The 72,089-nt window shown below is 43.4% G+C and overlaps 1 protein-coding gene across 1 annotated transcript; it reads right to left on the bottom strand.

Moving 5' to 3' along the window:
- Positions 1 to 40,516: 40,516 nt before the first annotated feature.
- LOC133345570 (synaptic vesicular amine transporter-like) lies at positions 40,517 to 70,789 on the bottom strand. The gene is made up of 16 exons (XM_061556471.1): positions 70,630 to 70,789; positions 69,185 to 69,402; positions 67,553 to 67,964; positions 63,720 to 63,778; positions 61,078 to 61,161; positions 59,737 to 59,829; positions 58,972 to 59,061; positions 57,929 to 57,972; positions 54,797 to 54,857; positions 52,837 to 52,932; positions 50,767 to 50,845; positions 48,813 to 48,864; positions 48,616 to 48,679; positions 47,734 to 47,853; positions 45,091 to 45,224; positions 40,517 to 40,853 (listed from the first exon to the last, which is right to left on the bottom strand). The coding sequence occupies exons 2-16, from the start codon at positions 69,306 to 69,308 to the stop codon at positions 40,719 to 40,721; spliced, it is 1,647 nt and encodes a 548-aa protein (XP_061412455.1). The 5' UTR covers positions 69,309 to 69,402; positions 70,630 to 70,789; the 3' UTR covers positions 40,517 to 40,718.
- Positions 70,790 to 72,089: the final 1,300 nt, after the last annotated feature.

The raw sequence follows: 72,089 nt of genomic DNA, 5'->3' as shown, positions 1-72,089 counted from the left end.
TTACAGTGGTTCCTGAGAAAATAACCAAAGGCCCAAAATGCCAAGTGGTCAGCATCAAATAGCACTAATGAAGGTTTAATAGAGGAAGTGTTAACAGGTTTCTTGAATTGAATAAGGTTGAACAAACTTGGGAAGGAATTCCAAGTCAAGCAGTATGAGGATTGAAGCAAAAAGTGAAGTGTTTATGGCTGCAGTGTGTTGATTTAAAGCATTACGGATGAGATGAGACATTGTCTCGTACACCGAGCCCTCTTTGCCGGGGAGAAAAACAGAGACCGTCAGAAAATAATCTCATACTATACAGGGTGGCCCAAAACTCAGGACATATAGGGTTATTTCATTTAGTTTAACACTGGTATCAAAACATTTTAATTGCTTATTATTTAAGTTATTATTATCATATATTATCTTTATTAATATCTATTTTCTTCACAACAAATGCTGAGAAGATATACTTCCAGAAGGTCCTGTAGCCAATGGATTCTGTACAAAAACATGTATTTGTTTACTTTTACATACAGAGAAAAAATATGGGAAGGATGCATTTTTTTGTAATCAACATTCTCCACGACAATGCTTATTGATCATTTACGGTGCGGATGAGACCAAACGAGTCTGGTTGAGCGCGTCCTGTTTAGTTGTCGAGGAGACACAGCGAAGAGTACTGTAATAACAACGTGCATTTGATTTCGATTTAAAGCTTTCGTGACTGCAGGGATTCATCTTCTTGGCCCTTTCGGTAAAGTCACGTAGAAGGGAAATAATAAAATAATAAAAATTAAACATAATAAAATACAATTCTCACGACGGCTGCTTGCGTTGTGGCCGAAACGTCGTGAAAATAATTTTATTATGTTTTTATTATTTTATTATTTCCCTTCTACGTGACTTTACCGAAAGAACCAAGAAGATGAACGTGCATTTGATTTCACCATTGGCAGTGTGGGTTAGTCTGCAGCGCAGCTGTGAGTTAACGAGCCACCGTTCCCCAGTGCCCATGGGCTAAAAATGCCCTCTTACCGGCGCGTGTCATTGCTCCCCCCACCCTCCACCCCCCTGCTACGGCACGCGAGACGTCAGTCCATTGATGCGCGCGCGTGCACGCGTGTGCCACGCTGCCCTGTGGCTGGCCCACAACACGTGGCATCGCCATCGCGCGCTTCATCATTTAGTTATGTCACTGACACGCCGGACACAAAGGGCACCGCGCCAACATCAGGGACATCAACGCTGCGGTGTACGACACTCGGTCAATGGACTTAGCCGGAGGGATGTTAAATGAGTGCGGGATAAACCGCGGGGTTAATTTTGTTTTGACTTTTGGCACTCAATTGGCTCGGGGGGTAGGATAGGCGGTCTGTTCTGACTCAAGTTGCAATTGTGATTGTTAATCTTAACGGAGCATGGTCACAACCATTTGTTTTATTTTCTATACTTTGTTTGACTGAACCCCTTCCCCACCGGCAATTGTATCCAATTGTGTGCTGTCGGCGTCGTGTTAATCGATTACAAAAAAATACATTCGGAACTCTGCAGCTAGCAGTGTATCACCTTGTGTCGTCAGAAAATGGCTCCGGAATATGTCACAAGACATCTAAAATGCGCTTTAATCAAAATATTTATCGAAAATAGGAGTCACACATTTTAATACCCTGCAGAGATCATTCACCAGAATGTATATCAAAATGTATGTATGTCTCCAAGTCTCTCTGAGCTGGATCAGCAACGACAACAGGGATCCCACTCCAAACGACAGCCACTCGGTAAATTGACTGCCAGCGTGGCCTGGCTCCGCCCTCGGCCACGCCCCCTTCTGGAACCTACCAGCGGGTTCTCGACGTGTCCCTTCCGTAACCTTTCCCCTAGATCCCTCTCGGGTCTATCACGTGACCTGCTGTCAGTCAGGGCTGCCACAAGCCGCAGATCCCCTTCCCTGCCAGCAGCCAGCGCTACGCTACTAAGTGACCGAATCTATGTCACTACACAGGTAATACTCTTTGTTTTTTTCGGTAAAGTCACGTAGTTAGAAATAAAATTAAATAAAACAAATCACGACGTTTCGATCGCAACACAAGCGGTCGTCTTCAGGCAAAGGAGTCAGCCTCTAAAGGCAAACTGTTTACACAGGTAATAGCGCGTTGGACCTCAGGCTGTCTAGGACGGAACCTACCGTTGTCTGGAGGAGTTGGTTTGTCCATTGCGATGTCTGTGGCCAGTGGGAGGCAGGCAATGAGCGAGCGAGAAAGGAAGCTTGACGGGGTTGGGCAGGGAAAAGGGGACGATGTTTAATGTGATTTGGAAATCCGCCAAGTCCCTAAACACTCTAAAAACACCACTGACTCCAAACAAAAGAGCACATATCATTAATATCGATTTGTTCACGAAACGTTAGACAAATATTAACATGGTAAACATACACAGTACGTGTACCATACCACCGAAGGTTCCTCTCGCTTATGACAAAATAATTTCCCCCAACGCATTATAGATATATACTGGAGTATCATACTCAAATGTGATTACGTGTATTAAACAGAAATAGCAGAATGTTCATTCTTAACGTCTTCTCACCGTTAGCTGCGAATTAATTGTGGTATTGCGGCATTCACTATAACAGGGAACATCGTTGGCTTATAAACAACACTGGGACGCCTGTGTCCGCTCTGTGGAGGAGGAGGAGCAGCAGCAGCAGCACATTATTCCATGAATCGATTGTGTGACGAATAGGGATTGTGCTTGGGGGAAGGTTACATCGGGCATGCCATTCACGAGTGCATCGTACCGTACTGCCTCTAAAAGATGCACCGAAAGCACCATTGTTCATATTCCAGTCTCTTTGTTTCGGATCGCAGGGATTATACACACGTCCCTATCAGCTTTGGTCAATCCGCTTCTGGATGAAGGACTCCTCCCGAAAGCTGCCATCACCGCTCACAAGACCGCCATGTAATAATTCACCTATGCACTTGCATATGGAATGATTTCATTGTTTCGTTTGCCTCGGTGGAAGCGCCCCCTGGGACATGTTCCATTGTGTGGTTGTGTACACGTATAGGGTATACACAAATTACGGAGTTGTTTGGAATGCAAGGGATTTATCTAAATACACGGGCTGGTGTTGTATTTTTTTAAGCAATAAATATGAACGGTTATTGATCTCCAAACCAAGGTGACGATGGCCCTTTGTCCCGGTTTAAATGCATCGCTATCAATATATAAGCAGGAAAATAACGAGATTGCCTGGCGCATCTAGTGGTGCGTGGCGAGCATCAACCACAATTGTAATTAAAGCACGCATAGGGAAGCAACGACGTACCAGGGTGAATATGGCGAATCCCTTGCCCTATTTCTCAGGTCTAGGGGCTTGTGTTAAAAACTCAGCCCAGGAAGAGAGAGAGAGGAGGGGGGGGGGCGCTTTGTGCAGTGAATTGTAAAGGGTTCGTGACGTCAAAGACGTTTGGGTCACGTGACAACAGCCAGTCTTGTTGATGAAAGTATGAAGGAAGGAGAGAGAGAGACACACATTGGGATGATGCTGGGAGCCGGTCACAAAGGAGGGGGGGGGGGGAGAGAATGATTAAATACTCAGCAACCAAAAGGTCCTACATTGGTCAGGGCAATGGGTTGTAAAAGTATACCGACACAACGCGTACATAGCGTAGATGGTAAAGACGTTCACGCAGATTATTGGATATTGCCTTTGTTCCCAAAATGGATTTGAGACGGTGTTACCCTGATTATACTGTCATACGTTTTAATGTAGCGTCGGGCAACGCTTTGAACATATACAGTACAAGCAAATTCCAAGTTTAAAATTGTACATAACTTTGCACGGTGCAATTTTGCAATACAAAGCAGAATGACACTTAAAATTCTGATCGATTTCCTTCCTGATCGAAATATACGCTGCCAAGCTTGGTGGTGCTCATTCAGACGCTGTCTTTCCGACAGACCTGTTCTTCACCTGAGGGCGGCTGCTTGCGTTGTGGCCGAAACGTCGTGAGAAATGTATTTTATTATGTTTGAATTTATTATTTTATTATTTCCCTTCTACGTGACTTTACCGAAAGAACCAAGAATATTTCCTTCCTGTTCTGAAGTAGAGGTAGTCCCCCCCCCCGCCCTTAAGTTAGTACCCTGCATATTATCTATAATTAATAATTTGGTAGTTCACCAGCATTGGTTTAAGTCTGACACCGCCGATGAAACAGTGAACGTGAACCAGTCCAGAGTTGGGCAGTGGAATATGTCAAACATTTTTTGTAACGAATATGACAAAAAAATTAGCGTTGTATCTACGTATTTGTTGTTTACAATTCAGTTATGTTAAAGTGCAAATGGAATCTTTGATAAGTGACCATACATGTATTTTATTTGTTTGCCATATAATGCAACTTTTGATTTGCATTCGTTATGAGTGTTAATTGAGGCACAAATATAGGACAGTAGAGCGATAATTGCGAAACTGGTGGAAACTGTAACGTTATATTCTTGGTTCTTTCGGTAAAGTCACGTAGAAGGAAAATAATAAAATAAAATAAAAACATAATGTCTTTCCGACAGCCCTGTTCTTCACCTGAGGACGGCTGCTTGCGTTGTGGCCGAAACGTCGTGAGAATTTAATTATGCTTTATTTTTATTATTTTATTATCTACCTTCTACGTGACTTTACCTAAAAAACCAAGAATATGAATACCTGCAGTCACGAAAGCTTTCAATCGAAATTGAACTGTAACGTCCACAAATCAACATGGACAGCCTGTGTGAACTTAACATATCGGGGGTTCCATGTCCACAGGACTGCCTTACAATTTAGTTGACTATTTCCACTCTTACAGAGAATATACGCAGGTCAAGGTCTGCATTCGAGCTGTTAAGAACGGTAAAGTGATGGTTGAGCAGCACACGTTGCAAAAATTTATGATGACCCTACTGTGAATATCTGTGAAAAAAAGCTTTGTAGCTCATCGGATTCCTCCATTATAAACAGAAATGCTGATTTCTGGTCAAGAATATAGGGACGTTAGTGGCAGCCAAGAAATGGAAGTCGTCGTAGAGTGTGTCTGCCGAGGAGATGAAACAATGAGATCAGTTCGCGTGCTGGTGGTAGGTGTACAGTATTATTATTCTTGATACCACAGGATCACGAGATGGCGGACGGATTTGGGAGGCCTTCATCCAACAGTGGATAGATCATGACCGATGACTGGCTTCCCCCCACGTACCAAATTTGTGCTCATAAATAAAATTGGACAGACATGCCAAAGCAGGATACATACTCCTTAAAAAAAGAACAAATAACCCGGAGGTTCAGCAAGGTTTTCCTGCGTAAATAAAGCACATACTATAAACACAATTTTTGTTATTGTTGAAGGCAGAGCAGGTTGTCTTGTGGGCTAAACAATGGTTCATCCACAACGTGACTTATCATGTCGCGAGAGATGACGGCGGCTTGGGGAGGATTCCTTCCAGCAGTGGATTGATTATTATTATTTGTATCGATGATGATGTTGGTGGTGATGATGATGATAATAATAATATTGACGAGTAACACACTTCAAAGCATCACTGCCCCGGCAATGCAATCCATGCAGCGGGCACGCGCGCTCCGGGATAATTTCGTAGGACACGAGCGGGTTAAAAATACAAAGTTGAGTCATCCGCTTCCGACCTACCCAGGCACCCCCCCCCTCTCCACACCGCTCCACATGAAACTGCATTAGCCTACCCCCCCCCCAATCCCCTTTAGATGTAAGAACATTGCCGCATCCTGCCGTGGCACGGGCTGTATTTCCGCTGGCCTCCGTACCAACCCTTCCCCCCCCACATTTCTCAGCTACAGTCGCGGACGCATGAATAAGTTATACGTCAATGGGCTGTGTGCTAGGGGTAAATACGACATCAGTCCCGTGCTCTCGGCGTTGTTTCGGGTCCACTAACAATTGGGGTATTTGACGCAAGATGCGTGTTTCATCGTCCCGAGACGCAGCTTCGTGAAAAAATAAAGCAAACCAGAGCACTGCTCCAAGATGTGTTTACAAATGAATTGATTTGGTATATACAATTTTGTGATTGAAAGTTGTTGGCTGTTGCTTTTTTTCTAAAACCATGCATCTTAATTACTGCATTTGTTTATTTGTTTCGACGATGATGGATAATGCTGCCCGTTTTTCTGTTCCTGCGGTTGTTTATTTGAAAAACTAAATTTTTTTTAGTGGTTTATGGATGGTCCCGCGTTTTCCAAAATAAATAGGTTGGCGAGTAGTTTTCGGAATGGAAGATACCGTGCTTCTGGTATAAGGTTACATAATGAATTACAGCGAAAGGGGCCGTCCATAAATGACGTCACGCACCTGGGGGGGGGGGGGGGGAGTCAGACATTCGTGACGATGTGTGACGAGGGGGAGGGGGGTTTAGAAATGTGACGTGACATCAAAATGCGCAACTTTAAATAAATATAGACAACACGTTCTACTTAATTAAATAGACTTTTTATTAATGTTTTCTCCTACAACATCAGAGTGCAGCGCCACATTAAATACGCACTACAATGACAATAGTTTACAGCGATTTGAAGCATGTTTTATTTTTTTTTGGGGGGGGCAGAGCTTTGTAACGTCATATTTGAGGGGGGGGGGGTCTGACTTTTTGTGATGCCGTTTGACGACGGGGGGGGGGGGGGTCAAAAATCGTCCAAAATCGTGTGACGTCATTTACGGACGGCCCCAAGCGTGACCTGCCTTTGTCCAATCCATCGAGACAGAAGACACGGCATTATAACCCCTACTGCCGGTGCCCTGGTCAGATTTCTCGTACGAGCAAGTTTAAAAGAACAAAAAAAAACAATTCAAACGTTTACGACATTATTTGGGAAGACGCCTGCTGTGTCGAGGACGGCGAGGTTCGTTCCCATCGTGCTGGTGAAGAACAATGGAGTCTTTAAAAAAACCCAGTGCTCTGCCACCTATTGTTGTCTTTCCTCCAAATACCATCCCTCCCACCCCGCCCCAAAACCTCCCTACCTGCCCGCCTACACCTACCTGCCCAGACACCCAGCACACGACCGTGCGGTTTAACCTTCGAACGGTGGATGAGGAGGAGGAGGACGGCGGGGGGGGAGTTGAATTTTAATGTGTTTATAAACGCCGACTGATTAAATTCATCATCCGGCACCATTAATTAATAACCGCGATGTATAATGCACGTGCGCGGGCTCACTGCTGTACACCTACGCGAGCGCCGTGCAAATTGGGGTCTTCTCCATGAATACAATATCCCACACCCCCCCCGCGAATGAATACCGACAACCATCATCATCATCGCATGCGGTCCATGCGCTCATGGGGACAACGGCGGAGAGCGAACACAAAGGGTTCACAGGAAGAAGAAGAATGAAAAAAGAGACTCAAGCGCTCAAGCGCGCGCGTGTGTGTGTGTGCAAGACAAACATCACCGTATCCTTTATCTTCAACTTCGTATCACGCGCTGCATCGAGACTGCATTTGTTTTCCGTTGGCTGCAGGCGAAGGAAAGGGCAGCGCGGGGCAACATTTGAGTGGCAGGAGGCACCTTTGTCAATGTGCCACGGCACCGTGCGTGAGCGGAGATCATCATCCAGCAGCGGATTGACGGGAAGGGCCCACACTTGCGCAACGTGCAGTTTAACGGAGCTCTTTGGGGTTAATAACAATGTTGATAACAAATGGCGGAGTCAGGATTTTCAGGTAGTGGGGGGGGGCAACCCCTCCAGCAATGAAACATGATAGAGGAGTTGTTAGTAGGTAAGGACTTGTCCCTTGCTTTTTATTCGACGCGTGTGCGGTGATGGCGCAGCCGTCGATCGAGGGTCAAATTCGAACCGCGTCGTGTGATCGGCATCGCGCTCGCTGAAGGTGTTGATGCCTTCAGGGAAGTCGTGTGTCCTGTATACGCAACTGCACACAATTCTCTGTGAGTCACTTACAACTGCTTTGCCGTTACTTATTGCCAATTATGGACTCAGACTATTGTTCTATCATCTCATAGAGTCCCTGGCACGTAATAATATCTTAATTTGGAGCTTTCGTGACTGCAGGAATTACTCTTTGGTTCTTTCGGTAAAGTCACGTATAAAGATAAAATAATAAATTAAATAATATTATTTGATCTTTATACGTGACTTTACCGAAAGAACCAAAAACGTAATAATATGCTGCACAGTGGCAGTGGGGGTCGCAAAATGCCCCCCCCCCCCCCCACTGGCTCCGCCAGTGTTGATAACCCGCAATGACCAGCGTGGTGAAGCAATTGTAAAAAAAAAGACAAAATAACCCACACGGAGTGGGGAAAGGCTTCAATCCAACGGTTGTATTGGGAATGACTGGACTATGAATGTTTATTGAACAATTAAGAGCCCTTTGTTTGTCATTCGACTGTCGACGGCTTCCCCGCGCCGTGTTGGACATGGGGGGTTGTTTGACCTCACTTTCACCATGTCGAGATAGCACTGATGTTAGCCCTGGCCGGCAATCAAACTCAGCTTGCCACGGTTCCTAGGTGCGGTGTGCGTGCCTTCTGCGTCATCACTCTACCTTGCTGTTCATTGTTGTGTTGTTGGGAATGCATTAAGAGGGAGTGAGAACCTGGAACATTGAAATAAAGCGCTGAATCAATACACAACGTTTTAAAGGGCATTGTTAAGCATCTCTTTAGGTGCTAGTGACACATGGGCAATCGTCCACGCACACTCCTTTTCTCGTCAAAGAGGATAGACCATCATGCGAACTCTGGGTCATTCTCGAAGCGGCTTTTGGCTAGCTATCGAACAAAGGCGGTCACCACATCGTTACCCTTTCAGATGCGCTTCTCCCGTCCGACATTAGGAAGCCGCTGAAGGTGTGCATTTTTCCATCTTGATGTAAAAAAACAACTCATTTCATTAGAGCTGCTTTTTGTGTTTGGTTTGTTGTCCTCCGATGAGCACGCTTGGCTACGTACGGTGCGAAAGAAGTTCAACGACATGCATACAACACTAGTGATGCTGGCTAAATCAATCAGCATCTGGAGAAAACTCATGCCAACTGTGCCGCTCTCCGTTTAGCAACGGTTGAGAGGCTGGCTTATAAAACTAAACTGCAGATGCACATCAAAGTGTATACCTCATTCAATAGGGACGATAATTGGACGAAAAAAAATCACCATTGTCAAAAGCAATAATGTAGAGCAAATTAGTGTGTTATGATTGTACCATCATTTCATCTCTTTTACAAATTAAAATCTATTTGACTTTCTATTGAATGCGGGTAAATGTAGAGAGGCGAAAATTTATTCGTAAATATATATGAATTCGAAATGTGTTTTCTATTTCATATTCAATAAATACCCGTGACTTTCGTTAGCACCATAATCATAACACTTGTCGGACATGATCGATCGACCGCTGCAACGAGGGCTCCCTAAAACCGCCGCCATTTGTCACGATCATGCGATGTATGGGGCCGTCCATAAATGACGTCACGCGATTTTTGACGATTTTTGACCCCCCGTCGTCGTCGTCACACGGCGTCACGAAAAGTCAGACCCCCCCCCCTCAAATATGACGTCACAAAGCTCTGCCCCCCCCCCCAAAAAAAAATAAAACATGCTTCAAATCGCTGAAAACTATTGTCATTGTAGTGCGTATTTAATGTGGCGCTGCACTCTGATATTGTAGGAGAAAACATTCATTAAAAAGTCTATTTAATTAAGTAGAACGTGTTGTCTATATTTATTTAAAGATGCGAATTTTGATGTGACGTCACATTTCTCAAACCCCCCTCCACCCTCGTCGCACATCGTCACAAATGTCTGACCCCTCCCCCCCCCCCCAGGTGCGTGACGTCATTTATGGACGGCCCCTAATCTACTGGGTATACTTTCACACGATCTCCATCTCCTCGACGGTTGTATATATATGTGTAACTTCTTTCGCACCGCACCTAGCAAACCACGCTAATTGGAGGTGCGGGGGAAGGACAACAAACTAAACGCTAAAAGCAGTTCTTAAGAAATGAGTTTTTTCAATCTAGATTTAAAGTGTCTTCCTAATAACGGAAGGAAGAGCGTTCTATACGGCCACAGAAGCGCATCTGAAAGCGGGCAAATCAGTGGCCGTCTTTGTTCGATGGCCTGTCAAAAGCCGCTGTAATTTTTGCACGCGTTCAAGTCCGAGACTACATCTCTCGATATCTCACTATTACTTGTTTATTTCTCAGATAGTTTTTCGTGGCCGGAAGTAAATGCTCCATCGGAGTATGTGTAATGGTGTAGACGTTCACGCGAGCTACAAATACATCTGCTCCAATCCGCAATGAGTCACAAAGGCATGACTCCCTCTCTCTCTCTCACAGGCAAACATGATGCCACACCAATGCCCGAACACATTAATCAGACTCTTGCAAAGCGAATTAATAAGCAAGAGAATGTTTTCCAAAATAAAGGCAAAAATCATTCGCTTAAACGTGGAGACAGAATCACTGTTTCAAATGATTTGGCTACTATAAATTTCCACGTGACGAGACCCTTCGTTGAGCTATCATTTGTGGCCAGATAGCTTCTAAAAAACGTCTGCATAGCTCAGCGAGCATTGCCTAGTAAAATATACAAAAAAATGTGATCGTACTGTATTTAGAAATTTACATTTTAATTTGGTACAAGGATGGACTACGGGGGCGATGCAAGCAGAGCACGCTTTGAAAAGGCAACTGACTGAGTCTCGTCTGCCATCTGGTGGTGAGTCTGCATGAAACTATCGATTGTTTCAGGATATCCACGTTAGGTGGTGGTGGTGGCCTTTTTACCACATCCGTTGGTGTTGACCTACAATACGTACTGCTGTGTGAAGCGTGAATAAGTAGATATGTGGGCCAAAAGCCAAACATTTTACCTGTTGGTTCCACGCGTGAGATGGCAACACTTGAGTTGTAGCAACATCTTTGAATTGCCAATGAAAGTGAATTGTGCAATGACTTTACTTCAGTGCCTACCTTATTACAGACCAATTCAGACCTTATTGGTCACCCCGTGCCCTTAGAAATCTCAACGTTCATCCTACAAAGTCCCATCACAAGGGAGAAACACAAACAAATAGACAAACATGTTTTTGTTGTTACACGTATTGAAACGGCTGTACGCCATATGGACCTGAAAACTAAATTTCCCTGTACAGGAATACGGGGTAAACCGTATGGGTTGAGAGGTATGCGTAGAGCAAACTTAAGTAAAAGTATTAAGGGCCCTAAAAAAACTCAAGGGGTCCCCAGATTCATGATACAAAAATTATGGGTACACAAAATCGAACTCAGATCTTTATAATAAAGGTCATCATTTTTATAACACTGCTAAAATCATGTTAAGTCTAACGCCACACTGACTTAACTACTTCACAGAACTGCGATATTTTAAGTTATGTAGCTCGGCCATTGTAATGTTGATAGTCTTGAGATGCAGCCAAATACAATATATCATAACGATTAATGATTGTTATCCCCCCCGCACCCCCTCAAGAAAGGTTTACCAATAGGTATAGGATTTTCCCAAATGCACACGTCATAAACCATTTCACATGACTGAAACACATTTGTAAACACATCAAAATCCCTTGTCATTTGCACAACCATCCACACGATGGTAGCATTGATCACACTCAGGCTGAACTGCACGTTTCACACATGTATAATGCAATGCCCTCGCTAAAAAGAAATTGCTTCCAGTAATACATACCGTTTCCACGTAATGTGGCACACAGATGTGCACACACTGCAATGTGAACCTACGGTGACCTATAATTTGAGACAAACCCGGTAGCCTCAAGGAAGGTACGTGTTTATTCTGTGGTCTTTATTCTATTGACGTCCACAATAGAACAAGCGAAACTAGTGATTAGGGCTCGTGGAACGTAATTAAAACACATGTTAGGGATTTGAAATACATGGCCTGAAAAGCATTGCCTTGAACGCAGTCGTCCGTCCACCAGAGGCTATGGGATGGAAATCCATTAACTCATTTAATACGCTGCCACATCATGTAAGCTACATTTATTTAAATTACATAACCAGATATTTCCTCCCTCCCCTCCAAATATTGTTTCGTCAAGGTTGTGTTACGGTCCTTATGTTGTCTGTAGCAGAAGGAGGTGTAGCAACATCGATTGTGACGTCCTCATCTAGCAGCGAATTCACAAAACAGATGTACGTGTACATTGTCTCTTTATATAACACGAGCATATTTAACAAAAATATAAAACATACTATTGCCACCATCCATATCAAAAAACACACTCAGCAATGGTGTTTTTTGAGTTGTTATGCCTTTTATAAATAATCCCTGTAAACATCGATTTTTTCTTTCGTGATAGAGTACGTCTAGTTTCTTGTAGAGCTGTTGGAGATGGAAGTGCATTGGGGCTCGGGTAAAACGTCGACCACGAATGGAACATGAATGTCTTCTCTCAGCCGTAATGGGCCATCTGGTGCTCTGGAGGTCAGAATGTGAGTGGGAGGCACGGATGTTTAGGGATCTCAGAAGATTCGTTTCTTTGAGTTGTTAAAAAACCCATTTTGCTCCCTCCTCCTCTCCCTCCCACTGCTACAATCTTATAGACAAAAAAATAAATGTTGGCACAATTAAGCGATGGGTTGTCACGGCCGCTACTCGTGGCAAGGACATTCACTGCACGCGGGAGAGACAGCAGAGAGGCCGACAAACGAAACAGATCGCGTTGTTCGTTACTCATTCTGGGACGCGTCAACTCTCAAGGAGTAACCCCACGGGTTTTTTTTCCCACTCCACGATGTCGTCTCGCGGCCGTGCAATGGATTCCACTACGTAACACACATTTTTGTCTCTGGGTCCGAAGTGATATTTTTTAATTGCTTGTGCCTAATGAGTATAGAAAATTGATACGATTCCCCACAAACTTTGCTTTTGTGACCAGGATTTTATGTGAAGGAATGACACAGATGCACATCACGTTTTCTCATTTAAAATAGGTAAATTTCAAAATATCACTGTCCTGGTCACAAAAGGAAAGTTTGTGGGGAATAATAGCCATTTTCTGTACTTTTGAGGCATAAGCAATTTGGAAATACACTTACTACCCAGGAACAAAACAATGTTTCCACAGTGTTATTAATGCAGTGGATTATTAACTTTGCTTTTGTGTCGTGGTCACAAAAGCAAAGTTTGTGGGGAATAATAGCCACTTTCTGTACTTTTGAGGCATAAGCAATTAAAAAATAACACTTACTCCCCAAGGACAAAAAATATAAATTTTTGTTACACAGTGTTCTCGCGTCTTTTTGTTGCGGTTGTTGTTGTTTACCTGCAAATAACTCACTCAGTCCTATTTGTTTCTCAGCCGCAGCTATCGATGGTTCAGGCCGGATCCAAGGGTCAGCTCCAAGCGTTTGTTTTTACTACTTAACAGCCTTTCTATGAGAGAGAGAAAAAATGTATAATCAAGAAACCAATCAAAACCATCCAAGTGTAGTATTAGTTCAGCAACAGTAGACCCGCTCATGTCTGCGTGACAGTTAAATGTTCCTGTGCCTCAGTTTCTTGGGGCTTTCTGACTCAGTTTCTTGGGGGTTTGCAAAGGCTTTTCAGTAGAGGCGGGGAGGGGGGGAGTCTCTCTGATTTAAAACACATGGGGTTGACCATGTATACATTCTGTTTAGTGTTCAACGTGCCTTTGAAGTTGGCTCTACGTTGACTGCGTCGTGTCGCCCCCATGAGTTGTTCGCCCGCCCTTGAAATGAGGTCATTCCGCAGGGTTGCATTGGTGCACTCATTCGGGTTAAAAAGCGATTAAAACCGCATTGTATAGGGCAGATTGAGAGTGGGCAAGAGAAGTCTAAGTGGGTGAAAGTGGTCAGGAATTGAACGGGTGTGCCTGGAATGGATGTTCAGGAAAATCTTCACCTAATATACTTATTGATCTTTCTGAGCAAATGCCATGACGACGGATATTGAGTTCATCGTTAGGGCATACCAACTATAATCACCCAGAAATGTCTGTCCTTAACGCTCGTGACGTCACACCACATCGACCAGCCCCCCTCATTAATATTCATGAGCAGGTGACGTCCTCCAAATGGACACCCCCCCCCCACCTCTCCTCATTCATAATCATGAGAGGGTGACATCACTCCATATGGAGTACTCCACCCCCCTCACTAATGATAATGTGCAAGTGACGTCACTCCACATCGAACAGCCGCCCTCATTAATATTCATGAGCAGGTGACGTCACTCCACATGGGGGGGTGAGGCGCCTCCTTCTCCCTCCTCGGCGTCAACTTACAACCCTCACTACAAAGGCAGAACCCTCACGTCACGTGGTCTCCGTCACGCTGTTGACACATCAAAGTAAAAAGGACATGATTATTGTTTTTTTACCCTTCTATCTGGCAACAAAACTGACACCTTTTTACAAGGAGTCATGTTTGCATAGACCGCAATACCTGCAGTCAAAATACAAACAAAAGAACATAACTCTGATAATGTGCACTGTCCTTGAAGTTGATTGGTCCACACCCGAGACAGCTTTCCTTAGAGCCTTTGGCGTCATCTGGTCCAACACCATGTGAGACTAGGCAGTGTTTTTGTGAATTATTTTTATTACCAGGGTTCCCATCCTTCGTCCTCTCTCAAACAAATCATAATGATTACATTATTCAAGGCCATTTACATGTAAATGTCTTTGATGTTCACCTTTCCCATTAATCATGAAGCCCCATATTCAATTTGTGGACGCTGGATTGGTAAACAAATTGGCATGGACAGAACCCAGAGTCGGCCAACGCAATCCGCATATTAATGCTTTTTCTTCTAATATTATTATTTGAGAACTGTGCGTAAAAAATGCTAAATTCAAAATAACAACTCATGGCGACATAAGTATAAGTCTAACGATGCATAGATTAATTTATCAATTCCAATTAAGTTCAGCATAGAACCATTACATCACACGTGCAAGAGTATAGAATAGGTGTTTTTCAATTCGTGCTCTACGTTGTGTCATGAGTTCACGTGACACATGCAGCCACTAGAGGCCCTACTATTCACCGCAATGAAAAATTATTCAATCAAATTTCAACGCTGAATTGCAGCGATTCATACAATACCAAGGGGGCGAATCTTTACACGGCCAGTAATCAATATCTGTAATCATAATCATATTACGTTATTATTATTCTGACTATCGGTATTTAACAGGACTCCCATACAGCACACCGGCGTGCTGTACTCGTGACGAATTGTCACGTTCTGTTTACGTGACAACCCTTGTTAGTTCGCTGTGTCGGGTGGTGGCCGGTCTAACGACACATTCATATATTTACGCGATCTAACCCAAAAAACCCTCGATTAAGGAAATAATCACTTGAAACGATCCAAATGCTCACTCTTTCGCCGACTGAATCAATTGCATGTTTATCACTCGTGCTACGCTTTGTGTTGCGCTACTCAGAGCGTGAGCGCAAACACGCGAGGTTCTGTACAATAGAGAACATTAGCCAAGCGTTATAGTGTGTCCTGGCACAGACCATGCAGATGTGTTCATGTTCTGCTGTCCGTTAATGTCATCACTGGGTTTTTTCCCCCCCAAGCACAGATGTCATTTACCATGAGGCATTTACAAATGCACGGATTAATCAAAAATGCTAGTTCTTCAGGCTCACGATACATGCACCGAACTGTACGTACGAATCATTGGTTTTAACATGTCATTGATTTGGATTTTAACCGGTCCCCGGCCCGTGCCATAACCGACCCGCACTTACAATCGCGATGAGGTCTGAACAAGCAACTCTTGTGACCGGGACAACATGGGGAGGCCTTCATCCAGCAGTGGATTGACAAGGGGGCCGTAAATTATTTTATTGGAAGTTCAGTGTGATCACCATTTCACCAAGGTGGTGTCGTTAAACCGATTGTTGTTTGTGAACCATTAACGTGTGGAGGAAGGGGCATTTAACATGCGCAATGTGTGCCATTTGATTTACACACGTGGAACATCAGCGGAGAAAAGAGTCAGCAGGCTGGAGTTTACAAACCACTGCCGTAATGGCACCGATCGTCAAGATTTATTTCATTTTGTGTTTTTTTTCTTTAGCGAATAATTTTACACCTGACTTTCGCACAGAGCGCCAGGCACACATTATAAATAGGTAACTAAATAAGTATATATGTCAATGGTCTGTGAGTGGACGTCAGCCCGTACAACCCATGGAAGATACGGATATTCTGATGCACAAAATGGAAAACTCTCCAAGTGTGCGACCGTGGTCGTCCAGATCAGACCCCTACAGCATGTAACGACGTAATGCCCCGATCCACAAATACGATGGAGACATCACAGCGACACACTCCGCTGCTTCTGACGCGGTTGTGGGGCTTGACCACCTGAAAGTTAATTTTATGTTGTAGCTCTGCGTCTACATCAGAGGTCGTAACCGGGTACCCGATACCCGTACCCTACCCGATACCCGGCTACCCGTACCCGGCCGAGTACGGGTACGGGTACCCGTTTGCGACCCTGGTGCGGCCGGGTACGGGTACAGGTATACCGTGAGTCACTGGTGAGTAACTGTTTGTCACTCATTTCCCAACGTCTTGTGTCTCTTCTCACAATTCAAGTTCCTAGAATCAACCCACCCGCGCCTGCAACATGGCTTCATCCCAGAGGTCGCAATCAGGTACCCGATAACCGTACCCTACCCGTACCCGGCTGGGTACGGGTAGGGTACGGGTACGGCTGGGTATGGGTACCCGTTTGCGACCCTGGTGCGGCCGGGTACGGGTACGGGTAAGGAATCAAAACCCGTTTGCGACCTCTGGTCTACATCAGCCGCACACGAAAGAAGAAAGAGCCCACGTAGCCACAGAGCCACGTGGCAACCTCGTCCTTCAGCTACAAACCAGCCACTTTAAACTATTTTATCCAGTTTGTGAAATTCATTTTACATGAATTTACATCAAATTTTATTTTTTATTGCAGAGATCGGCTCGCGTGCAGGAGCTACGCGGATTGCTGCGCCGTGGGGTCATGATGGATGGTGACGGCTTGGGGAAGCCCTTCATTCAGATCACGGCTGCTGCTGCTGCTGATAATGGTCACGACAACTCCCATGAGGTTTTTTGTTCGTTAGTTGAATCAGGAAACTTGCTACGAAACGCACAACATTTACAAAACAACATCAAAAACACACGCGGAGAGGTCCACGCTCGGAATTGCAATGTATGTATGTTGAACTTCTTTCGCACCGTACATAGCCAACCATGCTAATCGGAGGTGTATGTATATATGTATGTATGCAATGAGATTGAAAGAGGAACACGTGGATGACCAAACGCAGGTTATGGACGTCATCAAAGTCAGCGGGGCTTGGGAAGGACACCTCGCGGTGAGAAGGGACGATAGCAGCCGGCCAAGCCTACGGAAGGAGTGGCAGCCAATGGAGGGATCAGGGGGGCTGTGAACACCACGGAGGAGCTGTGAGATGAGCCCGTGTGTAGGAGATATATGGATCGTTGCATCCAGCAGTGCACAGAGCGTGGCTGCTGCTGCTGCGAATGAAGGTGGTGATGATAAATAAACTTACATAAATGGCTCCAGCCGGTGCACTAACCCGAGAAGTCATAAAACCATTGTGCAAACTCATCCTCGCAGAGGCTTTTGGCTAGTCATTGAACGAAGACAGTCACTGCGTCGCGTGCTTTTCGGCCGTCTGGAACGCTCTTCCTTCCGATATTAGGACGCCGCTGGAGGCTATGCGCGTTTGAAAAAACATCTACATTGAAAACTCGTTTCTTTAGAAATGTTTTTTCTGTTTGTTTTCCTCCCCCCGCACCTCAGATGAGCACCGTTGGCTACGTACGGCGCGAAAGAAGTTCAACATACATACATTGCTGCTTGCTGTTAGTAGATGACGAGCCGATTCTCACGATCCATTTTTGTTGTTGTTACCCTTTTATTTCAAGTTGAAAGTACCTGCATTGTAATTCAAGTGTGTTTTAAATTATGGTTATCTCTGCTACCTTGATGTTGACATAAAAGAAAGGAAAAACCAGGACTTTGGTACCCAGCTACAGGGCATTGAGTAGCGTCACTGCCCGCATGTGTCTCCTTTCATATCGTGTGTTTGGAGGGAAAAAAACGAGACGGGTCAAAGTGCAGCGTCCCATGCACTACCGGTGGGCAGTTTGTGGGTGAGTTGCCGAGTTAGGGTGTTCCAAAAAGACGGCATCAAATACGGTTGATAGATATTTTTGACTTTATATCTGAAACCTTCCCAGTGCTGACAAGATGCGATGTGACTTTACGTGCCAGTTCACATTGCAGCCAAGCAACGAGTTCAATGTTGTTATCTCTCGATTGTTGAGCGTAAGAACATGTTCTTTAATTGTTATGTGCGTGTACGTAAACATGTGTTGGTGGTGCTCAATCAATGAAGTCAGTTACAGTTGCTTATTTATTCATTCATCTTGGATATCAGCCCATCAGTTGAGACTAAAAGATGCCATCTGAAATAGTGCGAGCCATACGCAACATTTGTTATGCAATGTGCCGTTTAGCCTGTGATAGTTGTCTATTCGTCGAGTAAGGGTTTGCACAGATTTCATGTGTATAGGGCTTCGGTATTTTATAGCAAAATCCACGCTCTTTGAAACAAAAAAGAGATATATTTTATCAGCACACTTCACATTTGCTCGTTGTTTACAACTTAGGGATTAACATTTTCCTGCGATAGCTGTGCAAAAATAGGACCCGTTTTGCATGAAACTGACATTTTAAAACTGTTTCATCAATAAAAAAAAAGTGTTTGCGCGTAAGTTTGTCAGCGCTACAAATTCTGCAAATCTTCAATACACACGTGATTGGACAACACAGTACAGCATTTGATTAAAAGTGCAACGAATGCCCTATACTTAGCCTCGTTAAATGCAACAACAACACGTATCAATGGATTGCACCTGAATTTAGCATCGCTTTTAGATCGTACGAGTCTGTTGTCACGATCTCAAAAGGAATTTGCTTCGATTTCCTTTAGGACCTTCTTGGGATTTTATTTCTCTCAAGGTCCTTCGCGTCTACACCCCCCCCCCCCCCTGTAAAATAGAGGGAGCATTTTGATCCGTGACAGCGAATAAAGAAAGCACTTTAATTTAACTTCGTTGCCCCGTTTCGTAAAAAAAAGAAAACACATCTTCCGTGCACAAAAACCCCCCATCCTTTCATCTCGCCAAGTCTCCTCGGCTTCCCCGAGCTCCTGTTTCTGCACTATTATATTCCATCCAATGCTGCCCACTCAATCGGGCGTTTCGAACTTTATGGAGGCAGGATAGAGAGAGAGAGAGAGAGCGGTAGTGGCAGAAGGGAGAGAGATCGAGAGAGGGGGAGGTGGGAGGCGGACTAAGAGGTGCACCGTAGCGGGTTGTCACAGTCACATTGTCGAGACCAAAAGCAAAACACTCCTCATTGGAGGTGCACGCGGTGCTTCCGTGAAGAGTGTCTTAAATGCAAGAGGTGACGCAAGCAAAGGTGACCTTTCAGCCACCGCGCGGAATATTTCATCACCGTTATTTTGCACTCTGAATTTTGAGATATTGATGTCTTCGTTAGAATTGCAAATAATTGTCCACGGATACTGGCCTTCAAGGCTTCCATTCAGCTTGCCCAACGGTGCCTCTCAACGTAAAATCCTCTCAATCGCTCATTAAAATATAAATACAACTAAATTCAGGAACATGCAAATATGGTGATATTATGTTGTTCAAGATATTGCATGACATAACTATGATCACATCCGAGCCATGTTAACAATTATTACCGAAATTTGTTTTAAAGGAAGACACATCTCCAACTGAAAATTGTACTTCATGTATTTCATTCAGCTGTTATATTTGATATTTTAGGCTTGTAAAATGTCATTTTTTATTATAATTACAGCTGTTGATTTTCCATAAAGCAATGTTTAGTTTACAAATGGGGCACAGCTGGCTGAAACAACACGTGTCTGGTTTTAATTAAATTCGCCATTCACTATGCGTGTTTTGTCACTCTTACATGAGTGTACACCTGCACCACCTTGTGTCTGCATTAAGGGTTCGATACTAAGATGATCATTTCAATATTACATTAGGCCAATAATGCCCACTGCATATTTTTTATCCCGTTTATATTCACAGCGATATACAAGATGTATTTTATATTGAGCTACGTATGTATGTTGAACTTATTTTGCACCGCACTAATCGGAGCTACAATACTGCCCCTTGGGAAAGCTTTCATCCAACAGTGCATCGACCTTGGCTGATAATGATGACTGTGGTAGAGATGTCATATTTATGCCACAGAACGCTAAATATATTACTCTGATAGAATGCATCCTCGTCTATAAGCCCATTAAAAATGTTTACAAGAAAAAAAACACTATTCTGTTTCAATCTGATTCTTTTATTAAATGGTTCATGTTTCTGCTGCTGGATGTTGGTTTAAGCTATGCCAGCTGTTTTTTGGTGAACATTTTCCCCCTGTCCCCAGACACAATCGTCGCTTATTATCAGTGAGTCCTCACACATTGTGCCGTGACTTATTAACACATCTTATCGCATCTCAGCTGTGCCTTTCTGCGTTACGATTTGCTACGTTTTTATATCTGCGTCTGGTCAAAACAAATCTTGAGTTATTGCAAAAAAAAAAATGTAATATCCTGTTGCTCCACAGACCAAGTTGCCATGACAAGAGAAACAGAGCACAGTCACACAATGTAGTTTACGGTGTAATTACGACTATCAGTGCAGGATTAAAAAGGATAGGTGTACTTGAATAGGTTCTACTTTTTTTCTCCCTGCATGCAATTTGCTGTTTGCAGCTTTGCCATTGGGTTAAAGAGCTGGAATCCTTATGATGCGTATCGCTCTCCCAACGTTAATCTGATTCTCGAGTGCTGGATTTGGCATTTAGAGAAAATGCGCCTTTAAAATTGCAATTTTAATTCTGGGATTAGCCAAGGCAGATAATGCTCCTATCAACACAGAGAGACATTTGGAGTGGAGATTGAATCCAATTCTGTGTGCGCGGTTCAACGTCCTATCGCAACTCGCCTGTTGCTTTATAGCCACATGTTTTAAATGACAGAACAACATGAAGTAAAACATAGCTCGGACAGCACAAACAATATATGTTTATTTTGACAGTTGAATCAGATGAGAATTTAAGCCAAAGTCTCCGTATAGAGCTTCCATTTATCAGCATTTATTGTTTTAACGCGTCATCTGCTGATTGAGTGGAAATGCCTCATAATCATGAAAGAGCTGAGTGATTTTTTTAAAAACATAAACTGGAACGTGAATAATGAAGCGTGGAGAGATGCACGTTTGGAATTACATTGAGAGACAGAAACGGGGGAACGCGTGAATAAGAGAACGAGCACGTGTGCATGCCTTGATCACACGTGGTTAAGAAGAAGAAGAGTAAGTGGACTTGGGCAGGACACACGTGGCTGAAAGAGACGATGTGCCGATGTTTCGATTTAAAGCTTTCGTGACTGTAAGGAATTCATCTTCTTGGTTCTTTCGGTAAAGTCACGTAGAAGGGAAGTAATAAAATAATACAAATAAAACATAATAAAATAATTCTCACGACGTTTCGGCCACAACGCAAGCAGCCATCCTCAGGTGAATAATGAAACACCACCAAGCTTGGAGCGTATATATTTAAGCTGGGTTGGAGGGGGGAAGAAGAGCTTAAATATACGCTCCAAGCTTGGTGGTGTTGCATTCTTCACCTGAGGACGGCTGCTTGCGTTGTGGCCGAAACGTCGTGAAAATTATTTTATTATGTTTTATTTTTATTATTTTATTACTTCCCTTCTACGTGACTTTACCGAAAGAACCAAGAAGATGAATCCCTGCAGTCACGAAAGCTTTAAATCGAAAAATAAAATAATTCAAGAATAAACAAATGCAGGAGTTGGCAGCCAATGAAATGGAACACACCCGGGAGGACATCCGAATGCAATGGAGAGATACAATCGACTCGTCTGTAGGTGCTAGGGGTCACGGGGTCGTTTATTGAGGACCACCACCGTCCCGTATCCAGATGCACTGCCAACCACTCTGCTCCGTGGATGATTACCTTGCCGCATCGCGAGAGATGGCAGGCCTTCATCCAGCAGCGGCTCGATCACGGCTCGTGATGGTGATGGTGGCGATTCCAAGCGAATATTCACATTCAGAATACACACACACACTCCATCCTTTCCAACTGAGTTTCAACGTATCATTGAAAAGTGTCGTAACTGGATCGTGGTGAGTATATGGGTAGCCATATGCAATATATATTGTATAGCAAGAGCACAAGCAAGTTGGTGTTTATTGATCTCTGTTAACGCACGGCCCCTTAAACACACGCAAGGCGCCAATGTGTATTCCCTGGGACACCTTCTTGGTTCTTTCGGTAAAGTCACGTAAAAGGGAAATAATAAAATAATAAAAATAAAACATAATAAAATAATTCTCACGACGTTTCGGCCACAACGCAAGCATCCGTCCTCAGGTGAAGAACAGGTCTGTTGGGAAGACAGCGTCTGAATTATTTTATTATGTTTTATTGTTATTATTTTATTATTTCCCTTCTACATGACTTTACCGAAAGAACCAAGAAGATGAATCCCTGCAGTCACGAATACTTTAAATCGAAATTTCCTGGGACAATTTGAGCTTGAGAATTATCCGCAAGCAGTATATGTATCAGTTTAACACGCAGGAGGCTTTCGCGACCAATATTATTCACAATAAAGGGTTTGTGTTATATCGCGTAAGTATAAATGTGTCGTAGCCCTCCACCACCCGACACAGCCAGTAAGGTTTGTCACGTAAACAACGCGCCAATTAGTTACTAGTATAGTGTATAGAGTAGTGTACAATAGTGTAGTGTATAGTGTAGTGTATTGTATAGTAGTGTATAGTGTAGTGTATAGTGTAGTGTATATTAGTGTGTAGTGTATAGTGTAGTATACTACTTCAGCCCACCGGTGTGTTGGAGAGTAAATCCACAACATTTTCAATTTGAGTAGTACGACGTTTCGCTGATAATTACATCCAGCATCATTGGGCGAATTGCCAGGATAGTGAAGCCATCCACCTGCTTCCGGTCTTAAATAGAGCAGCAGGATGACGTCATCACCTGAACCCATGTATGTTTGTTATTGGAAACACAGTCAATAAGGTCACAAAGATTTCTGCATACAAAGAGGGCCCATCTTTTAAAGTGTTCGCCTCTCATGCGGCGACGATGATGATGATGCAAGGGAAGCTGTCTGTAGTGTTTTACCAAATCCATTCCACGCCGGGTTTTTTTTTACTCTTATCGAAAAAGCAATACCGCATTGTAACACATCAAAGCAACACACACACAACCAGTGTGTCAATATGGACGTTGACAAAGAAAGTGGAACATCAGCTGAGCAGTGTGCAAAGAAGAGTGGATATGTACATGCTTGGAATCGCAACGACGGACAAGATGCGTGTGGTATGATCTCTAAGAATCAATATCAATGAATAGTCGCATAAATTCATCTCAGGAAACGCCACTGTGCACGCTGACACCGCACCTTTGTGCATCCAACATTTCGCGTCTCACACCTGTGCATATAATCACTCCCGAGATTTGCATGTGAACAAAAGGTGACTCACGCTGTTTAAAGGAAGCCCTTTGTATTTATTCCAAGATGGGCACCAGTCGTGGTGCGAGCGATCGCCTAATCACGACACTGGGAATGCTCTCGACTCAATTGTATTCATAATTACACCTAGAAATATTATTTAAAAATTATGAGCGTTGAGAGCTACATTCGCGACATTCATCAACGAACGGCAAATTTGAACATCTCACACTTGTTGGCACTCGTAAATGCGATTAATTTTCTGTCCCCACGAGTGGTGACAATAAGCCAACCTTGAATTCTCATAGTGCCCGTTCGTTGATGTTGATTAAGGCGAATACAAATTATGACGCTGATGATGAAAGCTTAACGATATGTTACGTCATATTTTGTAATACCCACGTGGTGGGGAAATAGGCATGCAACACCAGTGAGACTTTTGTGTTGTGTTGGTGTAATTGTAAAAGAGATATGTTGCCTAGATGGGTTTCTTTAACAGGAAGATACTCATATTATATGTGTGGTTAGATCATTGTCCCTCCCCCGCTTAGCACCGGTGGCGACGTACCGTGCGAAATAAGTTCAACGTGCATACATATTTGTTTGCATCGTATTTCTCTGTATCCCCTTTATTTTTCGATACACACATTATCTATAAAATATTAGGTTGGTATACAATGCAGGCAGGCTTCTGATCTCCAGTTGTGACATATGGAAATTCTGAATTGCCATTTAAAATTTCCCATCTTACGCAAAAGCAGAAATGATGAGTATCTGCCGGCACATAATGAAAGCAATTAACAGGAGATCCGTGAATCAGAAAGCCAGTGCATGCAGTTGTCTGCCAAGACGCAAGCACGTGATTACACTGGTCAACACACTTTTTCTCGCATAAGGTATTCCAACGGGTTTAAGGTCATTTTGGGGTACTGATTCCAAATCTGGCATCAGTTTTTGTCTATCACATCAGGTTTTTGAGATATCGAATATTGCATTTTCAATAAAAACTGCAGAAGAAAAATATTAAATAAATGTGGATATCTACATAAAATGATATTATAAACACATTATCCTAAAAATACAGCATCATATTTTAACACTAAAGCAGTCACTGACTCGCAACAACTTGCAATCATAAGTGACAGAGTTAATTTCGGGTAAAATCAATTAAAATGGGGTATGCCTATAGCATTAAATGAGATGTGATAGAGCAAATCTGAGATCAAATTTGGAATCAGCACCCTGAAATTAGTCTAAAACAGCTGCAAAAGTCCAGGCCAAATTTTTTTGTTGTTGTTGACCAGTGTAATACTACAATTAATTTGTAGTTATAAAAAAAACACCTTCCCAACCAGTGTATTTTAGAACTCTGGATCCCAGATAGTTTCCTAATTTAGATGGGACCATGTTTAAGAGCCTTACAACGCAGTGCACATGGCAGAGGCTCCAACACCAACATTAAAATGAACTTACCGAAATGAAAGAGTCTGACCCTGAACTGTTTCCACCCTGTAGATGTTACTAATGAAAGAGGGAGTCCTGTAAGCGGCCCACAAACACGATGCATTTTTCTTTGTCAACTGAATGGGAAGGTCCGATAAATCATCAGCAACAAACCCCCCCCCCCCCGACATTATTAGACAGACCACAACTACCCTTGAAAGTAAAAAAAAACATGGCTAGTGGTCCAAAATGCAATAGAGCGGCCAGGCAGCGCGGATATCTCGGGCAGAGCACGCGGAGAGGGATAACTGGTCATCGGCTTAATCAAAACTGATGCTATTAAATCAACCGTAACTACATTAGCCTCCATAAACGGCATCATTTTTTGTAGATTCGTCGGCACGCACGCTGTAATTGCGTCCAGCTGATCGCATTAGAGTTGGCACAAAGTCAATGGCCTATGCTAAACGGTGCTTGCAAAATTGCAACAACAAAAATTCTCAAAGCTAATACTCGACGTATAAATTGCTTCTTTTGAATGTACAAATCACCTCGGAATAGGCCCGATATTTGTCAGATCTCAGAAGCTAAGCAAGGTGCTGAGCTTGGATAGTTTTCGGATGGTTGACCACCACTGGCAACAGACGGGCACAATGAGGTCATGGGGTCAGTAGAGGAGGGTGCAGAAATACCCATTCCTGTGATGCCCACCCCATGTTTATATTTAACACACAGCACTGACCAGCGTGGTGAAGTATGGTCAATTATCTCTCACGGCCCGCAAGGCGTCGGGGGATGCTCTAATCAAGTGGTGTATTAACAAAGGGCTGCGTGGACTATAACTCACGATATTTTCTATTGCCACTCAAAAACAATATATGTATAGAGAGGAGGCTGTCAAATTCTGAGCAATGGCCCTTCAGAAATGGCAAGGTACGTATTGGTTGACCTACTGCAGTGCCAGTAAACACGCGACGTTGGGAAAGCTGTAGAATGCACTTGATGCTGCGAAACCCTGAGAAAACCGAGACATTAAAAAATTAACCCGTAAAAACAAAGTTTTTCACTAAAAATCCTTTATATGCGTGGCATCGGTTTTATTTTATTATTCATTTCTGTTTTTCTTGAGTAAGAGTTTCATTTTTATCACATTGGTATTTTAAATGAAATATGAAAAAAAAATTCCTAAAAAGTGGAAAATTTTGGGAAAAAAGTTTCACGAAAATAAATTGTCACGCACAACGAGTCTGTGTGCAAAATGGTAGCTCGTTTGGATCACGGGAAGTGGGTTAAAACGACCGAAAGATTTGCACGGTCGTAAGCGCGCAAGCAAGCAAGCAAGTGAACTTAATATAAAGGATTTAAAAAAGACAAAAGTTGTTTTCATAAGTAGATTATTAGCAAACGCTTTAAAACCACAAGGTTATACTATACTAGCCTTTTGCCCGTCCAAGGACGACGGGTGTATTGTAGTAAATCTGAAACTTGCAAGCGAAAAGCAGACCGCGACGTGATATTCATTGCATCAATTCGTGTGCAATTTGTAAGGGCGCGGTGACACAGACCTATTTCATTTGAAGGTGATAATCCCTCTTTACTTGATACAGAAATCGTGCTGTGACGGCTCCACCTGAAGACGGAAGCTTGTGTTGCCTCCGAAACGTCGTGATTTTTATTTTTTATTTTACTTTATTAATTTTAATTTTATTTTTTACCTACGGGACTTTACCGAAAAAAACTAAGAGTATGATAATCCCTTGTTCATCAAGACGTCCTTTTTACTTTGATGTCTCAACAGCGTTACGGAGATCACGTGACGTGAGGGTTCTGCCTTTGTAGTGAGGGTTGTAAGTTGACGCCGAGGAGGGGGGAGGAGGCGCCTCGCCCCTTCCCCATGTGGAGTGACGTCAGTCGCTAATTATTATGAATGGGGGGGGGGGTCCATTTGGAGGACGCCACCTGCTCATGCATATTAATAAGGGGGGGCTGGTCGATGTGGAGTGACGTCACGAGCGTTAAGGACAGACACTCCTGGGTGATCATAGTAGGTATATGTCTCCCGCACCACCAATTATAACGGTTGGCTGCAAAAATAAGTTCAACATACACACACGTATATTAATTTTCATTAGGAATCTGTATAGCATATCATAATTTGCTGCAAAGTTTACCAAGGGAATGAACAGTGAGTTGAGCACTCCATCTCCCCGGGGGACGTCCGGTACTCACATATTGTGTTTATGCTCTCCAGTTACCTGACCTTTACAATTAGTGTACATCTTCTTGGTTCTTTCGGTAAAGTCACGTAGAAGGGAAATAATAACATAATAATAATAAAACGTTCACCTGAGGACGGCTGCTTGCATTGTGGCCGAAACGTCGTGAGAATTATTTTGTTATGTTTTATTTTTATTATTTTATTATTTCCCTTCTACGTGACTTTACCGAAAGAACCAAGAAGATGAATCCTTGCAGTCACGAAAGCTTTACATCGAAATTTAATGTGTGTACATGTCACACGACAGCCCATTCAGTAATCTACTGCTGGATGATGCTGGCATCCACTCGGTTATTTTAGCAGACCTTACTACGCTGGTCAGTGCGGGTTGAAGGCATGGGAGCATAGATGTTGGGGCATTGTAGAGTACGGAAATTGATTCGCTGCCATGCCCTCTTCTGACGTATGAAAATTTACTTCTAGATTTGAAATTTTCGTGACTGCAAGGATCCATACTCTTTGGTTCCTACTCACGGCAGTAATTTTGCGGTGGCTGTTCCACCTGATGACGGAAGCTTGTGTTGCCTCCGAAACGTCGTGATTTAATTTAGTTATTTTCATTTTTTTTATTTACTCTATTGCATTTCACAAGTAGTGACTAATCCCATATCTGCATTTCCCATAAATATGCTAAACTCCTCTTGATATGCAAATTATTTTGTCAAAGCGCTCTTCCCCCTCCAACCCAGCTTAAATATACGCTCCAAGCCTGGGGTGTTTCATTCAGACTCTGTCTTCCCGACAGACCTGTTCTTCACATGAGGACGGCTGTTTGCGTTGTGGCCGAAACGTCGTGAGAATAATTTTATTGTCTTTTATTTTTATTATTTTATTATATCCCTTCTACGTGACTTTACCGAAAGAACCAAGAAGATACTCTATTGGTGTTTTTTTTTTTCTCCCCAGGATCGTCTTATTCTTGGAGGCGGTTCTCCCGGAGAATGTGTTATTCTTCCCGGAACATTAAAAGTCCCAGGCTTTTGTCAATTGTTTAAGGAAGCACAACTCAAAGGCAATGCATTCGCATGCAGTTCTACTATATTCAGGTATCATGAGATATTATACTTCCCATGATATGTTCCGGATTGTTGTACTTCGGAGGTGGTAACCGTAATTGAAGGCAGTTGACTGCGAGTTGTTGATTGGTCTTCCTGTAAGTCAGATGTGTTTAATTTATTTGTTTTTGTTTTGAATTGAAATGTAATTGAAATGAAGTCCAAAGTGTATTATTATTATTCTTACACAAGGGAATCCAACAAATTAAGTTGATGAGCAGAGTTGTTTTTTGTCATGAAAAAAAAAAGCCAGCAGATAGATTGGAGGCACCGGTAAAGTGGCTGATGCCCAACAAATTTCATCTTCCTGTGTCCGTACACCCTGTGAAGCTGTCTTACATTTGACTTGTTTTTGGAGAGGCAATATGTTCCGTCGGTTAACCGCATCCATTTTCAACTGCCTCGGCTCCGTGCCAGCTTGATGGAGCAGTTGAAAAGTCAGCGCAAGCGTCCGCGTGCTTCACGGCTCACGACTCCTGTGCGGGTCACCGCAGTCTTGGTAAGACAGCGGCGTACGGGAGTGATTCATGAAACGTTTATCAAATAAACTTTCAGTTAGGCGATTTAAATGCACTTGACATTTTCTTTGGATCCGACGCTGACATTCCATTGAAACCTTTTTATGTTTTAATTTGTCTGGATTTAGATGCAATATTTCGCAAGTGAACACCTTATCTGCGGAATAAAAAATAAATAAGCAAAGCAGGCAATTCTCCTTGCAATGTTTAATTCGCGCCACAATTGAACTGACTTCATACGTATTTTAATCATTGGAAAAGAGCATCAGAGGCTCGTTTCCAAATTAATGATGCAGCTTAAAAGTTGACTTATCTGACGTTTTAACGCAGCAAATCAGACTTGGCGACCAGTGCCTTTGAAGGAAATCACAAGCACATGGATGAAATTGCACCTTTAGTTACTGAAAGCCGAGTAAATGTCACGCCATTCAGGAACGTGAGTACACTACACCATTGCAAGCATTATCACGACACAGTGTCCATCAGACGTCTGAAGAAAATGGCCATGTATGTGTCAATTGTGATGTGAATACTGAACGCATCAGTGTGGCTGATATAACCCTAACTGGACGGTCAATGTAAGTCGAATTTAAGAAATAACTACACTGTGAGCGTTTAAAAAAAACAACACGTGAAAATTCAAGGTTTTACTTGAACTATCTTTACAGGGCATTGTATACAATACAACGTAAAAGTTTTTTTTATTTTTTTACTCTAAACTTTCAGTTAATTAATTGCATAAATGAATAGATGGGTAGAGAGACATACGCACACACACACACGCGCGCGCGCACAAACGTTGCGCTAAAACGTTTACCAACAAAAGCGCAGCGAATGTGTGCTTACGATACGGCATTGGATATGACAGAAATCCGTGTGGGGGTTTGTTTTTTTTTGTTTTGCGCTCTCACATTCTGCGGTTGCCATGGCGTCGTTGCTCCGTCGCGCATGCTCATCGGAGGCAGAGAAAGGGGGCTGCGAAAGGCTCGAGTGTGCGCAAACACAGACTCGAGTACCACCGCCACACTATTAGGGGGCAATCGATGCTCGGCTCACAGAGGCTGGATAAGCAGCGGTGCTGACGCAGTCCCGCAGAGTGCCTTGGAGGAGGAATCGGGAGGGATGGAGGGCATCGAGGGTGGTGAATGAAAAGGGATGTTAATGACATGCGCCGTGTCGTCGGTCAGGGTTGAAAATGTTCTGAATCTTTGATCCGTGAAAGGAAAAGCCTTGGAATGGAAAATCTCCGAGAGTACGTCCGTCGGGAAGACGGAACGCGATGAAATCAGCTGGCGCGCATTGTGCTCGGTGGATGTATTGCACCGCGGAATGGTGAGAGATGGCATTCGCTTGGGGAAGCTGTTATCCAGCCGGCGATTGACCACCACCGATGTTGGCGGTAGACTGGAGGGTAGCACGTGACGAGTAGCCACAGCCATGGCGAGGGGGACTCTATTCCGAATGTGGTGTGCCCAGGTATTGTGTCGGTGAGCCGGACAGGCCCAGCTGAAATTAAGCTTTGGTTGTAATAACAAGTTGGAGGTCCAGTGGGCTTTAGCATCAACGCCGCTGCCACGTGTCAGCGGTCCTCTTTGGTGAGGTTGACAGTTTGAAGAGCACTACTACTTCACTCTTCTCATGTTTTGAGGAATGAAAAGGCAAGTAATGGCCATACATTTTTTTTGTAAACGCCATAGAAGTACAGTACAAATTAACTGAATTCCCGATGACCATTCATTTCCATAGTTTAGATTTTTCCTTTGGCAAAATATTAAACGCTTAATACAACTTTATGGGAAAGGAAAAGCGAGGAGGGGAAGACAGAAACCCAGGTGGACTAATGCGGTGGTAAAATATATATAAGAAGGAGGAGGAATTGTGATTGAGTGAAGCGGTGCTCCTGGCTGAATAAACACACGTGGTGGAAATGTGTTCATCCCCATTGCGAGCTGACAGAATGGACAGACGCGGATGATGATGATAGCTTTTTAAAAACATACATTCGTGCTATAATGCATTTGACACATACATTTTAACATGCTGAATATTTCCATTTTTTTCCAGATAAATCATTTTAGTAGAATCTAAAAGTGTGGGTGGTGTTAAACTTATTTTCTTTCACAAGCACTCTATAACATAGCAATTCTTTGCTCCCAAATGTCCTACAAATGGTTAATTATTTAAATGTGTAGATAAGTTTTAGATATATACTTATGCAAATAAAAGTAACCTGGTACAACAAGGTAATGGTGCAGCCCTGCAATTCCTTGCTCAAACCACTGCTGTCGGAAGGGCCTCCACTCGAGGGAGCTTGACAGAGCTCCTTTACAACGCATTTGGCCTATTCTTTCACATTTACCAGATGCCTTGGGAGAGATTGGAGTACCCACAATTTTCCCCACCCTCCACGACCTACCAATTGCTTCTCTCTGGCGCACCCATCTATACTACTGAGTGGACATAGGCGGGGAGATTCATGAATCTGGCACCATGGTTTTCATTTCACCTGCCACGCCTGGACATCGAATCGAGCCGGCGACCTGTGGTTTGTAAGTCCAGTGCGCTGACCGTTTACAAACCACGACAGTGATTTAGTGGAACTTGCGTGCTTGAACCTGATGGTGAACCGTGCGTCGTTTTGTTGGAGGAGGTCACGCCAAATCTAATGATCAGCCATGCAGCCAGAACCACATGACAGGGGTCACGGGGTAACAACCGCAGGGCCTGGTTGACATTTAATGAATTGAGCCTCCGTCATATGCGCGGCCAGTGGAGGAAAGCCACTACTCTTTGGCCGGATATTCTGTTACGAGCACGAAATGTCATGCTCGCCCGAGCAAAAGGACCTCCAGCCCCAGGCACCAGGGTAGGAAAAATTGCAGTGCATGTTTACAGCCGAGTTATAAGCGTTGCTTTGTTGTTGTTGTTGTTGTTGTTTTTGAGAACGCCAAATGTAGTTGTTGAATACAATCACCAATAACACTGCTCTAAAGTGGGAATAATATACAATGGCAGCATCAATGACAAGGGCCCTTCTTTATAGCCTTCATAGCCTTCTTCGTAGCCGAAATATATCTGAACTAAGAAGAATAATTATGAGGGCAATTAATTACTGCGAGCATATTTCGCGAATCGAAGGCAATGCTCAATTGAGAAGTCAGAGGCACAGAGCCAGAGGTCAAAGTCCATCATACACCTACCTGAACAGGTAAGAGCCTGAACCGGTGAGAGCCTCAACAGATGAGATCATCAAGAGGTGAGCCTTGATTTGCTGCTTAAAGAAGGGCCATTGCCAGAAACGTCACCTGTAAGTACGTTTGTTGAACTTTTCGCACCGTACATAGGCTAATCGGAGGTGCGGGTGAAGGCAACGCATAACATATTTGTTCTTCTATAGGGCGGTGCTACTGACAATTGTGTTGAGTTTGTGCTTTTTGGTGCCTCTGCGCCCACTGCCAATGCGGTATCACCAAATACATTTTTTTTGTTAAAAGTGTTGATCAGTTTCACTTAGCAAATTCGCATATTTGCCGACCAATTATCCTCACAAGAAAAAACATCACCACTCAGTGGCGTGCGCAAGAATAGCACGCCCTTTGGCCCTGCACATTCATAAATAAACTCTGCCAGCGAACAAGTAATTTAGTTCTTCCGTTTTTGGGATACGAAGCTGAAGAAAAAAGGGGCGCGCGTATTTCCAAATAGATCTCATTTCCCGATGCTGCAGGCGGCCGGAAATAAAATTCGTTCTCAATCTCTGGGAGTCGTGAAGTGGCGCCTGCCCTCTGCGCGAGCAGACCCGGCAGCAGCCTACTCGCCAGAGACGCGCGAAGCTTCGCACGCTCCGCTACGGGGACTCCGGGCACGTCGATAACAGCTATTGGGATTGCGCTCCAGCTCATTTGCTCGGCCGCCTGCCCGCCCGCTCCTCGCCCCGCGAGAGGCATCGGAGAGAACACCGCCCCCCCCCACCCCCCCCTGTGAATTTCTTCCACGCGACCTGCCTCCCCACGAAAGCCGCTCGGCACGGGACAGCAATTTGATTCCTCCCCCCCCTCCCCTGCTCTCGTGCGGGCAAGAGGGTTCGGTTATTTAGAGACGATTTCTTAAATGTCACCTGCCGTGTGCTGACAACTAACCCCGTTGTCAAACACACAGAAGGTCTTTAAATAAATAGGCATAGATGAACGAAAGTCGGTGACATGGGAATGTGTTTTGTGTTGAGTTTGCTGTTCCTTTCCCACACATTTGATTAGCGCGGTTTGCTGCGTACAGTACGAAAGAAGTTCTACAGGCATCCGTATATGTTTCATGCATTTAAAACGTAATACAAATTACAATGCATACTACCTCCTGTTTTTCTCCAGAGATTATGAGTGCGGTACAGAAACTAGCTCACTAAATAAGTATTTCAGGAGCATGAACTATGAAAATTAATGATCTTACTCAATGCATGAGCCCTGGTTAGACAGCATTAGCACACATGGTGCTCTTAAAGGTATCCTATAACCAGGCAGCAGTTTGAACGTTGTGGTTGAAATGTCGATAACGTATTCCATATATGAAACGAATTATTTGGCGATTGTGCATTGGCAGTGGTGCACACACAACAACAACAACTCAATACGTTCGTCAATAACACTGCCCTAAAAGGAAAAGTATACCGTAGGCAACGTTTCGGGCAATGGGCCTTCTTCATAGCTAAGAGATATCCGAGATGGCCCTTGTTATTATCTATGGGCCCACGCCAAGGAGCGAGAGAGGAGCACTCGGTGTGACATAAATAAATGCCCCACTGCTCACGAGGTCGCCTGTTGTATCGTTTTAAATTTTAGGGCCGTGTTTTTGGAGTGTTTTTGGAGTGTTTTTGGAGTGTTTTTGGAGTGTTTTTGTTATTCCTCTGCTGAAGGTTTTAAAACCAGCAGGCTTGGGCGATCTTCAACAGCACGCATCACAAAGCATCTGGAACGGCCATTTGTTTCAAACGCCTCCGATTGAGATGTTGCCAAACACCCTGGGACGCTCTCGGTTTTGCGACGAATACAAATTTGTAGTGGATACTATATAAAGGATACTATATGGAGTGGATACTATATACAGGATACTATATATAGTGGGTATTATATGGAGTGGATACTATATGGAGTATATACTATATAGTGGATACTATATAAGTGGATAATATCTGGAATGGATACTATATAAAGGATACTATATGGAGTGGATACTATATGGAGTGGATACTATATGGATTGGATACTATATAGTGGACACTATATGGAGTGTATGCTATATAAATGACACTATATAAAGTGGATACTATATGGAGTGGATACTATATGGAGTGGATACTATATGGAGTGGATACTATATGGAGTGGATACTATATGAAGGCAAAACACATTTGACGTATTGGGTTGAAAAAAAAATCATCTCGAAAAAGGCCATCAAGAATAAAAACCGAGCTAAAATTATTTGAAAATATTTCTTGTACCCTTCATAGGATATCCGTTTCAACAAAGCGCACGGTGAGAACAAATACCGATTAAAAATTTTACCGAACAAAAAACAGCACGTGGTGTAAAAATGTCGCATGCTGTGTAACATTTCTAAACCCCCCCCAAAAAATTCGAAAAATTGCACATCAGTGGCCAATGTCAGAGACCCCGTCTGAATTTGCTGTCGGCCGGTGTGTTCGTGATTCCCCGGCAAATCGGTGCGGTACGACCGCTCTCGTGGTGGTTAGCGCACCGCGCTGTGAACCAGCCACTCTGAATTCTCTTCCCCGTCATGACGAATAGCAGCAGCGATTGGTTTGAACCGATCCTGGGCTTCCACCTTGGTCGATTCAGCCTCAAATTAGTTTCTGGTGTTTCAACATCAGCGGTTGGGGCGATGACAGGCGGGCCGAATGTTGTTCTGGTCACACCACAACCCCCGTTTGTGCAGCGTGCTCGCCTTCACAGGTGCTCGCTGGCAGCACTTTCACCCAAACAGCCTGCGTCGATGACACGGGCGGGATCTTCGCCTGTCTCTCTAGCGCCGTGTGCGCGCGTTGAAAGGTTTAAGCCAATTGTGGCCGCGCTGTTTGGTTCCACAGCTTGTGAAGGCTCACGCTCATGGGGCTTACAATATAACCCGCTTTCATTATCTTTCCCCTCGAGTGCATATCATCTGCTGGACCATTTAAAATAAGACAATATGCCTGTATGTGACGCACGAGGATAAAAATGCTCAAACACTGAAAAGGATTTGCACTGTGGTTCATCTCCACAAAAGAACACCGAATGATGCAATGTACATTGTACCTTGTTTTGTTTACTTCACATCTAATTAATAAATAGATATATTTTAATTGCCACACGCTGTTGAAGTATAAATGGTGGCACCAAAGTTGGTCGATCGGCGGGTTGCGTGTGATAGTGGGGTAGAGTGTGGATACTCCCATCTCTTCCAAGTTGTCTGCTCAGGATGGAAGAGTAGGCCAACATACCCTCTATTGGGGGTCCATTAGAGACTCTGACCAGCAGTGGTTGTGAGGATACAATTGCAGAGCTGCACCTTTACCTATTGGAATGGGTTTCGATCATTGTGCATCACTGAATGACATTGATGCGAACATTACCCATAACCCTTTGTTCCACTGCATGATGAGTTTTTCGATTACAGTGTGGACATAGATCGGTTTATTATAACAAAGCAGCAACAACTCAATCAACCATCAAAAATACACATCAAAGAACGCATCCTAACGGTTCCACTGTTGTATGGAATGACATTGCACGTCAACACATGCACAGAACCACACCACGGACCCCTGCAAGTCATCATTGGCTACGAATCAGAGAAAAAATCTGCACCCCGACCACAAACAATCACCCGAACAGTTGCCTTGATCGGTGCCTCTCCGCAACACCAAGGAGATACATTTTCATGATCTGCAGTTATATCTTGCAAATAATGTTAATGTTAATGATGTGAAATGTGTCCTGCATTAAAGCAAATAGAACTAATGTAATGAACGTTTAACTTTTGTATGGATGTATTTCCAAATTATTTGATTTGAGGACATTCCAATGACTCATAATTTGCAAATTATATATGAACACTACAAATGCTCATTTTCCCACGTGATCATCCATTCATTTAACGTTTTATCACATTCTCCACAATACAACAGGCATTTCCCCTTGTGTTGAAATTAAAATATTTGGAGTGTCTTCCCAGAACTTCGTTTAATGTGGAAAATATGGTATCAGTAAAGAGCACCGAGATGAATATAAAATTAAAACTGTGCCCTGTTTGTCTCCTCTGGCCAAGTGGATATTTATGATAATGTCAGCTTTGTACATTGGCATTGCTCCAGATATATAAGAAGCATTTGTGAGAAATTCGCTCACATTACATTTCGCTTGCAATACTAACGTGGAATTGATTCAATTATTTAAAGCAGTCTCTGCAGTCCAGAAAGTCCATGTAAGCTTGCAAATAATGGGCTTCCAAAATATTGTAATTATATGGAACATCAAGGTGAATTACCTGCCTTCAATCTAACTCAAGTTATCAACGTTCTGAAATCCAATCCAGCGTTTCAAGCCTGCCCACCTCCTTCATTGATGTGTAGATTGTGTTCTTTCATATTTAAATCACGACACATGTTTTCCTTTAAGCTACAGGTTAAGAGATCTGAAATCTGCATCACAAACACTGCATTATCAATGATTGCCCCCTGCTATTAAGACCTGTCAACGGTCCAGCTTTTCACATCTCCAAATTAACAGAATGATGTTCTTCCAAATTCATAATCCGATCAATACCTGCAATGAACATGAATGAAAATGTGCTGGATGTGAAAATTAGTACAACGTCCTCTACAATGCTACGACCACGTATGACCACCAGCGTCATGAACAAAATAAAAAAATAAACGAACGCGTCGTGTACATATGCATCACACGTGGGGTCCTATTCACATGTTGCTGGATATGAATCGATGTCAAAACGCGACCAATTGCGTCCGTCATCAACGAAGGGGCAACTGAACGGTTAAGGCAATGTGTGTCTGCCAATTCGTGAGCACGTGAACCGGGCTCATAGCGCAGAGGCAGCTCCAGGTGGAAGGTCTCCTTTTCAGGTCATCCTCATAGAACAACTTTTGCTCAATGGATCAGGAAACGTGACTTCGCGTACCAACAAAGGCTTTGTTGCGCTTTGCTTTGTTGCGCTTTGCTTTTTTCTTTGGTGCCGGTTGGACAGAGGATCGGGTGGATGAAGATCATCAGCCCGGGTCTCAACGACCTCATTCAGAATTCGCGACCCCTGTGTGTATGCATGTTGAACTTCTTTCGCGCCGTACGTAGCCAGCAGTGGCGCCGTGATTTGTGCACTGTGCTATGAGGTTTTTTTGGGGGGGTTAGATTGTGTACATTTAAATGTGTCGTTAAACCCGCCACCACCCGACACAGCCCATTAGTAAGGTTTGTCACGTAAACAGAACGTGGCCAATTCGTTACTAGTTCAGCACACCGGTTGTGTGTTGGAGAGTAAACCCACAACAATTACAACTGGCATCATTGGGCGGAACAGCCATATTTATTATGGATAATATTGGCCGCGGAAGCCTACGTGTTAAACTCTTATACTGGGTCGGAAGGTTCGATCCCTGGCCCTGGTTTATATTAGTGGCAAGCGATATCTCAACCCGGTCCCGTCCCCCTCCTCTTCGCGAAGTCGCACTTACGACCGTGGTGACACAAAACCACAAAAACAACTCCCATGACTGACGTAGCATGGAGAGGCCGTCGGCCAACAGAGGATTGACAAAAGGGCAGACCCCTTACGATGTTTGTCTTCTTGTTTTCTGGGGGTTCGCGATTCACGAGGAATGGAACACGTTTTTGCAACAGCTTGACAGTTTAATTAAAATGTGCGGCCCTTAAATGTTTACAATGACGACGTTAAAACGTGACTGCTGTGATTTGTGACTTGTCAAAGACTTTGCTGCTCGTTTAATATGCATTTTGACCATTTTAAAGCGTAAACCTCCCTGTTTTCATCAAAAATTTGCTTCAATTAAACACGTCATTATTTGAAATGTTCAAGATATATTTCTAGAAAATAGCAAAGTTTACCAAATTAAGCTTCTTCTATGCAATATAATTATCCAAGTAGAGCCAGACATTAATTACGCACTCATTCACTTTCTCCCCCCACCCACCCATCCCATTCATTTACAACTTCTGGTTACAGCTTAAACGTGACACATTGTTTATAAAACATTAGAAGCCGTTCAATTGAAATACATTACAAACACGATTCAAGTCGATTTGCCTTCAGTAGACGCAAAGCTTTGGGATGGATGTTTTATCGTAAACCAATCAGTGTGTATGGTATGTTCCACATTGTCTTTGATTACATTTCTTTTGTAGCTTTACAAGGCACAACATTCAATGCTTTATGCATTACAGACTTTACGTGAAATTGCACACAGAAGACATGTCTATAGGACAACAAAATTACAATACTAATGGCATCAAAATGATTAACGTTTCTTTCCAGAACCACGGGGCTAACATTTTTGTTCGCTGCATGTCTTTTTTTTTTAATTGCAGTAATTAAATATAGCATTATGCAATCGATTGCATGACGAAAAACAGTGCACACGTGCCGAGTAATGTGAAGCGAAGTCGCTATCTACAATGTAGAGTTTTGTTGTTGTTGAAATTTTGAATCTTTGGGTCGGTATGGGGCTGATTTTTGTCTTTAGAGTAAAGGCAGGGGGAGAATGCCGGTAAACAATTTGAAAGGAAATTGCTGTGCTACAGGCCGACATGACATTTAAACATCGATAAGAACAGATAAAGACGAATGGATTTTAAACACTGGCGATATATATTTTAAATAAATTCTGTAGAAAAAAAGCAGCATCTATTAGTTTCTATTTATATATGTTAAAAAAAGTAACCGCTCGCAATTTTGAGAATCAAGTTTATGTTTTTATATAATGCCATATTCTCTGAGCATGCCTCCTGTGTCCATGGGTCGCGTTCAGCATATCCTCACATCGCCGTACCAATAGGGCCGATGAGATACAATCGCTGCAACGTTGAACGTGTAGCAACATATCCGGTGCATGGGCCATTTTAATTTCCTTCAGCACAAGCGAAGGGAAATTTAGAAGCAGCAGTTCCCATGAAAACGGGAGCTTAATGCGCATTACCTTCCATGCAGTAACCCATTTATCTGTCCCAGCTGCTGATTAATCTTCGGTTGCATTTTAACCCCAATGATGTTTATGCCAATCACATTTCTCAAGATGTGTTTTCAAATTTCACCGCGTGTAATTCGACATGATGTCCAACATTATGCTCCGCTTGCTGGCAGCTTCTTCGTGACCGACGTTTTCTGCCGATCTCATTTGCCGTGAAAGCGAGCGAAATGTTGCACGTACAATATCGCAGCGCGTGAAGCTCAAACGTCGGACATCTTGCCAAACAACACGCGGCGCAAACTGAACACGTATCGGAGAGGTACGCAGCAAAATCGCACAAACCTACGCAGCACCAATATACATTTGCACAAAACACATACGCGCTTCTTATGAATAGTATACAGCGTTGTTTTGGTATGCACACTCAACTGCAGAGGTCTGCTCATAGATGTAATGTATTTAACGCGAAAGGTTTTGCTAAGCATTGTCAAACAGATGCACGTTATGGAAAATAATCGAAAACAATACTAATAATGGGGCAATGATTTTCATTCAAATTCTTTTTTAGTTTTTCTAATTTAATCTAATTATGCTTTCGGAGTCATGTCATTAGACACAGAATCCGTTCGGAAATCTTGCACAGCAGAGCATCCCGTGTGTCAGGGAATGGGTGCGGAGATTATTTTTTCCCCAAAGTATCCTTCCAGTGGCCTTTACCTCCTCATATGGCAGGGGTCACATGTTTGCAATACACTCAGTCATTATATTGTTTACCGTATAACAGGCCAAACAATATATGTTTTTTTATAATTCTCAGAGCAATTTTTTTCCCAAAATTAACTCCAAAGTAACATGTCGTATTATTATTATTATTGATATTTTGTGTGCAGTTATTGGTGAACGGCCTGAGACCATCGGTTCACACGAACACTGGGCAACTTCATTTAATCATGTGCTCTGAAGGAGGCTCTGAAACGTTACCTCTTGTATACGTTTCCTGATAAGGCAGTGTTAGTGACGAACATGTTGAGATTTTTGTAGCTTCATCATGGCTAGCTGATTCACAGTGGATCTCAGCAGCAGCTTATACTTTAAAATTCTTGAGATACGATGCTAAAATATATGCCAAACGCGGCTATGTCTGGGTGTCCCCGTAACGTCTTACACTTCAATTGATTGTCCTTTTCGTTGGCGTTCCATTGAAAGCTTTACAAATTTTGGGACTTATAGTGCATTTGTTAAAGAGTTTTAAAGAAAATTTGTAACAAAAAAATATCATAGAAAGTTTAAACACAGCATAGGAAGTGCAAACAACTTACGGTGGGGGTGGGGGGGGGGAGAAACCAGGGCTATGTATATCTGTTGAGCTTCTTTCACACCGTACGTAGCCAACCGTGCCAATTGGAGGTGCAATTTTCGGTGTAATTTTGTAAAATCCTCCTACCCTGCTGTGTAAAACCGGTTCGATCCAATGAATGCGTCGGTTAAACTAATGCACTACGCGTGCACCGTTTGGACTCAACGGGTTCACTCCTCACTCTCCTCCTCTTCCTCCCCGACGTCGTTCCCAGTGGGCTGTGCCCCGTCCGCCGTGCTTCTCACGCTGCCCTGGGACGTGTACATGCGCGTGCGAACCGGGCACTCTTCATTCATCAGGATGGACTGCACGCAATACGACACACAAACACACGCGTAAAAAAAATTAACCCGTAAAAACAAAGTTTTTCACTATAAATCCTTTATATGCGTGGTGGCTAGAGTCCTCTCGTCCTTTGGCTTGAGATGGCTGCCACCTATGGGTCAGATGATTGCCTGCCACCATTAAGCAATTGGTAATTAAATATAATTTATTTTTTCCTAAAAAGTGTAAAATTTTGGAAAAAAATTTTCACGAAAATAAATTGTCACGCACAACGAGTCTGTGTGCAAAATGTCAGCTCGATTGGATCACGGGAAGTGGGTTAAAAAACGACCGAAAGATTTGCACGGTCGTAAGCACGCAAGCAAGCAAGCAAGTGAACTTAATATAAAGGATTTAAAAATTATATATACACGGAGACCAACAACATCTCACCGCAGATGCGTATATTGTCGCGGCAGAGAGTGCTGTTAACAACCTCCTATGAAGGTCGGCATGACACACGAGAAGACGATGGTGTGGCCGGTACCATTTCCCGGCCGCCTTTGTCTCCCCGGTGCTGATATTTGCACAGAACGCACACATTTAAGGTCGAATCATCCTGTGGGAGGTCCGCGACAGATTCAGATACCACTTTGCCGCCTGCCATCGATGTAAGGCCGTGGCCAGGAATTTAATTAAGGTCACCCGATTCGCAGAATAGTGCGCTAAGCACACGTGCCACCACTCTGCGTGCGAGCACACAGAGATGCACGATAAATCAAATACCATTTGGTGGAGCCTGCGGGCTGATCTCCACCAAGCCTCCCTCCCGACCCCAACCCAACATCCGAAAACCTCCAGCAGCAATGCGCAATTGCCACGGCTGTCCAAACGGAATGGCTGAACACTCACTGGGGAAGGGCCGGGGGATTGGAGAGGCTGTCATTTATCTGGCACGAGCTGGCAGGTACTGCTTGGACCTCCGTGGAATTACAGGAGGTCTGGAGGACTGGTTGCAGATCTTATGACCGCGAGAGACTATTTGTCACTATGAAATAATTCAGGGGACTTGGGAGCATGGCACGGAGGTCTAGAAGCCTGCGAGTCCGAGGCTGTTGTGGGGTCACCTCCATATCAATACGAGGTGAGAAACGGTGGCGGTGGCGGTGAGTCGCATGCCTTCAATGACCTCCTGTCACGTGCGTTGGCTAAAGTGGCCCTTGCGACTGTCACATTATGAATTGACATCGATGCCCAAGTGGGTCAATGTGACGTTGACACACAAACAAACGATTGTGAGCATACATTATTAGAAACTCTGGCTTGGTCTAAATGTATGTACGTATGTTGAACTTCTTTCGCACCGTACATAGCCAACCTTGCTAACCGGAAGGGCGCGAAACAAACAAGTTGATATTGTAAAAGTGCACCTTCCAGTATGAAAGGACAGCATGGTACTTAGTTGAACATATAACTGTTGTGGGTTTACTCTCCAACACACCGGTATGCTGAACCAGTAACTAACTGGCACGTTTTGTTTACGTGACAAACCTCACTAATTGGCTGTGTCGGGTGGCAATGGGATTCACGACACATTTATATTTACACGGTTGAACCCAATAACACCTCTATTATGGACAGTTGAACTCGTTCACAGCGTATTTACCGCCCTTCGACATTTCACGTGCTGAGGACCTGCCCATGCCGTACAGATCATGGCGGACTATTTGACCATCCTTACACGATGCTGGCCAGTATGGGTTGGTGATGGCGAGGGGGGGGGGAGCATAGGCGTGCGAGCGTCGTGCAGAATGACTGTCCAGTTGGTTTCACCGCCCTCTGCTGTTTGCCATACATTGCCCCTTAGTCGGTTGTGGATTTGACTGAACCCATAATAAAATTAACCAGTAAAAACAAAGTTTTCACTATAAATACATTATATGCGTGGCGGCTAGAGTCCTCTCGTCCTCTGGCTTGAGATGGCTGCCACCTATGGGTCAGATGATTGCCTGCCACCATTAAGCAATTGGTAATTAAACATTATTTATTTTTTCCTAAAAGTGTAAAATTTTGGGAAAAAAATTTCACGAAAATAAATTGTCACGCACAACGAGTCTGTGTGCAAAATGTCAGCTCGATTGGATCACGGGAAGTGGGTTATAAAACGACCGAAAGATTTGCACGGTCGTAAGCGCGCAAGCAAGCAAGCAAGTGAACTTAATATAAAGGATTTTTTAAAAACCTGTATCATATTAAAACAAAATCCAATCGGTGGGAATAGTCTGCATGATGCGTTGAGAATAACTTTGTCCCATTCAACACAACTGGATCAAGAGGCCCTAAAGAAGCCAACATCGCATGGCATATCCAGAGGTTTACAACCAAAGGAAATTTAAAATTAATATTCTTTGGTTCTTTCAGTAAAGTCGCGTAGATAGAAAAATTATAACAAAAAATAAAGTGAATAAAAAATAAAATAAAATGTTTATAAACAGTTTGCCTTCAGAGGTTAACCTCCCTTTTCCTAATGACGACCGCTTGTGTTGCGATCGAAAAGTCGTGTTTTTTTATTTTCATTTATATTTTTTAAATGATTCACTTAATTTTTTTATCATGATTTTTCTATCTATGTGACTTTACCGAAAGAACCAAAGAATATGAATTCCTGCAGTCACGAAAGTTTTAAGTCAAAATCTTTAATTAGGGTTTGTTGTGTAACAATAAGCTCACCTGCTCAACTACTGTTCGCATTATTGACACTAAACACACAACCATAATTGTAAGACTACTACATGTGTAACGACTCTGACGACGATGTAGTAAGAGCCAATTCATTTGGACACAGCCACAAACACATTCCTGCGGAGGGAGCTGGTAGGAACGTTGGGTTGCTCGGTCAATGGCCAGGGTCAACTGCGGCGTGGTGTATTCCGCAAATATGCCCGACTGTGAGGGCGGGCACAAGCCGACGTGAGTAGGTTAAACGTTGAGTTTTATAAGGGCACCACGGGGTGACCAGCCCCTCCCCACCCAGCCCCAGCCTCCCCACCCAGCCCCTCCCCACCCTCCCCTCCCCACCCAGCCCCTCCCCAACTAGCCCCTCCCCACCCTCCCCTCTCTACCCAGCCCCACCCCTCCCATTTTTGGATGCAAGACGGACGGATGGACGGACACAATAATTCCCTGTGGGCTGGTGTAACCAGGTGGTTTCTACCAGTATAAGGGACCCGAGGCTTCGTGCTTGTCTTGCAGCTTGTAACTTCCTACGAACGTCCCCACTCCTCAGTCCCCTTTCTCGAACCTTCTTGTCCTTGTTTTTCCCTTCGACAATCCCTGCCCTTCACCTCTAACGGATACTCTCTCTGTTTTCAGATCGATCTCGTTCAAACCTCCTAATTCCTCCAATCGATGTAAAAGTCTGCCGCCCGACCAATCACCGTGGAGGCATCTTTCTACCAATCGGAGATCTTTGTTTATTTTTAAATAGCAGTTAGGCTGCATATTAGCTTGGGGTATTTTTTCAGTCATTACAAGTGTTTTAGCATTATTTTTTAATGTTTTTTTTTTTAATAATTAATAGGATTGTATTAATAAATGTAACTATCTCAAATAAAACTGTTAAACTAATCTTTTTATTTTATCAGGTAAGGCACACTGAGTTATATAGATATATTTCGGAAGCGACCTGGTCACAAATGATAGGTCAACGAAGTGGCTTAGCATGTGGAAATTATTAGCAGCCAAATACTCTAAACGCGTGCTGTTGTTTATAAATGTGGAACGAAGAACCCGGAGGATCCAGATAAACATCCAGCGCGATCAAGGGGAGAGAGAGACACGCAAACTCCAAATATACAGCAGGAGTCAGGGTCGTGATCAAAGCCACGTCCTCCTGTATACAAGACGATTGCGCCGAGGGTATTTCTAAAAGAAAAACAAATACTACTATAATACCATATGCTGGAGCTAAACACCCAACGGAAGTAGCCTACATATTATAACTGTAAAACAGTGTCACGTGTCGGACTATCTGCTTTCATTAATGGCATCCAACGGAGCAGCGTATACATCAACGCTGCACATTTCCGATTGGAGATAGGGGGACTGGACAAAATAGGGGCGGCTTGAAATTTCACACTTTAAAAGTCTGATTCATGCTGCGGTCAAATGCCTATTGACGTTTTTGGTGTTGAGTAAATGGCGGTATTGATGTTCTTGGATAAATGTTGGCTAACCGCTCAATTCGAGTGGCGCACGGGGGAGCCGTTTGGAACGTACCATCTTCTCCTCGCGGCCGGGTGGGCTACGTAGGAAGTAGCACAGCGGAGCAAAGAGGATGTCGATTATCCCGATGATGGTCATCAGCCAGGGGAACCCGATGGTGCGAGCGATAGCCCCGCCAGCAGAAGGGCCTGGAAACATCGCAGACACGAATCTTGTCGGGACATGATCATGGCTGAGTGACTAATATACATCATCATACTGTTGTAGAAAGCACAGTAAGGTGGATTTTGGCACAGGAAAAATTGAATCGTATGATTCTAACTTGAAACCAAATATAAAAACTAAAATGTTCAAATGTTGTCTACCCTAAAATTATGGACGACAAGTTTATTGGTTTCACTCAAATTACTGGATTCGCCTATAGCTCAACATGGCGTTAGTCTCATGCTGAACCCTGAACAATGAAAGATATTTCCCATCATCAGTGAACCAAGTAAATTACTTCTCATGGAGCGTGACTGTAGAGCCGACAGTGGTCAGTGATAGCCTGCCAGACTGTTGGACCCTGTCAAGGCTGGTAGGGCACGTGACGGTGTAATGTTGCGTGACAGCATGCCCGGGCCACCTCTGTCTTCCAATTCAAGACGTTAAGAGGTTTTTAAAAAAAGAGAAGCATTTTAAGTTGAGTCAATCTAGGTGATGCTCAAGCAAGGCTCAGATTCCAATTGCAAACTGGTGTTCGTTCGTGGCCAAGAATTGAAGTGACAAGCAAACAAACCTTCATGCCATTCGACCCACGTACACACACAAATAGCAGCGCACACACTGAATCACGTGCAGGGACAAGTACCCACAGTATGAACGTGTCTACTCAATGTGTTCTAGATTTGAAGCTTTCGTGACTGCAAGGATTCATATTCTTGAGTTTTTTCGGTAAAGTCACGTAGGTAAAACATCAAAATTAATGAAAATAAAATAAAATAAAAATCACGACGTTTTGGAGGCAACACAAGTCTCCGTCATCAGGTGGGACCGTCACAGCCGGATTAGCTGCAGCTGCAGCTGATTTTTATTTTATTTTCATTAATATTGATGTTTTACCTACGTGACTGTACTGAAAAAACCTAAGAATATGAATACTCAATGTGTATTTTGAAAAGGTCTATGAGCTAAGAAACGTGGACAATGACTATGCAAATGGGATTAAAAGCTGGAAAGTTTGCAACAAAGCGTGGAGAAAAATGCATGCTTGAAATTGCAACCGAGAGAGAGATATGAGGCACAATGTGGATGAAGGTGTCTTGGGCAGGACACATCACTCGGGATGACGGCCAGTCGGAGGGGATAGAGAATAACAGCTGAGCGGCATCTAAAGGAGGGGACACGCCAGAGAGGACGTCCAGTACGGAGATGGAACAATGAGATCAGCTGGTGTGCAGGTGCTAGATGGAATGTTTCGTCGACAGGCGGCGAGGCCTAGATCAAGGCTGAAGATGAGAGGTACATTCGTAAAGAAGCACTCAGCATGTCCCTTGCTTCCCAATCCTGAATGCAAACACCACATCCCAATGCGGATGTGCCACCAAATGAATGACAGATCTATGGGCGAATACCTAAAGGGTGTTCGTGGTGACATCAAGTTATTTCCCAATGACATTAAGACAGGTCAGCCTTGTAACAGACGTTCTGCTGTGTGAGCGTTGGCTATCATGTGTTGACACGGCAGCTGCATTATGGATGTGTGAATTCCGGAAAGAAGTCATAAGACCGCTTCGTGGTAAATATGGTGACTTAAGTATCAATGGGTCATGTTGCATTTGCCGATAATGTGATTCTCACGCAACAGCGTAGAGTTCCAATGAATATCGCGTAGACTCCGTAGTAGCACTTAAATAAAAATCTGATTGCGGAAATAATCGGGCGCAGCAATAACCATAGGCGTCTATGCGTCCTTCCATCGGTGCGGCAGATACAATGAGTCGCAGTTTTAATTTATTGAAATAGATTGCACTTGTCACGGCTTACCGAGGGATTGTTTAACCTCTCAGGGCACGTGTGAGTGCACTCGCCTGTCACACGTTTTGCTTTGGTGGTGTGGCACTCGCTAAAATAAAAGGGTAATCCCAGTGCCACGAACAAAAGAGAGGGACATGCCACGATTAGCCACCGGCGCACGTTCAGCTCACACACTGAGAAGTGCCTCAATGATGATTGCTGTGCGATTAACATTTGACTCGTGAGTTATGCTGTCCATAATATGAAATACATCCAACAAAACATACTATTCTGTTCAATGGGTAAGATGGTAACATGTCCGGGAGCTAAATGCCAACGTCGAGGTCCGCTAGCCACGATGGGGCTTCAGGGAGAGAGTTCGTGTAGTTGTGATATTACTCCCGACTGAAGGAACACAGACTGGTCCATAGCTTGGGTTACGTGGCCACAATCGCTCCGTGTTTTGGAGACGGTGACCTTTTCGAAGCGCCACCTTTTACGTGCATTCATGTTGCCTTGAACATGACAATTTTTTGAATGCATCGTACGCCGATGGCACAATCAGAAAAAAAATTGGGAAAAGTCCAACAAACTAATCTATGCCGTGGTGAGGTGCGCTATCCGAGGCGGTGAGTGAACATGACAAGGGTTATGTTTGCATGGCTGAGGTTAAGCGAGTGGGGGAGCATCCCTGAGTCATACCCAGTGCAAAGCCCATGCAGAATGCGACATCGGCAATGGCATAGACGCTGCCGTACACAGAGACGTGACGCAAGTCCACCAGGTAACCCATGAGTGGCATCATGGAGGAGTCCACCATCCCTGGACCACGCGAGCCACAATTAAGGATCAGCACCAATACAACTGCGGTCACTCTCACCATTATCATTGTACTCTTTGGGTCTTTCGGTAAAGTCACGCAGATCGAAAGATAGAAAAATAAATCACGACATATTCTTGGATCTTTCGGTAAAGTCACGTAGAAGGGAAATAATAAAATAATAAAAAGCTTGCGTTGTGGCCGAAACGTCGTGATAATTTTATTATGTTTTATTTTTATTATTTTATCATTTCCCTTCTACGTGACTTTACCGAAAGAACCAAGAATATGAATCCCTGCAGTCACGAAAGCTTTAAATCGAAAAATAAAAATCACGACGTTTCGTTCGCAACACAAGCAATCGTCTTCAGGTGAAAAAATACAGCTGGCGGACTGCTGAGGCAGAATACGATTGCTTGTGTTGCAATCGAAACGCCGTGATGTTTAATTATTTTATTATTTTTCTATCTACGTGACTTTACCGAAATACCCAAAGAGTATGAATTCCTGCACCATCATCTTCACCATTCTTATTATCATCATCATCATCTTCACCATGATTATCATCATAACATCTAAGCATGAACATAATGAACATAAACCTGCGACTCCAGCTATATTAAGTTTAGAATTTATTATACAATTCACTGATATTTTTGTCACGCGAGTCATTGCTGATATTATCGTTGTTGATGTGCCCGTGTTATTATTATCATCATCATCATTAAAATTTTGTTGATCTCCTGTATTAAAAAAAAACTTACCGATTGCAAAGCCAACACCGAAATTTGGCACAATCAGTCCGTAAATTGTTTTGCCCAGCGGGACCTGACAGGAGTGCGAGAGAAACACAGAGTGGCAGCAGAAAGGTCGAACGCTATTAAAGAAGCAGGCTTCGCTTACTCTGAATGAACTCTACGTACAAACGTTAAAGCAAACAAAAATAATGGTAACAACTTACACAGATTATGGAGATTCCTACTACGACCATTCCGATCAGTGCACACAGCCACCTGCAAACAAAGCACAATTTTTACCGCATAGATTTGACCCTTTCTGGCAATAAAACAGTTGTTAAGATGTTAAAACACCAAACAGAAACCTTTTGCAAGGAATCTTGTCTGCATTAACCACACGTACTTGTGGTGAACGTGCAAACAAAAAACATGCTTTGACAGTATGTGCATTGTCTTTAAAACTGATTTGACCACACCAGAGACAGCTTTCTTTAGAGCCTAGTCTCAACCAGTGTTAGACCAGAGGACGCCAAAAGGCGTCCAGCACAAAGACAATGCCACTATCAGGACATTGAGAGCTCGGGGTGAGCAGCTACATCATGGGACCTCTCTTGCCAGTATCAAAATATAAGAAAAGGCTTTTACCCTTTCCGGCAATAAAACAGTTGTTTTAAGATGTTCAAACAGCAACAGAAAAGCACAATTTGTACCGCGTAGGTTTTTCGCTGTGGCGCTATACAGTTCAGCTCTCCAAATGGGGGTTCGACATCACGCCGCAGTGTTGCTCGTCATCACGTCCGACGTTTCGCTCCTACACGCTGTGCGCTTGCTTCAGGAACCGAAATGAGCCGCTCACTTCGGTTCCTGAATAAACATGGCAGGCAAACGCGCGCGGGTATAGCATAGAGACCGCACCGGAGGCAGCTGTGAAGCACACAAATCGTTCCGACGTTTTAAACGAATTTTACGAGAGATGAGACCCACCGGGGTTTGTTGCAGCAGAGAGAGAGAGAGAGAGACAGCCACGGGCTGATAAATTGACCACGCCAACTTAAGGATACCATTGGTCGATGAAGTGTTTGTTGTGTTTGGAATTGAACGTCACAGGAAGCTTCGACAGTTAATTGGTTGGGTCACGAAAGTTGGTGACCTGCTCAAGGTGTGCCTCATTCGGGGGGCATCCGTTCAGATGAGAATGTGAGCTGGTATGACACAATTGCAGTATTTTCATTCTGTTATGTAACAATTGACTCTGTGATCCTGGGCTGGAGGGAAGCTACGTGGTTCGAGGTCTGGCTTTATATCTTATGGAACATCATTCTGTCTTACATGTACGTGAAGTCTTCTGTTGCCTTACTTTGCCCTCTCTTACATTTTTCACACTGAGGCAGAGAGCGTCGATTCAATTTAAGTGCGTTACACGCTCACACGTTCACACACGCACGAACACACAAGGCCTCTATCCTCATTTGACTGTTTAGCAATCATAATTACATCTAAGCATGACTATAATTAATATAACTTACTTCGCATTCGTGTCACTAAGTGAATGATACGAATGATTATATTTCTGTGTTCTGTACATTATTCGAGACCACACTGCAACAGTTTTTCCCAAACTGCAATATGCTAGCAAATGTTATAATTTTACTTTTAATACAAATTAATTAATGGAGTAATACATTTTATAGTATTGCAGGTTATGACTGTTACTCAATATCTATGAAAATAAAAAAAATCTGTTCATCAGGAAACAATTATTAAATGTAATTCTTATCAAGGTCCCATGGTGCAAAGTGTCATCTCAGGCCCTGTTTGACTCGCAGGTCTCTCTATTTATGGCGTTATGAAGAAGGGGCATTTCCCAAAACGTCATCTTTTATATATTTTCCCTTTTAAGGCCACAGTGTTATTGACGAAGGTGTCAATAACCTCCAATTAGCACGGTTGGCTACATATGGTGCTAAAGAAGCTCAACAAACATACATACGTGTGGATTTATTTTGGCGTACTGTGGTGTGGCATGTGAAGTGAAGTTTGTTAAAAAATAAAATCTTGTTTCAGACACTTCCTCAATGACTCTACCCACTGCATGTTGAAATTACTATAATACATATGATTTTTCCAGGTGATTTTGTCAAAGGCAGGGCAAATTTACACATCGTTTTAATGCCTTACCTTCCCATTTTGTGAGCCAAAGGTCCAAATATGTTGGTGCCTATCCAGTAAGAGATGCTGGCTGGAATGAAAGCAACTCCTGTAAAAGCACACACACAAAAACAGACATGTATAAAATATGATAGCATAATGTCGTTGAAGAAAGAAATGCAACAGATTGTCTCTCAAAAATGTATCAAGATAATTAGAATAACAACATGAATCAACACTGAACATTTTAACTGTTATTTTGGGGAGGAAAAAAATCACCAGCATCCTGGGACCTCCTGGGACATACTTTGCCAGTACCAAGATTATACTCTAATAATATATGCATTGTCTTTGAGCCTCGTCTCAAATGGTCTAACTCCATTTGAGACTAGGCTACAAAGAAAGCTGTCTCTGGTGTGGACCAATCAGTTTCAAGGACAATGCATATATTATCAGAGTATTTTTTTGTTTGTATTTTGGCCACAAGTATTGTGGTTAATGCAGACGTGATTCCTCGTAAAAAGGTTTCAGTTTTATCACCAGCATGTTTACGAATTAATAACAACTCTCCACTTACCAAGCAGTACCACGCATTAAGACGAATAATTATGAGCAAATAATATTAGACTTCGTAAAGAAAAACGTGTAAAGTATAAAATAGTCAGGATTTAGTATTGTAATTTTTTGCACTTCTTTAGCACTGTATATATCCAACCGTGCTATGTATGTGCAGTGTATTTTTCGATTTAAAGCTTTCGTGACTGCAGGGATTCATCTTCTTGGTTCTTTCGGTAAAGTCACGTAGAAGGGAAATAATAAAATAATTAGTGGCAGACGCTGTCTTTCAGAAAAAACCTGCTCTTCACCTGAGGACGGCTGCTTGCGTTGTGGCCGAAACGTCGTGAGAATTGTATTTTATTATGTTTTATTTTTATTATTTTATTATTTCCCTTCTACGTGACTTTATGTACAGTGTCACGAAATATGAATAGTGCCGCATGCATTGTTTTTTTAATATCACAATTGTTTTCATTATCCTGTCCTTTGGTTTCCACAGCAACTCCAGAAGATTGCAGGTTAAAGGGAAACTGCAGCATCGACAACAGGGAGGATCGGCCATCCCTTACAACTGCCCTGTATTGAATGCAGCTGCTAACATAACATCGCTGCTAACATAGCCTGCTCCACCTGCTCTGAACCAGAGTGGAAAAATAATTCACCAATGATTTAAACTCATTGACAATTATTACAGAATGAGACTTTAAGGCAAAGGAGCATTCATCACCATCATCATCATCCGCAATTATCTATCCACTGCTGGATGAATGCCTTTCCATGCCAGGGCGATACAACAACTTGATACCACAATTCAACTCATTTCCACAAACGAGCTGATCTAATCGCTCCATCTCCATATGGTGGTCGTCCTCTATGCCGTGTGTTGTCCTTTAGCTACCATTCTGTCGCCAGTCCCATCCATCGGCTATCATCCCTTCTAGCGATGCGTCACTGTCCGCGTGTCTGATCCATATGCCAAGGAGCTAGTATTCAGTGGAGGCAAACTAAACATGTATGGCGCAATACAGTTTTACGTAATTGCATGCCTAATTCCTGATGAATATGCCCCGTAATGCGTACATCATGCGTACTGTACATGTGAAAGTGGGATATAAATAAAAACCCAATGTTAGGAGTTAAACATGCTATTATATTTCAAGAGACTGATCACTGCCCACACATTGTCATACACTACTCATGAATGATGACCGACTGATGGTGGGTTGGAATATCGTGTCGCCTTTAAGCTGGCTCACACTCATTGAAGCAATACATCTGTCACCGCCATAATCTCCTACCACGTTGGGATTTGCTTTGTACGGCTACGTAAAGGATAGGAACCCACGTTCTCCCTATTTGACTTGTGGTGTATGACGCGTTATGTTTCCCACGTGCTTTATTGAGCACGTGCCGTCCTCACGATCTTATCCCAGGCCCAACGGTGCTCATGACGAGGACATATGGGCTGCACGAAGGCCGTAATCACAGACGGACGATGAGAGATGACATTTGAATGTGCTTCGGTGCTTAATAAAAACGCACCTAGCTGCCACTTAGGCGAGCACATGGTTTCCATCATCCATATGGGAAGGGCGGGTTCCAGCATCGCGATGCCCATGTTAGCAACGCAAATAGATCCTGCATCACGGCAGACAACAAGAAACACACACATCAATAAAAGTCTCACCGAGTCTTAATGCACTTTTTACATGATGGTGGTGGTGGTGCATTCCTGTGATCCAGCACAGTCCCTGGCAAGGGCTTGAATTTGTACCCTGGTTTGACAACGATATCCATTACAGGATAATAAAGCATTGGGACGTCATTCTAGCGACCGTGATGTTTTGCATGTGCGTCAAGAAGTACATGTGGCCATCCAGATATAAACAAACATATCCCTTTGTTATTACATTATATCGATTCTCTCTCACACAGAACAGGCACGAGGCAGGCATTTGGAAAGGGTGGCTGCAGTGCAGAAAACCATCGTTTGACTGACCCTCAGCCCATTTGAGTTCAATTCAATTGTTTAAGTATATAAATAAACGACACCCATCTAAACCAGCTCAAGCCTCCCGAAATTCAAGCAACTTCTGTTATTAACCATGCAAAAAAGATTTAACTACACATATTTGGAGCATTCCTGGCAGCGATTTTAGCCGCACCACCTCTACATAACAAAAGGCTCAGTCAACCATTCTACACAACAAAGACTCATTTCCTGGCAGCTATTTCAGCCGCATCACCTCTACATAACTAAAAGCTCAGTCCCATTTACACGCACCTTTACATCATCCGCACCTAGTTTACACAACAAAGGCTCATTCCTAACAGCGTGCTTCAGCCGCACCGAACCTCACAAAAATAATATTCAGGTCCTACCTTGGCTCCTCCCACCCTCAACCAGTATATATACAAGGACTGTTTTCTTGTAATTTCTCTCACTTGATACAGCTATCGTGCTGTGACGGTTACACCTGAAGACGGAAGCTTGTGTTGCCTCCGAAACGTCGTGATTTTTATTTTATTTTAATTTTCCTTTCATTAATTTTTATTTTTTTACCTACGTGACTTTATCGAAAAAACCTAAGAATATGAATCATTGCAGTCACGAAAGCTTCAAATCTAGAATTTCTGTGTGGCCGCCCCATCCTAAACCCGTCCTTTCTCCCCGCCCCCTGTGAAAACAGACGATGTGCCAAGCGGGTTACTTCTGCTCGCTCCTTCCTTCTCTCTCCCTCCCTTCCCTCCCCTCTCATCATCCTCTCATCCCCGATGTTTTGGCCCAGTCGTTGCCTCTCCCCCCCTCCGTCCCTCTACCGCCGTCCCATCTTTCCATTCCTTTTCCATCCTTTCTTCTCAATTCCCATTCTCTATCCTCCTCATTCCCGTGTCTTTTAATCTTTCCACATATTATATCCTCGACTCTAATCGCCTTCCCATAGTGAGCCGCGGGTGATTTAATGGTAACTAAACATTTTGGTAAGTTAGCAATGTTTTTTTATTAATAGATTTTTAATGCAAGTAGCCACGGCGGAGGAGTAATGGGAGAATATAAATGTTACGCAGTGATTATTTATGAAGAGATAAACTTCGCAATGTCATGGACAATATAAATAATAAATATACACTGTCTTCAAATATAACCATAATACACAAAAATGTAACAATAGCAGATGATGTGAATTTTGCACCTGCTTTTCTTTAATATTTCGAAAATATTGTTAAAAACAACAACAACAACAACTTACCATGATTCAGAAATCGCAGTTGAATTTTACCGGAATCCCTATGTATAGTATGATTGAAATTATTTATGATCCAATATCCGACAATTTTCATTAATCAATAAAATATTATTTCACGATTTTATCCGCTTTCAATGTGAACCTAAACATGTATGATCGTGCGAATTATGTACGCGTGCGGCGAGGCTAAACCCACACGCACAATCTGCACGGTGCTGTCCGCTATTAACTATGGGAGATGGTGCAGCACGGACCTGCTGTGATGAGTATGTAGGGGTCTCGGAGCAGCGTGAGCAGAGGCGTCCCTGTTTGGCTCTGAAAGGGAACACACACAGTGTAAGGGCAAACATCCCCCATTAGGCAACAATATAAAGTGTCCTGTTAGTGAGCACCTGTTAAAGCCAGCACGGAACGTGATGTGGCCAGCATCACTCGCGAACGCCTTTTCCTACCGAGTTGATGTTTGCAGACCACAACAATCATCCCATTAAGGTTGAGTCAACCTTGGAGATACCCAGCACATATTCTGATTTAATTTAACACTTTGTCAAGGCGCCCTCCTCCTCTAACCCAGCTTAAATATACGCTGCCAAGCTTGGTGGTGTTCATTCAGACGCTGTCTTTCCTACAGCCCTGTTTTTCACCTGAGGACGGCTGCTTGCGTTGTGGCCAAAACGTCGTGAGAATTGTATTTTATTATGTTTTATTTTTATTATTTTATTATTTCCCTTCTACGTGACTTTATCGAAAGAACCAAGAAGATAATTTAACACTGTCACCACGATATCAATGGCCGGGAATCGAACACGAGGGACGCCGGGTTGGGTTAGCATGCACCCACTGAGAGATCATGCAAACCTCAAATGTACAGGGGTAGGGGTCAGGAATGAACCCACGACATCCTGTATACCAGGCGAGGGAGATAACATCTCGCCACCTCGATGCCAAACAACACATGCTAACCGCTGCACCACTGCTCTCTCTGCAACTCCTGTCACCCCCCCCCCCCCCCACACACTCTGGACATCTGTAAAAGAGCTTCATAACTCATCGGAATCCTCCAGTCGAAATCAAAATTCTGACTCTCAAGACATACACACAAATATCCGCTTGCCACCTTGCCAGACTGATGATGCAGGTAATATTTACAAGTACTGTATCTATGAATGGCATATATCAAGATTGAATTACATACGGAAATATATTCAAATCAAGTGATTGCCATTTCCTTTGCATTTCATTTTAAGCAGGTAAAAGCATTACTTTTTAATGGTTCAAATTTCAAACGTGATACATTCTAATTGTTTTCTTAATTACTTTATTGTGTCGTTAATTAATTCACCATTTGCCTTCCAAACATTTTTCATATTCGGGAATTTTGAGCAAGAGGGAATCATTACAATACAATACTGTATATTTTCTCTGCTAAAAAATAGCAAAATGAAGTAAAAACTATGGCCATTTGCAATTATAAAGCTATTGAATTGTCTTATCTGCTTTTACTTCACCCAATAATATGGTTCAGTTTCTGGAATAGAGCCTATATTAGTCATGCTAACCTCACAGAGCTGAGCATCCATATCTGTCTCGAGCTGCAACCATTTATCATTTGCCCACAGTGTACAAAGAGTACTAATTTTGAAAAAGATGCTTATTAGACTCCTGCAATTCTAGTTCACCATGTACACTACAAATCAGGGTTGTACCCAGGATGAAATGGGTTAAAACCTCTTTAATAGCTGAAGCCACTTTAACAGGTATGCCACGAATTTTTTTTTACACCTCATTCAAAATCGTTTTTATTTTCAGTCGTAAAAATGTAAAATCCAATAAAGCCTTAAGCCCTAATGATAATCACATGCTGCCATGTTCGAAATATGTTTATGACTCTATTACATTTTAATAGTAATCAAATTGCAATTTAACTGATCTGGCAATGCAGCACATTTTCACATTAAACGTGCTGCATATCATTTTGCTGTCCGTGCTCTGTGAAGGCATATATCTCACATTACTTTGGGAAGCATTTGTTAGTGTCCCAATGTTGGCTCACTTTGCATTCATTCCTTACTCCTCGAAACAAAAAGAAAAGCACGCGATGATGCTTTAGGGTGAGTTGCAGTAATGATTTAAACATTTAGGATTTTAAAGGACAATTTGTAAACGCTTTTTTGGAGGTTTTCAGATTTTCTGATTATTTACATTACGTGAAAATTTAACGTGCCTTCATGCTAACAAAAAATACATCATCCATTGTTACAGTATTTTTAACAGGAAAAGCATGCACGTGACAGAAAGTATGTATGTTAAACTTCTTTAGCAGCCTATGTAGCCAACCGTGATAATTGGAGGTATGGGGAAAGGACAACAAACTAAACACAAAAGGCAGTTCGAAAGAAAAGAGTTTTCAACATTTTAATTCTTTTTCAATTTATTGATGGTGATCTCACTTCCTCGTGACACCATGATTTTGGACCAATCTGAAACCCAAAAAGAATCTGGTCCTTTCAAATTTCTTATCGAGGCCCCATTTTCAGATTTTTCCAATAAATAAAAAAATAGGGAACACACCTCAATGATGACTCAATCATGTGTATACTACAGCTATGTGTATGCATGCACACAAAAACAAACACTTGTGCTCCATATGGAATGGAAAAAATTCAAAGCAATATTATTTTAAAAAATTAAGCATGGCGTAATCATTAAAAGATAAAACACAACAACATGAGTACAGCATTCTAATTCGATAATGTAAGTTAGAAGCACATTTTATATCATGCATTTGTTAAGACTTCTCTTGTGGGGTTAACAAATAAAAATGTTATTAAAGGGCACCGTTCGACAGGGGGTATTATACGTAGGCTTTCGCGACCAATATTATTCACAATCAACGTTTTTGGGTTTAGATCGCGAATTGCCCGATGATGCTGGATGCAATTACCAGCGAAACGTCGTACTCAAATTGTAAATTGTTGTGGTTTCACGCTTCAACACACCGGTGGGCTAAAGCAGTGAACTAATTGTCTTTTGTCAACGTGACACTTTTTTACTGATTGGCCGTGTCGGGTGGTGGAGGGTTACGACATATTTATAAATAACGCGATCTAAACCCAAAAACGTTGATTATGAAGGGGTATTATAAGTGAGAGTGTTGCAGGACACACACACTTGGGCATCATCATCATCAGCCATGATTCATTCACTCCTGGATTTAAGCCCCTCACGAGCCATCAACATATTTAATGATTCAGCAATGCACCAAGGACATCGAGCACCTGCACACGGGCCCATCTCATTGCTCCTATCCTTGGCGACGTCCTCACGGACGCGTCCCACACCATGCGTATCTCTCAAACGAATGTTTGTAAAACTTTATACAAAACCTCTGGCTCCGACTTGCTTGGTTGCAACACCAACATCTGTAATGCTGCAAGAAACCAACAATTATAACCTGGAAACATTTTCCCATAAATGCTTTTGTTAAATCGGATGCAATTCGGCCACATTGCATGCAAGCTATGCTTATAATGACACCTTGGCTTAAAACAAAACAGCTTCGTTCTCGGGTGAGTGAGGCAGTGCAATATCGTTTACAGAGCCCTGAGCAAGTGGCAGAAATTCCACATTAGCATGATGGGGTCGATTTAACCGATAAAACAAACAACTCTTGGCTTCACACATAGCACTACTCTATGAGGCAGTTTCACCCCTGACAGGACTTTTCATTCAAAACCTTCTGATTGCAAGTCACACATTCTGACCACTACATACAATTACTGACATCATTATGTCATCGGAAGGGATGCATGGCATGTGATGTCTTCTCGTTTAAAACGTATTTATTTTAAATATAAATGCATTTGAGGGGCCTAGAACCCCTGGAGCCAAGCCTTCTTTGCCTGGATGTTCTACCCGAGTCCCCAATGCATCTCTGTGCAAGGTGACCCCGGGATAGGAGCAAGAAGCCCGTCAACATCATCAGCCTTGGCCGCGTGCCATCATCGCAATGGGCCACGATGCCAATGTCATTCGTGATGAGGTTCTTCCGCTAAGTTTTGGCAAAACTTTGGAGAATCTTTATAGTCCTCAATAGCAGCACAACTTCATAATAAGCCCTTATATACATAACGTTTTCTGTATGAGAGTTATCGTGGCTTCCCGGCACAGATAGGGGAGATGGATGGGCTGATGGACAGACGGACAGATAGAGAAAGCTAATACACCGACACTTTCAACTTCAGTTGGAAAGTGTACAACATTGGAGCACAATACAATTGATTATTTAATCGAATCCCAGCCATGAATCACGAATCGCAGGGAAACTTGGGCGAGTCATTATATGTCTAGCGGCAATATATCTGTTGGGTGCAGTGGCTCCGCAATGTGGCATGGGGGCATTCGTGTGAGTGCGGAGAGGTTTACTTGCCTCCATCAAAGAGGGCCAGGCCAGCAAGCACCAAGAATGGGGCCGGCTTTCCCACAAAGTCGTACATGATGCTGCCAAACGGTGGTCCCACTGCAACACGGTGACCATGTTAAATTAAGTTGAACCAACGCAACACGTACAGCATACATACACAGAGAGACCAGCGCTTGACATGGCATAAATGATGTCAAAGCGGTTTACAGCTGAAAAAGTACATAGAAACTAATAAAATAACACATTCGCTTAATCTAGGAAAGCTTCACTGAGTTTCAAGACTTTTTTTCAGCAGGGTCCCGCTGCATTTGAATGTTTGGTTGATTCTGTTATTGAGCAGTAGTCACGTGCGAGGAAAGTGTATTACCTGGACAAAACCCACGCATACGAGGGGACAAAACTCCAAGCTCCGCACGGATGCAAAAAATTAAAGGATGAGCATGCGGTTGTGTATTATCTCCTGATGATAGCCCACAGCGAGTGGTGAAAGTTCCACATTCTTATGCTTGAGAAATTTTCTCCATGGGGAACCACTTTTTGGAAAAAATTGTGTCAAATAAAATAAATAGCATAAAGAAATGTATTCATATCAACCTTCATCGTTTGGTCTATCTATCGATCTACAGTACAGCACTACCAATACTTATTAACCTGTGATGGTGCTGATGACTGCACATTAGCGATTCATAAATAGTGATTCCTTGCATTGCAATTAAATGACGGCATTTTGCCTGTGAATGCTGAACAGCATCCAGAGGGCTTTGAGCTTACCCAGTACTCCCATAGCGAGACCTCCCAGCGCCACGCCCATCGCATTGCCTCTCTCCTCGTCATCCGGGTACAGGCTGGCCAGCATGCCCATTCCTGGCAAAACGAGCAGGTCAAAGAGTCGATCTCAACACAAATAACAACATTAAAAACAACCGCCATTCGCCACTAAGTGACAGTGATGTCACCACGGCGCTTGTGCCAGGCTATGTGCACTTCAAGACCGCGTGAAGTGTCGAACGCCCGCTGGCAGGTCACCGGACAGACCCAGGTGCCATGGGTTGACGAACTAAGATGACTGGCGGATGCACCAGTCGTGCCCCTACTGCACCAACTTGCTGTGTTTTAGCTGCCCGGCGTTCCGCACAAATGCCCCCTCACTCACACACGGTGGTACTCAGACACAGGGTCGCATTGGCACGGGGGCTTTAGGGGCATTAGGGGCTGCAACACAGGGCCTCTAATTTCGAGAGGTTTCCAAAAATTGCATGCGCCTTACATTCTAATTGCTGAAATGCAATAGTGTGGCACGATGATACATCCTAAAGTGTAATGTAGTATTTAAAGCCACAAATTTCCAACCGGCTTTGGGCTAAATTTAAAATGTTGTTGTTACATTTTATTTTGCTTTAGCTTTACAATTCGTACACCACATTTAAACAACTAGAATAACAATGAAGTCTTTGGCATTGGGCATACTGTAATTGGTGGGAAAATAGTTAAGGGAATGGAACGAATATGCAAGAGGGGGCCCCCAAAACTATAATATCCCAGAGCCATTCAACTATATCCAGACCTGCCCACGTATCATGGTCTTTCACATATCTACTTAATAATAATAGAAGACAATTTCTACTCCTGTATCAATCCGCTGTTGGATGGAGGCATCCAAATGGTATTGGTCGGGAGTGTGCAGGTGGTGCAACCGCACCGGGGCCATGAGTTAGAGGGGCCGAGGCGCTGGGCTACGAAGAGTCAAACATTGTACAGTGGGTCCCATTCCATTCCTTCCACCAGGACCCATGCCAACTATCCTACCACGCAACCTCTCCATGCTGTCCGGTCATGAGGGTAATTAGACCATGCTTCTTCATCACAGTATTTAGTGTGAGTTAGTGAAAGGTGTCCAGGATACATTCAAATATTACTGTTCACTGATGCTTGCCATGGTGGGACCACTGGGTTGTACAAATCCAGCAGCAACCTCAGCTAATTCTTGGGGGGTAGTTTTTTTTGGTCACCTGAATCTCTCAATTTCCATCAGTTGAGCTCATCTCCACTTCCAAATCGCGGGAGGGCATGATTTAGTGTTTTTTTTTACTTTACACGGACGTAGAATCTCACCGGCCACGGAGGAGCAGGAGGATCCGATGCCTTGCAGAGCTCGAGCCACAAACAAGAGCGGGTAGCTCTGAGCGAACGCAAACACTGCACGCGCGGGTGAAGCGACACAAACAACGATCAGAGGTGAATCAGCCCACTATTGTCATGGTATATTTTGTTGTGCTGTCTTATTCCGACTGCGCTTTCGGTTTCACGCCATGAGACACAGTTTGCACTTGAATCTCGCGCAGTGAAGTGCAACAACATGTGTAAGAGTTCAAGTTCAAGTTCATTTATTAGGTATAGCCCCGTGAGCGATTCGGCTCTTGAATCGCAACAAACAAAAAACTAAAATATGAACAAGAAAACATCTTAAAGTGAATATGTGGCTAAATGCAAACTGAAAATCCAAGAAAAGACAGCAAAATATTGCAGAAAAAAACACCGTACACCAACGCTGTGTGCAAAAATCCCAGTGGGATGCGAGTGAAACAACCAACAACAACCACAAGACAACTTAGATTAAGGCCATCAGTCTAACTCTGTACTACAACAAACAAACATGGCTAAACCAATACACTTTTCGAAATCACCAAAATAAAGCCATGAAAGCAATGAAAAAGCAATCATAGGAACTGTGACGGAATTTTCACAATAAATGGCATAAACAACATGTACTACCAAAACCCTGCAGCCATAGCTGGCTGCATGAGTCACTCCGCAACAGCAGGAGAACGGCCTGCAGGAGTGATCCCTTTAAGTGACCACTGGCCCACACAATAGGGAGCAGCACCTTCCCACCCGACCTGCCACTGCCAGCAATGCTCATTGCAAGAGAGTCAAAGCAACGCGGTTCATTCTCAGAGAAGGAATATAGCCAAATTAAGTACGGAACCAAATTTCGATTTAAAGCTTTCGTGACTGCAGGGATTCGTCTTCTTGGTTCTTTCGGGTAAAGTCACGTAGAATGGAAATAATAAAATAATAAAAATAAAACATAATAAAATAATTCTCACGACATTTCGGCCACAATGCAAGCAGCCGTCCTCAGGTGAAGAACAGGTCTGTCAGAAAGACAGCGTCTGAATGAACACCACCAGGCTTGGCAGCGTATATTTAAGTAGGGTTGGAGGTGGAAGAGCGCCTTGACAAAGGAATTTGCATATCAAGGTGCTCTTCCCCCTCCAACCCAGCTTAAATATACGCTGCCAAGCCTGGTGGTGTTTCATTCAGACGCTGTCTTTCTGACAGACCTGTTCTTCACCTGAGGACGGCTGCTTGCGTTGTGGCCGAAACGTCGTGAGAATTATTTTATTATGTTTTATTTTTATTATTTTATTATTTCTATTCTACGTGACTTTACGGAACCAAATGTCAAGTGGAGTTTTAAAAAAAATGTTGTTCAGTCATTTAGTGACCAGACTGATCCCATCGATTCCCTCCTCTTGAGAACCCAGTTTAATAACAAGCCAGCGGCTGCCTGGATTCGAGTCCAGGTTTCCATCGGTGCCATCTCAAGCGCAATGAACCTCTCAGCCACCCAGCCCACCTCCTGAGTCAGGCCACATTTAACAACACGCACACAGCCAGAGGCTTGCGGGTGCTCAGCGCGATATCATCCACTGTCCTCGACACAGACACGATCGACCCAACTTGAGATTGCGTATCCAGCTCTATGAAAACAGAAGACTGATCTCATTTCCTTTGCGGGCGATGCGTTTCAGATTAATTGAGGTCAGCGAAGTTCACGGTGCAAAAACAAAATCCGATATCTTCTATTTGGACTGCAATCATTTGATGTTTAGAGCGTGTTTGGAAGCATCCCACAGGATTCCAAAATGTTATTGTATGATGATATAAACCACAATGTCATCATCGTTTATGATTTATATATACAGCCTCGATGCCTGTGTGGAAGGTCGTGAGAGGATCCTACAGAATTAAACACACTTAAAACTTTCACATTTCTTGAAACCCTGCCTCATCAGCATGGTCATGTCCACGAGCGTCCCATGATGTATGCGCCTCATTGTGTCAACGGTGGAGCAATAGCCACTTGCTAGGCTGAATAACTCGAAGAGCAACAACATCAAAACGAGCACACAAAAAAAACACAGACACACACTTGGAATAAATTGTAAGCTTTGTGAGCATTTCAAACCACAATCTAATTACAAAAGTGGAGGCGCACACCGAATGTTTGTTGCGCTGTGCATGCGCTGAGAAGGTCACGTGGGTGGATGCCAGTTGCTTATAATTGAAACAAGGTCGATGATTTTCACAGCATTTTTCCCCACATTAAACCATAATCTGCGCCGTAATTGGGGCCAATTTGAGCAAACTAAAGCCAAGCTGTCGGATGTCTTTGTGTCTGCGTGGCAGACAAACGCCAACGGGCGGAAACAGATTTTTTTTTCTGCTACAAAAAAAAAATGAAAATTGCCGACAGGGGTCCGCTGAATAGAAGGGCGATTGCGGATTTCCCCCAGCAGCCGAGATGTCCATCGACGACGATGCTTGCGGGCAAAAAAAGGGATGCAGTCCAAATGTAAATTAACTGGTTGTTTGTATATTTATACATGCATTGGTGTGGGGGGGGGGGGTTGGGGGGGATTTCTCGTGAGCTCCGTGCTTGAATAGTGTGCCTTTGTGCTGTCACTTACTGATCGTTGACAGGAACATGATGATGAAGCCAGCAAACATAGGCGAGTGGTATCCCACCCTGCAAGGGCAGGGTACAGTCGAGGTGTGAAATTTGTTGGTTTTTGAAGGTGATTGACCACGATCACACACACATGCCTCCATGCAAACAAAAAGCCCGCACAATTTGCAAGCAAAACTCGTATAAACAATATGCAGTATCTACATAATATTTATTTGAAATACTTGCAGCTAATTCTGACTGAATGTAAGCAGAGACCTATGGTATTCACAATGTCCTACAGTATGTGTTATCTATGACATTTGACCTATGTAAAAAAAACAACTCTGTGACAGAAATTATTCTGTATGCAATAATATTAACGAGAGATTAACATTATTTATTGCATGCCTTAAATACTCTTCACAATACAACAGTTTGTAAACATATTAACAATTTTATATATGATGAATAAAGGGCATTCTTAATCACTAGATATAAGTATTACGAATAATAAATTGGCCAAACATTTCAGAGGGAACTCTCCTGAAAAAGTCTTGACTCTGTTTGCCCTGGAAAATAAAGTTGCATTATAAACGTTTACAGGACACAAAATAGTAACTACAGTGGAATAAACAAACACTACTTTGTGGGTGGTAGAGAGCTGTGGAAAAAACATCCATTGTGTTGTACTTCTATGGTGGTGTAGTGGTTAATGGCATGCCCTTTGAACCTGGGCATCTGGGTTCAAATCCTGCTGATGGCTCCCATGAGTGGCAAGTGATACCTGAACCAGTCCTTGGCCTCCTCTAGGTCGACTCATCCTTAAATGAGTGCCTGGTGCGGTGTGTAAACATCAGCGTTCGGGAGGCAAAGGTGGCTGTGCATGGCGTTGCCCACACCACCCTCTCATGAGCCGTGCCGGAATATATCGGTGCTCGCTAATAGTACTTTTATAAAATGAATAAATGTTTTTTTTTGCTACTTTGCTCATGCACTATGGATCTCCCTTGTAAAAGAGCCAGGAAACTGTCTGAACCCGATGTAACAAATCAAATACATTATAGTAATGATATTTCATGTGATTGTGGATGAGTTTATTTATACCATTGTTCATGCACATTGTTAATTTTTAGTTGTACATTTTTATGAATCAGGTTTCCAAACTGCAGAATTTGGCTAAAAGTACATTATTTCATTTTAAAAAACACTATTAAATCTTGTGGGAAATTAAATAGTGTGCACAATTGAAGCAACAACTCTGAATAGTTTGGTTTGCTCATATACATCATACAGTTCATAACACACCCAGTAAATACGCTCATTTAACCTCGTAAACAATTTACCTTGGTCCAATGAATAAGAATATTTAGCACTGCAAAAGCAATCAGTTTTAAAAGGAAAAAAATATACATATTCGTCAATAACACAGCCTTAAAATATTTACTTTAATATGTGACGTTTCGGCCAGTCGTCCTTCATCACGGCACATAAACATCAATAACCAGATTTTAAATAGGCATACAAATAAACATCTAATAATGGCTATTGAGTAACCGACCACCCCTTCCATAATCAAACACTATAACTAAATAGACTCATTTATATTAAAAGTAAAATTCAAAAAATGCTTCTGGCATATTGCATTTCACTTATACGCAGCGACAAAGCCACAAACTCGACCCGGGGTAATCCAGTCTCGAGTGAAGCGTGCAGGTGGATTAATTGACAATTGGGATGCGAAGACAAACACCTAATAATGCACCAGCGCTGGGCTCTGGGCAGAGCAAAGCTCTCCTGGGAAGCTGCATGGACTCCATGTGCCCGTCTGATGGAGAAACCTCTCGAGCAATGAAGTCACAGTCATCGCATCCTCGGGGCGATTACTCCACCAGCTCACGGTTGGACTGAGACTTGAAACCCCGAGGTTGAGTTAGGAGTTTAACCCGACCTGGAGATGCTAGCCACCGCTGAATTTAAAGTGAGCAAGTGTAAAAGCGAGGGTAAAGGTGGAGCCCTGCAATTTTTTTACTTATACCACTGCTGATGGAAGGGCCTTCCACTAAAGCAGTGGTTATTAACCTTTACTGCAGCCTTGCACCCCTTTGGTTCCCAATCGTTAAGACGCGTATAATATAAATAAATACCCAGGGTTTTATGAAACAAAGTAGTTGTACTTACGTGCCCGGGCTTAATTTGTGTTTCGATGATTTACCTTCTAAATACAATCTGGCCGTGTCTCGCACCCCCACGGAGGTGTGCGTGCACCCCAGGTTAAGAAGAACTGTTCTAGCGGGTGTCTTGTTCCCACGTCTCCAAACTGGACAGACATCTTGGCAGAGGCGGGTGTATCCACATTTGACTCCACCGCACGTGACCTGCAGACCAATTAATTTTGGTCTACCCATTTTTACTGCTGGCTGGACAGAGATGGGAGGATTTGTGTGATTGAAGGTTCCCATTATTTTGGGTGGCAGGTTCAGTGTGCTAGGCATGACACCACAGCAATATCCCTCAAATAATAATAATAAATACTGCAATGGATGTTTTAAACAAATGGTCTGAGATTTTAATGGGATGCTATTCATAAGCTCGCATTTACACACATCGTAGGAAGCTGCGCTTGTTTACAAGGGCATTTCAAGTCCTCCATGGATGTAATTTGGGATAAATATAGAGTTGCAAACGTGTGCATGTGTTCCGGAGTGCATTTAGATTTGTGATGGAATAAAAAGTTAATGGAAACTGCAATGGCATAGTGGTCTCACTTTATCCTATGATCCAATTCCTGGCCAGGCACGCCAATGGCAATAGAAACCAAACTTGTCCTCTCCTACCTCAGGTCAACTCCAATATGAGCACTTAGCATTGCACAAACACAAGGTGGTTCTAGACCCACAACCCCTTTGTGAAACGTGATGCTTAATAACGGCACGTTATTGCAGCCCTCTGTAAACCGCTTACTGGATGAAGCCCCCCCCCCCCCGCCACGCCACGATGGTCATGGGGGTTGTTTGACCATACTTCACCTTGCTGGTTAATGCATGGTGGTATAGTGGGGCCGGGTACCGCTCAAAATGTCAGCCATGGTCGGGAATCGAATTCAGGTTCCGGGATTCCTAGTGTAGTGTGTTAACCACTGCACTTCCGCTACAACATGCACATGTCCAGCTCATGTTGTCAATCCACGAATGGATGAGAGTCTTCCCACGCCATACTTCCCCACGTCGGTCAGTACAGCTTGGTGAATATGGGGGAGTGGAGACGTGGTAGCGTATAAACACAGCACAACATTGCATTCTGCGCGTCCAAATTGATCTCCCGGGCAAAGCAGTTGAAACAATGTTACAGGTTTCTTAAATCATCCCATCTCTGTCCTCCCAACGGTATACATGAGCACAGCCACAGTTATTCGATCATCAGGACATGTATCATGGGGAAAGGTGGGAATACTCCCACCCATTCCAAGACATCTCGATAAGACGTCTGGATGAGTCTCTAGATCTCCCTCAATCGGATGCCCTTCCACCAGCAGTAGCGTGGGCACGAAATTGCAGGGCCGCACCTTAAAAAAACAACAACAACAACACACCATCTTCTTGGTTCTAAAGTCACTCTGTCGCCTCGACGGACCTGGTTTTCACCTGAGGACGGCTGCTTGCGTTGCGGCCGAAAACGTCGTGAGAATAATTTTATTATGTTTAATTTTTATTATTTTATTACTTCCCTTCTACGTGACTTTACCGAAAGAACCAAGAAGATGAATCCCTGCAGTCACGAAAGCTTTAAATCGAAACAACACACCATTGACCGAAGCGACATTCATCGCTGGCGTCTTTGTCGTTGGTGCATCACCTGTTTGTCAGGGGGCCGATGAACGGATTCGCCAGAAGCTGCACCGTGGCCTTGGCGGCGAACAGCAGGCCGACTCGTACGTTCTCGTTGAGCAGCGCCGCCACGTCCGTGTCGCACAACGAGTCGTTGAGAGCCGCCAACGCGCTGCCGCCCGGGTTCGAGCCCGTGCTGCGGTGGTGCCGGGAGCGTCGCCTGCTGCAGGGATCCGGCGTCGGGGAACCCGGGCTAGGGCTGGGTTCCTGGGGCTCCTGTGACCCCTCCTGACCCCCCCCTTGGGCCTGGCTAGAGCCACCATCGTCCGTGGCTGTGGCCGCGTGCGGAGCGGCGATTGGAGCGAGCTGCTGCCCGCTGTCGTTCCGTGGGGGCTCGTCTGGATGCTCGATGGCGTACAGGTAGCTGGGGACAATTGGCACTGCGCAGGGAGGAGGAGAACTGTTATTGTTCTGTCACTATTTCACCTTGGTTCTTTCGGTAAAGTCACGTAGAAGGGAAGTAATAAAATAATAAAAATAAAAAATAATTCTCACGACGTTTCGGCCACAACGACTTTACCGAAAGAACCAAGAAGATGAATCCCTGCAGTCACGAAAGCTTTAAATCGAAATTTGTACTGTCACTGTTTCACGTCGGATATGGTGAGATTAGTGCAGTGGTGTCGTGGTGTTGGCGTGAACCCTGGTGCGAGTGTATTAGCAGCGTGCCTCATATTAAAGTAGTTTCCTCTTCATAAACAATGTTTTTAAATGTTTGTCTGACAGCCTCAGACACTCAGCCTTCGTGTGCGTTTATATGTCGGACTGCATTTTTCTCTGAGAAATATGTCTTGGCGACTGGTTATTAAAGCCACGACTGGCACAAACTTACTCTTTACGCATTTGATCTTTTTTTAACATCTGTACCATATACAAATTCATACAAAAAATAATGATGTATTATTATTTTAAATAATACAATACAATTTGGATTGATCTCGTCTTTAAATGCAACTGAATCTCAATGTGCTGAAACAGGATAACTTGCCCTGAACTTCTTACGGAGTAAAGTCGCTCATACTCAAAGCCTCTTTCAGTGGCCACTATGCATGCCGCCTCTATTTAATGTAGCTCGCATTGTTTTCGCTCGGTGTACGTGGGGCAGGTGAGCTCTGAGCTCGGCCTTGGAACGTTAAAACAGCGACGCGTCTTTTCAAAATACCACCTTGTTGTGCTCATCTGCTCAGTGTGATGTAGCGCTGCCTCAACCTAAATGAATAAAGTTGTAAGACGTATGGATCCAATAATACATTATTCTTGATTTATTGTACCAATTAATCAAGAATAACTACAAACAAGATGCACCACCAAGATGTATGCTCTTGTTAACGATCAAACTTGTCTTGAAATAATATCTTATGCATACATACACATATATAGCCCTTTATCATTCCACTGCTGATTGATGGCCTCCCCACTCTGTGTGGATCATGGCGGTTGTTTGACCATATTTCACCGCACTGGTCAGTGCAGATCGGTGAAGAAGGGCACCCAGGACCAGTCCACTCGCCACTGATGCTAGCTGTGGCCACGAATGAAACTCCAGGTAGCTGGGTGCACAGAGGGATTCAGTATTAGGACGATGAATCGCCCCACGTACCCACGACTGTGAGTAGCATGTTGTCCAGCAGCAGCGCCACGAACACGATGAGCAGAACGAACTTGCGTGAGCGGCGACTCTCTTGCAGTGGACCTAGAGAGGTGAGCTTGCCAAGACGCTCCATTGTATTCTGGTCCAGACCAGACCAGGTCAAATCCCAGCGCCAGAGCTTGATCAATCCAAGAAATTGCTTCCAGCAAAGGTCGGCCCTTGAAAACCTACACCAGTGCAGCCGTCACAACTCATCTAAGCTGAAGCAATACCGGAGGCTTGTTTATTTGGAACAATTCACAGCTCGATATGCATGCAATGTCTGCACTTTATATATAGGGTAATTAATTGGAAAATAACCCACAGATGTATTTTTTGAAATGTTTTTATTATATTTGAATAGGAGCTCGATACGGAGCACAACCCGCAATGTAAGGGAGCGGGGGGACTACAGATTTCTAATGACCGATTTACTTCCTACTCAACAGGTGACCGAATATTGTCGAAGCCATGGACCTCCGTATCTTACAGGGGTGCGTGTTAGAAGACTGCATACTTATATAGCGATTGGTGAGAGACATGTGGACACTCTGAATTAAAATATTGCTTTATCTCGAAGTTACCCCTATTACATTTGTGGCGCATGTATAAAGAGATTATCACCCTGTATTGTATATCTTATTCAAATCACTCTAAATGTGCCAGATCATGTCATTTGTCATAAGCTAAGCAGGGTTGTACCTTGGTTTTTTTTACTTGGTAGGACGACTGCCTTGGAATGTAACAGGTGTTATAGGCTTGGGTTGCGAGGTAGCCAACCGTTCTAATCGGAAATCAATTTGTTAACTGTTATCCTCTGATATGCGTGGGTTGTCTCCAGGTACTCTAGTTTTCTACCACATGGCGAACACATTTGTAGAATTGGGCTGAAAAGAATCTCATGAAATAACAGTCTTGAGACTCAAGCTTTCCTGGATAAGCAAATGATAGTATTAAAACGAATGAATACATTTAGTAAACGCACTCTAAACATATATTCGCATAATATAAACGGTATACATTAAACCGTTTTAATTAGCTCTGACATTAAGCTCTTATGTTTATGTGCAACTACGAGTGAAAGTGTATTTGTTTGCAAACAATATTTTTACTTATAATAACGCACCAAAATTGTTCAAATAAATATAGCCATTCTAACTTTAGGTAAGCATTTGTGTGATGCCTCCACTTAATATGGCATCCCACTGGGCTAATACCATTAACAATATTTAAAAGTATAATGAAACGACATTTCGGAAAAAATGCGCAATTACTTACATACTCTGAATTGAACACTTGCAATTGCAAACCACGACGTGCTTTGAAATAATACACGCCGAACAAATGCCTTTGTTAAAAGAACATTCACATAAAACTAGGTGTGAGGTCAAATGACAAAAGACACAATCACGCACCGCCAGGAAGTTGCTGCAATGGAGAAGTTTCCAACGCGAGCACGACGTCCAGAGGTTGTCACACGCAGCGACACCGCACGGGGAAGACTGATGCCCGCTAATTCGCCCTGTCACGAATACGGCAGCAGGCAGCCCTCGCCGTGCACCCTGTAACTATCCCACAGCCGGAGGCGCGCACGCATGCATGACCCTACCCATTCGTGCGTGGGAGCAGAGTAGGAGGAGGAGTAGGCGGAGTAGGAGGTGATGGCGATGATGGGCGGGGGACAGGAGGTGCATCTGTCTAATGAAGTCAAAGATGATTCGGGTTGGCTGCGTGTGTCTTTGTACAGGGTGGCTTATCCAGCCTGAAGTTCTTTTTTCGCTCTCCATCGAACGCAGGTGGATTGTGTGAATATACAGCAAAGTACGGCTATTGACGTACAGGCGCAGACACACGACAATGATCTCCTCTATGTCATTAATCTCTGCACCTGCACCGTGGTATAACAAAGGTTGTTCTCTGTATGCACATGTGAGAGGCAATATCAAGTATTGCATAATAACAGAGCCCTTGTACATTGCTATGTAAGTTGTAATTTCCGTTTCACTTTTATATATATCTGTCGATGCATCATCCACTCATTACAATGTGATAATAACCTTTGCAGTAGTTTATATGATAATAATCATTCCGAGAACCCGGGTATTCATTGCAGGCAAGAGGCTGTGCCATTAGCAGGAGGCTGTGTCATTAGCAAGAGGCTGTGTCATTAGCAAGAGGCTGTGTCATTAGCAAGAGGCTGTGTCATTAGCAAGAGGCTGTGTCATTAGCAAGAGGCTGTGTCATTAGCAAGAGGCTGTGTCATTAGCAAGAGGCTGTGTCATTAGCAAGAGGCTGTGTCATTAGCAAGAGGCTGTGTCATTAGCAAGAGGCTGTGTCATTAGCAAGAGGCTGTGTCATTAGCAAGAGGCTGTGTCATTAGCAAGAGGCTGTGTCATTAGCAAGAGGCTGTGTCATTAGCAAGAGGCTGTGTCATTAGCAAGAGGCTGTGTCATTAGCAAGAGGCTGTGTCATTAGCAAGAGGCTGTGTCATTAGCAAGAGGCTGTGTCATTAGCAAGAGGCTGTGTCATTAGCAAGAGGCTGTGTCATTAGCAAGAGGCTGTGTCATTAGCAAGAGGCTGTGTCATTAGCAAGAGGCTGTGTCATTAGCAAGAGGCTGTGTCATTAGCAAGAGGCTGTGTCATTAGCAAGAGGCTGTGTCATTAGCAAGAGGCTGTGTCATTAGCAAGAGGCTGTGTCATTAGCAAGAGGCTGTGTCATTAGCAAGAGGCTGTGTCATTAGCAAGAGGCTGTGTCATTAGCAAGAGGCTGTGTCATTAGCAAGAGGCTGTGTCATTAGCAAGAGGCTGTGTCATTAGCAAGAGGCTGTGTCATTAGCAAGAGGCTGTGTCATTAGCAAGAGGCTGTGTCATTAGC

The sequence above is a fragment of the Lethenteron reissneri genome, chromosome 22, assembly GCF_015708825.2.
Source record: "Lethenteron reissneri isolate LAM-NWPU_2019-01 chromosome 22, ASM1570882v1, whole genome shotgun sequence".
Classification (NCBI taxonomy): Eukaryota; Metazoa; Chordata; class Hyperoartia; order Petromyzontiformes; family Petromyzontidae; genus Lethenteron; species Lethenteron reissneri.
This window is presented reverse-complemented; position numbering and strand designations above follow the sequence as displayed.

Bases quoted from the DNA above. Each gene is read 5' to 3' on its own strand.
- LOC133345570 (XM_061556471.1), bottom strand. From the start codon at position 69,308: ATGGAGCGTCTTGGCAAGCTCACCTCTCTAGGTCCACTGCAAGAGAGT. The intron at 63,779-67,552 runs GTGATGCACCAA...CTGCCCTTGCAG, and splicing joins ATCGGCCCCCTGACAAACAG to GGTGGGATACCACTCGCCTA. The intron at 59,062-59,736 runs GTAAGCTCAAAG...ACCGTGTTGCAG, and splicing joins TCTCGCTATGGGAGTACTGG to TGGGACCACCGTTTGGCAGC.